At 36.7% G+C, this 62,152-nt stretch overlaps 4 protein-coding genes across 4 annotated transcripts; 1 reads left to right on the forward strand and 3 right to left on the reverse strand.

Annotated features, from left to right (window-relative positions):
- Positions 1-14,118: 14,118 nt before the first annotated feature.
- LOC112045440 (toll-like receptor 7) lies at positions 14,119-18,408 on the reverse strand. The gene has a single exon (XM_024081609.2). The coding sequence runs from the start codon at positions 18,201-18,203 to the stop codon at positions 14,448-14,450; it is 3,756 nt and encodes a 1,251-aa protein (XP_023937377.2). The 5' UTR covers positions 18,204-18,408; the 3' UTR covers positions 14,119-14,447.
- A 5,395-nt stretch (positions 18,409-23,803) lies between these two features.
- LOC112045455 (UDP-N-acetylglucosamine--peptide N-acetylglucosaminyltransferase 110 kDa subunit) lies at positions 23,804-42,124 on the reverse strand. Its single transcript, XM_024081629.2, has 10 exons — positions 41,783-42,124; positions 41,405-41,615; positions 39,831-40,014; positions 34,769-34,837; positions 33,115-33,311; positions 31,400-33,041; positions 30,658-30,949; positions 29,596-29,776; positions 28,879-28,983; positions 23,804-28,214 (listed from the first exon to the last, which is right to left on the reverse strand). The coding sequence occupies exons 1-10, from the start codon at positions 41,916-41,918 to the stop codon at positions 28,055-28,057; spliced, it is 3,177 nt and encodes a 1,058-aa protein (XP_023937397.1). The 5' UTR covers positions 41,919-42,124; the 3' UTR covers positions 23,804-28,054.
- A 1,321-nt stretch (positions 42,125-43,445) lies between these two features.
- Positions 43,446-53,793, reverse strand: LOC112045456 (protein inturned). Its single transcript, XM_024081630.2, has 13 exons — positions 53,560-53,793; positions 53,315-53,487; positions 53,116-53,219; positions 51,310-52,230; positions 50,358-50,599; positions 49,871-49,961; positions 48,685-48,868; positions 47,941-48,181; positions 47,209-47,305; positions 46,653-46,735; positions 45,811-45,993; positions 44,696-44,848; positions 43,446-43,851 (listed from the first exon to the last, which is right to left on the reverse strand). The coding sequence occupies exons 1-13, from the start codon at positions 53,658-53,660 to the stop codon at positions 43,746-43,748; spliced, it is 2,679 nt and encodes an 892-aa protein (XP_023937398.2). The 5' UTR covers positions 53,661-53,793; the 3' UTR covers positions 43,446-43,745.
- Positions 53,794-54,841: 1,048 nt separating this feature from the next.
- On the forward strand, positions 54,842-60,730 carry LOC112045457 (uncharacterized). The gene is made up of 5 exons (XM_052885119.1): positions 54,842-55,104; positions 56,216-56,431; positions 58,113-58,265; positions 58,740-59,093; positions 59,519-60,730. The coding sequence occupies exons 1-5, from the start codon at positions 54,865-54,867 to the stop codon at positions 59,870-59,872; spliced, it is 1,317 nt and encodes a 438-aa protein (XP_052741079.1). The 5' UTR covers positions 54,842-54,864; the 3' UTR covers positions 59,873-60,730.
- The last annotated feature ends 1,422 nt before the right edge of the window (positions 60,731-62,152 follow it).

The raw sequence follows: 62,152 nt of genomic DNA on the forward strand, positions 1-62,152 counted from the left end.
CAATTTTTAAATAATAAATGTCGAATGTGATATTCATTGAATTTTTAGAGCGATATTTAATTTCATACAAGAACGACTGCGAAATACGCTATGCATTCTTGTAGTGTCCTTTTTTAGTCGCCAAAATTGAATATGACAGCTTTCATTTTTGAAGTTGGAAGGATATTACTCGTATGTTCATCTATTTTTTATATTCTTTACAAGTTAGACCCTGACTACAATCTCACGTGACGGTAAGTGATGATGCAATCTAAAGGATGAAAATCCACACCCCTTTCGGTTTCTACACGGCATCATACCGGAACGCTAATTCACTTCTTAAGGTCGAAGTCTACCACCAGCCAGACCTGAATCTCACCTCAACCGCGCATACCACTCCACCACGAAGGCCCTCAAATGTCTTCGTAGGCGTGGTGGGCAATAGCTCTATATTATTAGCTCTATATTTATCCATAAATGTGGTGTTTGTCCGGTAGATTATTTACTTCAATATAGCTTTAATGTGAGTATTAAAACCTGTTTATTGACAATGCTAAACTCGTAACTGCATCAGAAAGTAGGGCGGGCACCGATGTGAAAGTTGCTTCTTATTGGATTACTTACTTTATCAGTTGCTCGCTTAGAACGACCATTAACATCAGGTCATAAAACTACCTACTTACGACTTATGATTGAAATAGGCTGTAGAAGAAGTAGCAGTTCATAGAAACTAAGTCCTCATTCGCACGAGAGAGTTTTTTTAACGGACGTTAAAAAAGCATTCAAATATATGAAGCTTTTATTTTTTTTTATTGAGAAATAATACAATAAGGAACTTAGGTTAACTTATCCTATAACTATACAAATCATGCCCACGTGGAATGGTGGCAAGAATACTGGCTGCATTTCCGCGCTGGATAGCCAAGCTGATCCTTTGCGCAAAAAATGAGCCAGCCAGCTTCTGTCACCAGTCGAGGCAACTAGCCGCGGTGAAATGATTCGGTGAATTTTTTTGGCACTGCGACTCCATGGCCCAAGGGTCTCCACGGCAAAAGGTACAAAAATATGTAACTTGCAGTCAGAGAAGCATACTTGTGCCACTTACTGGTTTCAGCTTTTTCTACTGCGGCTCCCGGTCTTGATTCTGTCCCCCTGAAATGACATAGTGCTAATGTGTCAACGCATGTGCGTCCCACATTAGGGCCCGCCCCATTTCCCAGGGAACCAGCGTCAATCCATCAGGTCTCTTGCCACTGGAAATAGGATAGGTCGGCTTCTTTTGTGAGTATGACTTCGAATCCTTGTTTTAACTTGATACCCACCTCCGTTCATTCCCTAAATATAGAAAATTTATTTACTTTCTTTAAAAAGTTACTTGGCTATGAAAAAAGAACTATCTAATTACCTGTAATTTCTTTTTTCGACAAATTATCTATCCATGAGTAAGGAAATTAATTGATTATGAAACGCGGCTAAAACTAACGAGATACAACATCGGAGTATGCACGACTAATTTCGAAACCGTACGGGGCCCTTAGTCATGAGCTGGTTCTTGCAACGCACGATCCAAACCGAGTAAGGTAATTCTATCTTTGTCTTAAGATATGAATTGATATTATCAATTACTAACGTAGAAAGTCAGTCGATATCCAATTTTCAGTTGTGGCCGAAGAATTGTCACTTGTCAGTAATGACGAAATGTTATCAAGGTATTATAATTAATTGATTATGAAACTCGGCTAAAGCTCACGTGATATTAGGTCGGAGTATGCCCAACTAGTTTCGAACTCATACGGGGCCCTTAGTCATGAGCTGGTACTTGCATCGCGGCACGATCCGTTTGCAATTAATATGAATAACCCTCACGATAGTTTAAATTCTAAGGTATTATAACACTTCGCCGGTTATAATGAATTCGTAGAATCATTTTATTATAAGTCTAATACCCACGTAGTTTTTATAAAACAAATTCAACAACTTGTTAAGGTCCTCCAGACTTAGCTCTTCAAAGAAACTTCTCAAACGATGTTATAAAAACCTTGCAAATTCAGCGGAAAAAATATAATCCGACAAGATTTTACTCTTTACTCAATTCCCTGAAAATCCAACATTATTTTGTTCTACAGATTTAGGGTCAACGCAGAATTATTAACTAAGTTCGTTTTATTCAAAAATAACAATAATTTATAAAATATTAATTTCTAAATTGATCCGAGTTGAAAAAACATAAACTAAATAAATAAACTTACAAATACAAATCTGGAGAACCTAATCAACATCATTATCAGCCTTTTTTAACAGCTAAGGCCCGGCCTTCCTCCCTATAGAACAGATTATTCATCATTTTCTCACTGAGATGTCAAAGTCAATCAATGATGTCATTATCAAATGTCATTATTAACATAATTTGATTAGATGTTTCAAGTTTGTGTCAATTCCTTATTAAAACTGTCGCCTGTCATTTAGATACAAATATTGCAAAGAATTTTAGATCAAAGGGCCACGAATTATATTGCCCATTGTAACAAGTAGTTTAACTGCTTAGGCAAATATAGATTTCTTTGATTATTGTTCTCATGAGTTCTTCTTAATATTGTCCTAATTTATGGTAATTTTTCAGATCTGTATCATTTGTATAATTTGGGCCCGATTTTGTATAGAGACTGGGTTTATCCTCTCTTAGAAAAGCTTTATTGTACTTTATTACACAGAACTCGACTTAAGGATTTCGTGTTCTGAGACTAACCTCTGGACTCAATCCGTTTGTGAAGCCGCTGAGACAGATTACATAACATCTCACTGTTAAAAGGCCGTAGAAAATGCCAAAAAATAATCTTTTTAACATAAAATCACATATTATCACACTAATCACATCACACTAATATTATAAAGGCGAAAGTTTGTGTGTGTGTGTAAGTATTCGTTTACGCTGCGACTACTGAAGCGATTTGGCTGAAATTTGGAATGGAAATAGATTTTACTCTGGATTAACACATAGGCTACTTCTCATTCCGGAAAAATCCATGGTTCCCGCGGGAGTCGTGAAAAACTGAATTCGACGCAGACGAAGTCGCAAGCGTCCTCTAGTTTTAACATAAAAATGATATTACTATTTCATCTATATATCATATATTTTGATCTTAACCCAAAATTACTAAAGCGATTTTCATGAAAATAAAGTAGGACCAATCTGAAAGTCTTCCAAACAAAAAACGAATTTTCAAAATTGGTTAATAAACGATGAAGTTATGAGGTAAGAACCATTAAAAAAAAACATACGCGTTGAATCCTCCACCTTTTTTGAAGTCGGTGAAAAAGACATACAAAGAATAACTATTATGATTAACAAGACACTGAAACACCATTTATGAATTGCACACCCGTTTCTACAAATAGATGAAGAAGATGCATGCACGGCGTAATTTGACATGCAACGGACAGCAGTTGCACTCAGAAGCTAGCAAATTCGTGCAATTTTATTTACAATTCTATCACAATTGCATAAGGACGATATTCTATTGTCGCACAATAATAATAGAAGATATGTCCCTCGGTCTGCGTCTTCAATAATTTAGTAAAAGATGACAGATCGGGAACTAAAATGTATTGCTTAATTGGCTATTTTTGCACATACAAATATTTCTTTCTTCGAAATGCTTATTATAAAAAATTCAATAGATTAGTGATTTTTTAACAACATTGTATCAATATCTTTTGTGGTAGCTACTGTTTTGGAGTAAAACCACAGAATACATAATAACAACAACAAATCTACACAAACAAAGTACAAATCTAACTGTCCCACTCAATTGGTAATTGTATCACAAAACACAAAAAACTCTCATCAATTGTTTAGTTTATGTGTAGTAAATTTTTACTGACAAATACTGTACATCTATTTGATTATTTATTTAAATAGCCTTGCCTCCTCCAGAATGTGTTTTCGGTTATTTAGAGTCTGGAAGTTTAGTCTAATCATGTTTTTAAATAGCTTGTTGATCCAAGGTCTGCGCTGTCCCTAAAGTTCCTAGGCATTAAATGAGGCGTTTTATTTCTAAAACCCAGGCCTAGGGAGTTAAATTTTGTAACGGCCCTCGCCCTAACGAAAGCTTGACTGAACACAGGTAATTTTTCAAAGGGCTCCCTTGGAGTCTTGAATAAATCAATAAAACCAGTTAAGACAATGACACACTCAAAACACGCAACTTCAAATCACATTGTATTTGTAGTTATTACAAAAAAGACGTAATGACCAAACTGATTACCATATGGTATTCATACGAATAATACTAAAATGTTGACCTTATATTTTGCCGATTTCATTCTTTCCATACCTAGATATTTAAAATGATTAATTATGTGACTACTATTACTATGGAGTAAAGTATAATTTGTACTTAGTTCATTCGTCGGGAAGATACTTTATGGTACTCGTATTTAATATGATAATTACCGTAAATATCTTTGTCCAATTATATCCCATCTACGCTACCCTACACCCCTCCACAATATACATCTGCCTTTTATTAGTTGTTGTAATTACATTTACTTAACTGGTAACCATTCTTCAGACAAACAAACATATCGATAGATTTGACATGTCTCAACACTCGTTCCGTAACGTTTAAAAAAGTATGTTTCCAGCATTATTTCTATGATTACGTAGCTCAACTTTGAGCTTTACATAGCTGGGTACATTTTTTATTAAAGGATTTATAGTTTTTCTTTTTGCGTACGAGTTTGAGGGAGTACGGCGTATTCGAATAAAAGAATTACGCCTTATTACGCCCGGGGAGCGAACAACCCTACCTTGGAAAAAATCTTTTATTCTAACCTTGCTACTCAAATATTCATACAGCAATGCTACACTGACTAGTGGAGAGTCCTCCTAATTAGATCAAATGAGTTAAATTAAATCACGTACGTTCTGAATGTTTGCATTTTAAGTACAAAAATAATTATGAATACAAGAAAGCTTTAAGTTTTATTTTCTGTCGTCACTCTGCATGAGTTGTTGTTGAATATTTGCATTTTAAGTACAAATATAATTATGAAAACAAGAAAGCTTTGAGTTTTATTTTCTGTCATCACTCTGCATCAGTTGTTGTTAAATGTTTGCATTTTAAGTACAAAAATAATTATGAAAACAGCTTTAAGCTTTAGTTTCTGTCGTAACTGCATGAGTTGTTGTTGCTGTTAATATAATATGTAATAGAATATACCTAATGATTGACTATAGAAAAAGAGCATCTGATCTTCGTGATTCTATAAAAACTGTAAGTACATCAGATCATGCTCTTAACATAGACTATTAGACCGTGGTTGCGTTTGGAGGTAGCAGGTTTCAAGGGTACCCTCGACGGTCCAACTATTAGGCATAATTTTATTTTTGTATGAAATCACTCGCCGTGATAGCCCAGTGGATATTACCTCCATCATATAGTCCGGGGCACCTCTAACTTTTCAGTTGTGTGCATTTTAAGAAATTAAATATCACGTGTCTCAAACGGTGAAGGAAAACATCGTGAGGAAACCTGCATACCAGAGAATTTTCTTAATTCGCGCAGTGAAGTCTGCCAATCCGCATTGGGCCAGCGTGGTGGACTATTGGTCTAACCCCTCTCTTTCTGAGAGGAAACTCGAGCTCAGCAGTGATATGGGTTGATAATGATGAAATCACTACGAATCTAATCCGAACTGCCAAGAAATTGCTAAAGGCCAAAATAGTACAAGCTGCTAAACTACGTTTGATGGAACGCATCAACCGTCCCATTCCATTCAAGAATTCCATGAAACTCCATCAATCCGGATCTATTCAGTTTGATTCCGATCCGATACGTGCCATTCCATTTATATTCCGCCCCATTCAGTTCCTATTTTGTATCACATACAGCTGGAGTCCATACCTTGATTAACACATCCATTACCTATTGAATAAACTGTTTTTAGCTTTATTCTGACTCTCGTTTTGTATGCACATATTTTTTTAGTAATAATTCACGAATAGAATCAGATATGAGGAGTGTACAAATCAAATGCAAAACGCCCGCCATGACTCTTCCGTTACTCTCTCCTCTCTCTGCTCCGTTCATCGTTAACGCGTGTACGCATCCCAGCACAAAACTTAATTTCAAACCTCAAAAAACCTCTAATTTAAATGCAATCCACTCGAGTGGCCTTAACTTCAGTTCCGTGCAAAGTAAACTAAGTGTCGTGAACGGTATCAGCGCATCGCCCAGCTTAAAAGGTAATCACTTCCAAGGCCTTCCAACTACCTCTCGGCTCATACTCTCGTTTCACGCTCCCATAGTTTAGTCCTGCTTAAAGGACTTGGTCCTTCGCTAGCCGACATACCAACCCCTTCATTTCACGCAACAGAGGAGATCCGCAGAAGAACCAAAGTCACCGACATAACTCAACAAGTGGCATTCGCGAAGCTGAAGTGGCAATGGGCAGGGCACATAGTTCGAAAAGCCAATGGACGTTTAGGACACAAGTTGCTGCAATGGTGACCCCGCACTAGAAAGCGCGGTTTTGATCAAACCATCACCAGGTGGACTGACTGACATTTCTATAATGAGTGTCAACTCTGTTCAGCCGCATGTAAGGGCTGGCCCCTTAAGGTGGGCCTGGGCCCACTCTAGGAAATAATCCTAGATACGCCAATGTCCAAAATTCAGATTTCTCAATTCGTTTTCGTTCTCAAGCTTAATTTTCCGACATAGTGACTATAGTATTGTGAGTGTTCAATGTACATAAGTTCAATCTTCATATCCCTCCTGTAAGGGCCTGTAGCCCCTGTAGTGAGAAGGTAATAAGGCTAATAATAATGATAATGTACCTACTATCCTATCTACGGGCCAAAAATCCAGCTTAATATATTATTTTGATAATATCACCTAAATAGCCGTTGCCAATAAAAAGATTCTTTCTTCAATAAAAAGCCATAATAACAATTTTTACAAGCCCCATAACTTTTACTGCTTTCATTCTTGATATATAAAATTATAGATATGTTCCTACCTAACTTACAAGCCTACTATGTATTCTTAGTGCCAGTTATTTTGTAGCACTAACCATAGAGGCATTTTCACATTATAAATGCGAAAATAAGTATGTCTGTCTGTTACGTTTCATTGCAAAACAACCTCGAAAAAAAAAACAGTTTCTAAGGGTTTAAAAGAGTTTTTTTTTTTAATTTGTATTAAAAAAATCTAACTCAGCCGTTTTTCAATGGATAGTAGTTTTTAAAAATGGTTTATAGTCGATCAATTAAATATAAAAAACATAAGGTGTCTTGAAAATTTAACGTTGATTTATTTTCTACTCTCCTGATTTATTTCGTGGAGGTTACTTAGGCATCCAGCTATTCTGGCCTATTCACTAACTTAGGTTTATTAGCCACCTAATATGAATAACATTAAACCAATGACCACAGCATATTTAATTTCCCTTAAAGTCCATTGTCAATGAAAATCACAATGTCAAACACACTGTTTAGTAATTTTGATCATTTAACAGTAAATTAATATTGAATACGAAATAACGTGACTTGTGAATACTCGTAGCTAGGTGGTAATTCTCGTTTTTATCCACTACAGTTATAAAAAAATACTAACACATCATATATCTATAGTATATCTATAGCGGTCGTATATCAATGCTTCATGAGCCTAATATAAAAAGTCCGCGCGAACAAAACACAGAGTAAGATAAACACATAGAGGGCTATAAAAACAGAGACGCTCCCTGCTGCTTTATTGTACAAGTATGACTAATAAAGTTTACGTCGTTCCTCGTTACAGTATGAACCGAACCCTCCCATTGTGATCGCGACGCCATGCTGATTGTTTTCTGTTGGAGTCTGGAGGTGGAATAGACATGGGATGTTATTTGTTTACGGGGCTGAAGTGACGGCGGTCGCTTAGGGTTAGGAAATAGGGGTAGAACGCGTAATATACAAACTTTATAGGGATGAAGTTAATATTGGTAACTGTTGGTCCAAAACTCCTTCTGCCTGCCTGTATTTAGTGACAAAATGTAATAATGGTTTTTGGTTTACAAAAATAACTGAGGTATTAAAAAATGTTGGATACAGGTCTAGCATAGCTTTTAGGGACATCTACCAGAGTCGAACCACGCGGTTTAGATAAAAATATATTCTCTATAATATTATGTACCTATCTATTACCTATTTACTAATATTACAGAGAGGTAAAGTCTTTTTGTTTGTGAGGTTGGATCTCTGGATTTACAAAACTGATTGACGATTAATTAAAAATTCTTTTACCAATAGAATGCTACATCGTCATCGAGTAACATAGACTATATTTTATCCCCGTATTCACACGGAAACGGGAGCTAAGCACATAAAACTGTGGGTCATCTTTTAACAACCAATTCAATCGTAATCGATAGGAGTAAAGCTTGGAAAGTTTGTTGATGACACTCCCATGATATGCAAGCGACGGGGGGAAAGGACTCCGCGTGTATGGAAGTCGTGCGTCCTCTCATCCCGCGCCGATTGAGAATGTTACGAACGAATTTTCCAAGCTATACTTACTCGTACTTTGCCAGTAACCAATACAATCATAATCGCTAGGTGTACGTATACCTAATTACCTATGCTACACCGGTTTATGCCCTCATTCACATGGGATCTTAAAGCCAATCAATCTCTCAATCGCTGCAAGCTGTCGGTGTTACGTCAGCAATGCTCTCGATTACGACACCTCATATCAAAATAACTCCAACCTTCGCACACATGTTACTTATTTACGAGTAATGTTTACACAGTATGTGATCACCTACATTTTGCATACATTAGACATTAAATCGTGAGTCGTCAGCTCCATACCAGATGACAGTACGGAATGGACTAGCCATGCGAGACTTCTTTTTAAAGGCTGAAAGTCTGTTAATCTATATGCTCCCACCCTGTACCCTGTATCATTAAAATTTAAAAAAATACAAGGATTTTATTAAAATCTAAATAGGTGAATAAATCGAACTAAAAAAATTAAAACCCAAGTTTTTGAGTTATATCAAGATGGCGCCTATAGAGCAACTGTGACAAGACAATTTAAAGCAAACGTCAAATCGACTACTCCATTGAAAACGTCATCAATCCATTACTACCGTTATAAGTGTTGCATTTCTTGGGAGAGAATGAATACTATTTCGAAAGATCTTGTATAATCAAAAATAGTTAAAAAAATATTTTCTTTTATTTCCGCCAGGGCGTACAATCACTGATCATGGGCTCCATACAGTTTTGGACAATTCCTTTAAACTCAAGACAGTGTTTTCCTGGTATGCGACTGGCGTCTGGAGACAGGATTTCCCGAGGGAGAAAATTTAAAACGTACTTATCCACTAACTTCAACACTAACTTTAATCTTATACGTAAAGATCCACATGTAATATACAAAAATCTCATGTCAAAAGTTTAAAGAAATAGGTATACTAACAGTAGCCTGTCAATATATATATAACAGTATAGTATATGTAAGACAAAATATTAATTTGTACAAACGAAAAGGAGATTTAAACCCACGTCTTACTAGACACGGGCATAAGTTAGTTATTTCTGCATATCGTCTCCAAAGAGTAAAAAAATCTTTTGTAGGTTTGGGTGTACTCTTCTATAACAAGATCCCCAAGACTGTGATGGACCTGCCAATGCATAGCTTTAAGCAATGTGTTAAAAAACATTTACTTAGTCGAGGTTACTACAACATTGATGAGTTCCTTAAAGATAAAAGCGCTTGGAGGCCATTGGATCAGCTTCCACCTTCACACAGGAAATAAAACTATAAGAAATTGTAATTGTTATCAATTGTAAATTATAATACTGTATGACTTTTTCAAAAGAGCAACTGTTGAGTTTCTTGCCGGTATCTTCTCAGCAGAACCTGCCTTCCGAACCGGTGGTAGAATCTTTACAAATAGTCAACTGACGTGTCAAAAGTGCTTGTAAACTGAGCCTACTTGAAATAAATGATTTTTGATTTGATTTGATTTGATGTCACTTACTATGTTTGTGATTGGTCGATGATGATGATGAAAGTAGAAAGAGATTATCTCAGATTATCTGAAACAATCTTTACTAATGAATCAAAAAATTAAATGTATTTATTTCCTCCCTCAAAACCATCCCTCTTTTTACAATTGGCCATCACTCCCGTGGCGAACATACAAGGAGCTGTTAAGCTAACACAATAAAATGTAACTCTAAATTAGCCTGCCGTTTTACAAGCAATAAATTTAATAGGCAAGCGTGGGGGGGTCGCCATTCACGCCTAAAATTTTAACACGGTGACAATTTGGTTAGACGGAGGGAGGAATCAAGTTTGGTAATCAACTTCCACTGTTATTATTGACTTTGCCACCCTATGTTTGGACACGTGATGTTTTCATATAGATATGACATCAGTATCAGTTAAATAGGCTAAGAAGGTAGAAACTGTTTTGACGGCCTCCGTGGCGCAGTGGTATTTTTTTTTTTTTTTTGTCGGGGAGGAAAAAAATCCCTTCGGACTTCTGCCGGCTAGTCGGCAGGGCATGTCCGACTTGCACGGACTAAAAATAACCTCCCCTGTGCTCCGTGGCCAGCGCGGAACCGCTTGGCATTACTTCACGCTGACCTTCCTAATATATTTAGCTCTCTCGTTTTTCTTCTCTTTCTTTTTCTTCTCTTCTTTTCATCGTGGCTCGGAGCATATGAGCGTACTTTTGCCACTCTTCATCGCTCGACAGCATACGAGTTATAAGGTTTGCTGCGTTTACCCCGTCGCTTGTTCCGTCGGCCGCAGCTCTCAGGTCTGTGCAACCTGAGCATTCGAATACTGCATGCCTCGGGGTATCTACCTCGTCGCAGAAGTAGCATGACTCGTCGTGCGCCTTTCCAATGGCGAAGAGGTATGTCTTAAAAACTCCATGACCGCTAAGCGCCTGCGTTAACCAGCGATCTACCTCTCCATGCTGTCTCTTGTGCCACTTTATAAGGTCCGGGATCAGTTCCCGTGTCCAGGTCCCTTTCCCTTGTCCCAGCCATTCTCTCTCCCACTCCGTCAGTGAATCCTCTCGGGCTTCTGCAGATGATCTGTCTCTGTTTTCGAATAACATCGCCCGTTCCTTTACGAGTTTGTGTATAGGTACAAGACCCGCAATTACTAGCACAGCCTCAGTGGAAACTGTCCGGTATGCCCCGCTTATGCCTATTGCGAGACGTCTTTGCACCGTTTCAGCTTTCGTCGATAGAGATCGACTTCCATTCGGCGCTTCGGCGCAGTGGTATGCGCGGTGGATAACAGGAGGTCCTGGGTTCGATTCCCGGCTGGGCCGATTGAAATTTTCTTAATTGGTCCAGGTCTGGCTGGTGGGAGGCTTCGGCCGTGGCTAGCACCGACAAGCGATTTGGCGTTCCGTTACGATGCCGTGTAGAAACCGAAAGGAGTGTGGATTTTAAAACCTCCTCCTGGCAAATTAGCTCGTTTCCATCTTAGATTTAACCATCACTTACCATCAAGTGAGAATATAGTCAAGGGCAAACTTGTGAAGAATAAAAAAAACTGAACTAAGTAATAGGGGATGTGAACCCAAAGCGGCGGGCGCCCTTTAAATATAAATCAACTGTAAACTACATAAACTATCCCCCTAAATGTAAATTAATAAAATGTTAATATAATTCTCACGTGTAAGTAAACACATTCATTCCTTCAAAATTTAATAAGAATTTCAAATATTACAGAAATTTTTGATAAAAAAGTTCTTCACAACTTCTTTACAAAGTGCAAGCTATTACCTGTTAGGTAACCTTACCTACTTACTTACCTAGATTTCGTTATCTCTCGAATCCAAAACCCACCTGCAATTATCCGCAAGCAGATAAATTATTATAAAAATGTAAAATTATACTACGAGTATATTATTTAAAATAAAACAGATTTTCAAAGCAGATATCTAACGCACCGTCTCTACAATTATAAAAGTCACTCCTTTAAATGTCAATATTCCCAATAAACGCCACAAACTATTCCCAACTTTACTATTTCCAACTATTCCCATCTATATACTTCTTCTTCTTTGTATTTACCTCGTCTTGCAAAATCAAGCGACCTCTTAAAATAGACTAAATTCTTTGTCATTCACAAAGTATTAAGTGGAGGAAGCAATATTTTTCTATTGTCCTGTTCGGTTGTTCAATTGAATGATCTATTTCTTTAAATTGTTCAACTGCTTTGTTCTATATAGACGTATTTAAGCAAGATTAATCTTGATATACCGAAGATAAATGCGGATCACCTACTCAGTTGGTTATTTCTTTTCTTCCAATAATATAGCAATACTGGTAATCATTCTAACCTGATTTAAATTCTTATATGGCGAATATAATAGACTAGCGTGGTTCCCGTTTCCGTAGGAAGCCTTTCTCGATAAATGGGCTATCTAACACTGAAATAATTTTTCAAATCGGATCAGTAGTTCCTGAGATTAGCGCGTTCAATCAAACAAACAAACTCTTCAGCTTTATATATTATTATTTACTAGGACCTGTATAAATAATTTGGTAGAGTAGGTATTTAGAATCTAGCAGCCGCCCTTCGGTTTCAACCGTGTAGTGTGTAGTTCCCTGTTTTTGTGTGAATATGGGGATAAAATATAGCCTACGACACTCGCAAATAACGTGGCTTACTATTGGTAAAGGCAATGATTTTATAAACTCATTTGATAAAGGAGAGGAGGAGTAATCCAGAGATTACCTCCTACAACCTTACAAACTTTACCTCATAAATACCTAAATATAACTCGTACTAGTTCACTTGACACTTGACTGCCAAACAAACACAGTACAAACATTTTTCGAGACAGGTGTCAAATTAATCCGCACGAACTGTAACTATTTAACGTCTACTTATAAATGGTAAACTGAACTCTATCTACAAAAATATTAAAAACTATTATCAACTTCAACTCAACGTCAAAAATTATACGAAATGTAACGTATTGTTCTTTCCCATGGTCTAAAATATCTTTTGTTTCACGTTCGTGATACATTGTATTGTATGCAGAGCCTGACATATATATACCTATCTACTCTTTAAAAGAGTCATTCATACAATCTCATTCATTCATATTATTATTTCTCAAACAATACATTATTATGAAATACATGAAATATTATTACAGCGTTGATTTGAGAATTCGAGACACTGTTGGTCATTTATTAATATCTCTTATTTATATAATATTATTATTTTTATATAATATTTTTTATTTATTATTCGTTGTTAATTAATTGAGAAATGAATACTACACTAATAAAATTAACGATTTGTATGTTTGTATGTAACGAATAAAATCAAAAACTACTGGACCGATTTAAAAATTGTTTCACTAATAGAAAGCCATATTATTAAGGAGTAACATCAGCTATATTTTATCCCCATATTTCTACGGGAATAGGATCTACGCGGGTGGAACCGCAAGCTTCTGTTATCTATACTTAATATTATAAAGACGAAAGATATGATTTTTTGTTTGCATTTAACAGGCTCACAAAATTACAGAAATTTGAAAAAAAAACCACTGTTGGACAGCTAGTATTATTCCCAAGTGCTATAAGCTATTTTTTATCCCCGTATTCCTATAGGAACGGGAACCACGCGGGTGAAACCGCGCGTCGTCTGCTAGTAGTTTAGAAAGTAACCGTAGTCGTAGAAAAATAAATAAATAGACATAGATTGGCGTGCCGCTATTGAGACAAAATTATAGATGTGAGAAGCGGTTAAAAAAATTTATATCAAACTGACAAAATTATATAAGCGCTCGCTTTCTAGCAGTTAATATATTTTATCTACACAAGACATACTTAAAACAATTCAAAAGAATGAAGTTAAATATTCCATTCCTAGCAGTATTACAAAACCAGGTACCTATTATTTGTGATGATTCTAACAATAAATCGGTTTAGGTTACAGTTAGAGTGTTTCTTTAAGGCTAAACAATCATTTTAGTATTTACTCTGTGAAAAATAAAGTAGGAACATATTTAAATAAAACAATTAGGTAAATGTTACTGACCTCTAATCTCTACATAAAAAAAAATAATCTCGGGTTGTGGGAAATAAAAAGCAAGTTTCTGTCATAAACTTCTTTTATTACATGACTATACAAACATCAGCCATAATTAGATTAAAACTACGCAATAATAATTTACAGTCTTTCGAATTAATACTTATAAAATTTTCTTTCAAACAAAAAAGGCAATAAATACGTTAGAAGCACATCGCAATGAAATGCATTAATTTGGTATCGTTATTGTACAAAAGTTACACTATACAAACACTACTAGGTCTATTTACAAATGACAACGTCGGACGACATCTTACATTCACAACAAAGCGGAAACTTCAGCAATGCCTACCGTTACAAATGAGATCGATCTGATAATAATTACTACGCGCCTCATACCAGGTACGTTTGCACTGTGTGCTGTAAAACAACGGAGTGTGGATGGTTGTGGCGGCCGTGGAAATCGTTCGATGAGTAATCAGAATCTATAGTGGAGTATATGTGCTCAGACAAGGGCCTATCACAAGGCGAACGCTCCGCCGAGTTAGCGGATTTGCCACACAGCGTTTGGCACGTACTGTTTAGCACGGACGCGTCCATTGTATAGGTATTGGAATTTCTTCCATAATTAAGCCTCTTCAACTTGTGGCCGCGTCGCTTAGAAGACGGCATCGCGTATCGTAATCTTTCCCAGAAACGTTTCTCTTTCCACGTTATCTCCAAACCTGTTTTGAAATATGATTTTAATTCTGGGTCGCGTGGTACTAGCCCTACGGCGACTATTATTAATTTGTGAGGATTCTTACGAAGAGCCCTCTGTAGGGCTTGACGGAATTCTATCTGCGACCACTCTGTTAAAATAAAGTTCTTAGATAGCACCACTATGATACGCCTGGACGCCTCAGTCGCTTCGACCACCAAGTCGGGGAACTGGGCATACGTGGCCTCAAATTGTGGCACGTCCCTATAATGAAGACAGAGGTGGTAGGACGGGTAACCGTTCTCCAGCTCCCTTGCTAAGGATTCTATAACGAATTCCTCATCTTTGGGGCTGTAGCAAATGTAAGCGTCGTAAAGCTTATCAGCGTCGTTAAAGGCGCCCGCTAAGGGAGAGAGCTTAATGCCACAATTTGAGTACAACCACATTCTGCAGGCGTATCTAAATGTGAACACTAAAGCTAATATTAATAAAATAAGCATGAACCCAGTGAGCGCCGAGGCAAGTAATGGTATGTTGTTAGAGACGAAGAACGCGCTTATCACCGAGGTATCGCTTATTTCGCTACAGACTGTCACATTTAAATTCAATGGCTTCTTCGCTGGGCTCACGTTCTCATTTAAACACCACAAACTCTGAATGTCTATTACTTTTTCTACATTTTGTGATATGTACATTAGGAATCCTTGTAAATATTTACAATTACACGACCAGTAATTATTACTTAAAAACAAAGTTTGCAATTTTTTATTATTGTCTAGATGCCACAAGCCGTAGTTTACGAGCCTGTTTCCATCCAAGCGTAAAATCTCAAGTACACCCAAAAAGGAAAAACTGACGTTCGAAATATGCTCGATAACGTTGTTTTGAAGATACAACTCTTTTAGATTGCTCAGCTTTGAAAATTCCGGACCTTCCAAACGTTTTATTTTGTTATTATCCAAATGTAATATTCGTAAGTCGGTCAGGCCACGAAAAGTATCATTGTGAATATTTCGAACGTTGCTAGAGTTCAAATACAAGACTAGACATTTACGCATAGTATCGAAAACAGTTTCGTTAAGTTCGTTATAAAAATTACCATCTAAATAAACATGAGTAGCTCCAATAGGAAAGTCCCGAGGCACCAAATCCAATTGTTTTACAGAACAATCAACGACATTAGTGCTCTTTGTTGAGTCGTGGTAACATGAACAATTATTAGGACAGACAGTTTTGCAATTACAAAAAGTGAAATCACAACAATGGCAGTCTTCAGGGCAGTGAATATCATATTTGCAGAGAAAATCTTTGGTATGGAGGGAACTTACGGGGAGGAATTTAACTCCTCGTACATACGATTCTTTACATATAACATTTTCTAAATCCATCACGCGCGGATACTGTCGGGGAGTAATAGAATTGATCAATAAAAGCCATTTCATCGTGCAATCGCATCGAAAGGGATTGCCACTTATATAAAATTCTGGCAAAGCTCTGTCATCATCTCTCGATATACGCAAGCTATTTATATCCAAACTTTCGATCTCATTGGCATACATATCGACTCGGGTCAAGTTGCTCTTTTCGAAAAATGTATCTTCCTCTATAGCTGTTATAAAGTTATTGTTTATGAATAATAACTCAACACTGTTAGGTATAGATAAAGCAGATAATGTAACAATACGATTGTGACTCGCATCTAACGTCTTGACATGTAAATCTTTTTGTATTTTATAGTAATTTCCCAAAACTTCAATAAAATTAGCGTGAATGTCGAGCCATTTCAAGCCTGGCGGTATAAAAGCGTAATCGAACCATACAAGGTGGTTTTCAGAGAGATTCAGCCACAACAACTTTGTCAATGACACGAATACCCCGTTTATATCTGAAATGAAGTTGCCATCCAATCGAACGGCTTCCAATTGCGCGTTCTTTTGAAAGGTTTCAGTCTCGATCGACTGTATTTTATTTTTTGCCAAATTGAGTACTTGTAGGCTGGGCAAGCCCCAAAACATTCCCGCAGTAAGGTTTCCAATTTGATTGTCAATTAAACGCAACCCAGTTAGCTGTGATAAGTTCTGAAATGAACTGTTTGAAATTTCTGTTAATAAATTTTCTCCCAAGTCTAAAGATTTCAAGAATGGTAATTGCAAAATCGCCTCGGGAACTTTCGTCAATTTATTAGAACTTAAATCTAACTCTTTTAAATCTGAACAATTTCGGAAGGCGTCGTCTGCAATGTACGACAAAATATTGTTATTTAAGTTTAACTTATTTAAAATAAAAAGTCCATTAAAAACGTGATCCTCAATAACGCGAAGTTTATTTTGAACTAAACTTAATGTGTGTAAATTGAACAATGGTGAAAACGCATTAGCTTCGATAATTCCGATAGAGTTATTGCTCAAGTTAAGAATTTGTAGAAAAAATAAATCCTTAAACATGTTTTTAGTTACCCCTGTGAGGGCGTTGTGTGACAGGTCGAGCACAATTAATCTTATTAAACCACCGAACGTTTCATCTTCTATGTGGCTGCCTTTCAATTTATTCGCCGAAAGATCTAACACCACTAATTGTTCCAGTCTATTAAATAATTTCTTAGGCAGCATTTCCAATTCATTGTAGCTCAAGTAAATTTCGCGGATTTCTCTCGTGTTCTGAAATAAACTTTCTGGTAAGTAATTTATAGCGTTCTCCGATAGGTTAACAACTTTCAACGATAGTAAGTCACTGAAAACTTCTCCCGGCAGCTCGGTTATTTTATTGTTCTGCAGAAATAGTTGCGTTAGCCTCCGCAAATGTAATATTTCAGAGTCAGCTGGCAAGGACATGATGTCATTGTAACTCAAATCGATAGTCTGCAGCGTGGACCCACATTTGTGACCGAAGCCTAGCTCGTCGACGAACTTTATTTTGTTGCGTGTTAAGTTGAGAGAAACTATGGTCTCCAATGCACAAAACAGGTCCGAAGGTATTTTCCTTATATTGTTGAACGCCAGGTCTAACGTGTGAAGTTCTCGTAAGCCGTTGAAAGCTCCCAAGGAGAGTTCTAATTCCTTGTTGTGACCCCACTGAGTGTTCATGGTGCGCAAGCTGAGCGTCTTCAGACCTCGAAGACCCTCGAACACGTTACCTGGCAGTCGGAGGACTTTGCAATCGGTTATCGTGATCTCCGTCAATCCGTGCAGTTTGCCGAAGTAGTGATCCTTGAGCGTGCTCTCTCGTAGGTGCGAGCCGCAGCGGACCGCGAGCTTCTCCGCTCCGTCCGAGTGCATCGAACCGACCACGTCCCGGTCGGACGACAGCGTCCGGACGGTGCACTGCACACTGTTCTCGCCGGGCACACGGAAACAGGCATCTGGGGCATCAGGCGCTTCCGTAAGCGCCGCGCCCAACACTAAACAAAAGAGTATCACGGCAATTATCATTTTAAGTTGCACTGTGTCCATTTCATTTTCACTCGTCAACTCGTTCCGATGAATGAAAGTGAGGTCGGTCGGCCGCGTGCGATCATATTAGAGTTCGGGGCGCAAGTAGAATGCGGGCACGGGACGATAACAATGATTGTGAGCGTAGTAAACAGGCCGAGCCGGGTCTCATGGCGCGCGGGCGACGCGTCCCGTCGGCGGCAGGCGGGCGACTGCCGTACAAAGAAATGCCATGAATGCGCGCGGCCGGAGGGAACGGAACCGACCGCACCATCGCATTTCTAATGCCGCATACTAACTAACCCTAGTAGTTTTCGACTTCAGTAGAAAACGGAAACCGTTACGTGACTTCGCTTCAATTAATGTTATTTGAAAGATTGAATATAATTTCTAAGATGTGTCGCACACGCGTACGTCTAAAACTTTAATTATCTCGGTTAAATACGTGAGATTTTTATAATCGATTTATAAGTCGTATTTTCTACAAACTTTGTGTTGTTTTTGATTCAGGTCTACGTCATGGACCGCGAGCCTACGTAACCAAAAACACCTCATTTTAGTAAGGCTGAAAGTTTTCCCAGTTTAGTTACAGCCCGTGCTCCTATCATAGTTAAGTACCTACCAAGGGTGTAGCTACCGCTGTATCAGCCATATCGGGGCCGGGATACGGGGCCCCCAGACTTGAGGGGCCCCATACGTGTGAAGGCAAAAATTGGTAAAATGTAACCCACAATGTCACTTAATCTGGTGCTTCCCGGAAAAAAAGCATATAAAAACCTGCGTATAGAGTTTTACTCTAGAAATGACAAAATTAAAAAAGCAATATTTTTACTTCCTTGGAAAAATTCTTACATACCCTGTCCCCCACCGCGGAAGCCTCCCACCTGCCAGACCTCGACCAATTAAGAAAACCTCAATCAGGTCAGCCGGAGACCGAATCCAGGACGGAGGAGTTCTGAACCCTTGAATCCTACTACCTTCCAAAGAGTCCAAGCTCCATAATTGGCTACCAGAGGCGTAGCTACCGCCGTATCAGCCGTACGTATCAATGATACGGGGTCTCCAGACTACAGGGCCTCTTACGTATTAATTAAAAAAAATAGTAAAGTGTAGGTAATCCACAATCTTATACTTAATTTAGTGCTTCCTAAAAAAAAATAGATATAAAAAATTACAAACCCTCTTTTTTCCCGGGTTAAGCGTACGCCCAAAAGTTGAAAACATCCTCCAAGCATTATTGTTTTTTTTTTTTTTTGGAGAAATCTTTTCCATTCATTTGGACCCCCCCCCCACCCACAACTATTTTTGATACAGGGACCTTCCAATACACGCTTCGCCACTGTTGGCTACCATAGATAAATATGGTAGGACCCTTAGACCGTTATTAATGGTCCATACTTTCAGCCTTCCTAAAATAAAGCTATGCTCCACTAGAGACATTCGAGGAAACCACAACGAACCTACCTGACGAGTTCTTTACACTCGCTGTGAAGTGTTGCACTTTTATACGCGATACTTTTCTAATTTAATAAACTAACAAAACCCTCTTTACATAAATTATTATTATTATTATTTATTAAGTAGGGTCCTTGTCAGAACGTAAGATGAACTACTTACATATTTGTTTAATTCTTATCACAACTTTTAAAGGCTTGTAAAGTCTTTACCTAATACCTGTACCTACGTAGCTTAGAGGTTGGTATTAATGTTTTCAAAAATGTCTACTTTCAAGCTTCTAACAGAAAGACATCTCAGACGATGTGAACGCCCTTTTATTTCTGTCTGAGCCGAGGGCCGCAGCCTCCGACAATGGTCTGTATCGAGACTTCGAGAGTAATTGGAACCCTCTCAGTCTAAACTATTCCGAGAATCTGAAGATTGTACAAGTTTTAATGAGTTCTAGCCTGAAAATTAAAAGATTAGAGACAAGATAGAATTAAAATGTTAGACAATAATACTAGTAGATAAATCTAAAGGTTATAACGCTTCAAGTTTCGTTAAAATCCGTCGAGTAGTTTTTGTTTCTATAACGAACATACAGACATACAGACAGACAGAAAGACAGACAGTCAGACAAAAATTTTACTGATTGCATTTTTGGCATCAGTATCGATCACTATTCACCCCCTAATTGTTATTTTGGAAATATATTTCATGTACAGAATTGACCTCTCTACAGATTTATTATATGTATATTATATAGATTATGAACGTCATACAGGCGACTCACCGTACCCAGGCTATTTGAAAAACTCTTTAGTTATATGGTCCTTAGAAGCCTAACTGGATTAGACACCCTTTTTCTTGAATATTGAAAATAACTGATACGACGCTTCCTGTCGTACTGACTCGAGAATGTATTCGTTTTTGAATTTTGTATTTGGAGCGGCTACGACACCGTCGTGTTCCGTGCGCTCTATCTGCCTATTAGTCTTTACTCTGTGAAACCTACCTCATAATTATTAAATCAAAATCGATTTAATTTATTAGTGACTATTAGTTGCCGTTCCCGTGAGAATACGGCGCTGAAGTAAGTAAGCCTATGACACTCACAAATAACGTGGCTTAAAAGTCGGAAAAGAAATTTCAAAATTAGATCCAAAAATTACCCCGTTTACAACACCACAAATTTACCCCCATAATATTAGTATAGAATACTAATATTATGGGGGTAAATTTGTAGTGTGGATTAGTATAGAAAACCCACAGAACATAAAATTCGCTGAATATACACGTTATCTTCAGCGAATTTTATGTTTTAAGTTAGAAAACCGCGGGAAAATTCGTTCGTCTTTAAGTTAATCTCAAAGAGATAGACAGTCAGACATTTTAAGACAGTCAATCGCCACGCGGCGAAGAATTTTGTTTCATATGTGACACCTAGCTAGTGTGCATTTTAAAAAAATAAATATCAAGTGTCTCAAACGGTAAAGATGAAAAACTTCGTGAAGAAACTTGCATATCAGAGAATTTTCCTAATTATCTACGTGTTATGTCTGCCAATCCGCATTGGGCCAGCGTGGTGGACTATTGGCCTAACCCCTCATTCTGAGAAGAGACTCGAGCTCAGTAGTGAGCCGAATATGGGTTGATTGAATGATGTAAATGGTCAGTTGCAGTTAGTCCACCGCATAAGCGTGTTTCCTCTACAACGTTTCAATTACGTTTGTTTGTTTGTTTCAATAGAAATATTAAGATACTAGCGGGCGCCCGCGACTTCGTCCGCGTAAATTTCGATGTCAACTTTAATACTACCCCTACCCTACCCTACCCCTACCCTACCCCTACCCCAACCCTACCCTAACCAACCCCTACATCTACCCTACCCCTACCCCCACCCTACCCCTAACCTACCCCAAACCTACCCCTACCCTACCCGTACCTTACCTACTCACTACCCCCATCCTACCCCTACCCTCTCCGTACCCTATCCCTTTCCTACCCCTATCCCACCCGTACCCCTATCTCACGCCTATCCTATCCCTACCCTACCACTTCCCTATCCTACCCGTACCTCTACCCTAACACTACCCGTACCTCTACCCCTACCCTACCACTACCCTAAACCCGGCCCTAAACCTACCCTACCAATACGCTTCCCTACCCGTACCCTACCCTACCCTGTAACTTCTCTATCTTACTCCTACCCTTAGCAAAATCGGTCGAGTCCTTCGAGAGTGGTGGTATGACCAAGAGAAATAGAGATTTCTATGCTAATAATATAAAGAGGTAAAGTTCGTGTGGTTGTAGGAGGTAATCTCTGGATCTACTGGACCGATTTGGAAAATTGTTTTACCAATAGAAAGCTACGTTATTTGCGAGTGTCATAGGCTATGTTTGATCCCCATATTCACACGGGAACGGGAACTACGTAAATGAAAGCGCCGGGCGTCATATAGCGGAATTTCTGCGTCTTTTAGAAATTTTGTATTATTTCCGAAACTATTTAAGTAATTAACATACTGTAAAGGGCAAATCTTATCTCCATAATATCCTTGTGATTATTAAATAATTTATTTTAATAAGGATTAGTTTAGTTGTATAAATAATTTAGTTGTATAAATAATGACGTAAACCTAAGTATATAAAATTAATAATTTTTAAAATACAAAAGGTACTATATCTGCTAATATATAGAAGATAGATATATGGTGTCGCGGACTTTTTTGTAGAACTTTTAAAGATACATAAAGTCTCCATACATTAATTTCAATTATACACAATAGTTAAGGCAGCGCATGCGAATAAGTCTGTTTAAGAGGATTTTCAGTCCGACCTGCATGACAAAAACTGTGATAACTCGGCTAATATATATGATACCAATATAAAATATAGCCTATAGCACTCCCCGATAATGTAGCATTCTACTGGTGAAAGAATTTTTAAAATCGGACCAGTAGTTCCGAAGATTACCCCATTTAAAAAATGTGACAAACTTACAAACTTACAAACTTTACCTCTTTATAATATTAGTATAGAAATAGTATAGATATAGATTTTCAGTCCGACCTGCATGACAAAAACTGTGATAACTCGGCTAATATATATGATACCAATATAAAATATAGCCTATAGCACTCCCCGATAATGTAGCATTCTACTGGTGAAAGAATTTTTAAAATCGGACCAGTAGTTCCGAAGATTACCCCATTTAAAAAATGTGACAAACTTACAAACTTTACCTCTTTATAATATTAGTATAGATTACCAGTTGAGAGTAGGTGACTAATTTATTATGAAACACGGCTAAAACTCACGTGATATTAGGTCGGAGTATGCCCAACTAGTGTCGAATCTTTACGGGGCCCTTAGTCATGAGCTGGTTCTTGCATCGCGCGCAGGGAAAGGGGTTGAGCGGTGAGGAGTGAAGGTACCGTTACACTCTCCGACGGTTCATTAATGTCTTGACTCGTCTTCTTGTAAGCAAACCGAACTAACGCTATCTTGCTCCAAGTTTGTTGTGTGTGACAGAGAAAGAAATAGCGGTTTCCACGCTGTCTGCAGCAACCATCCACGATCCCTAATATCACGTGAGTTTTAGCCGTTTTTCATAATCAATTAATATGAATAACATTCACGATAGTTTAAATTCTAGAATAGGTGACTGTTGACCATATGATGGCTTAAGGTGTTATCTAAAGCAGATCAACCACCAACGTTGCTCAACAACTGTTGATCTTTCACATTTATCAACTACTCTTAACTACACTATGCTGCCCTATACCTAAGTTTTTTTTTTATTGTTACAAGTTAGCCCTTGACTACAATCTCACCTGATGGTAAGTGATGATGTAGTCTTAGATGGAAGCGGGCTAACTTGTAAGGAGGATGAAAATCCACACCCCTTTCGGTTTCTACACGACATCGTACCGGAACGCTAAATCGCTTGGCGGTACGTCTTTGCCGGTAGGGTGGTAAATAGCCACGGCCGAAGCCTCCCACCAGCCAGACCTGGACCAATTAAGAAAATCTCAATCTGCCCAGCCGGGGATCGAACCCAGGACCTCCGTTTTGTATCCACCGCGCATACCACTGCGCCACGGAGGCTGTCAAAGTTATGGGACCTTAGCTGCAGCTAAATCTTTATGAGATTAGAAGAATTTGTGCGGATTAAAACAACATTTTAATTGCAATTTTTAATACATTATACTATTTAGAACTAAGTTTCATTAAGTTAAAATATTTACATTCATAAGTCAAAAAAGAGTTTCTATGAGAACATTGGATATTGGATACACAATCCTAAATCTAATGATACTGTTTAGAAAAGTACTGTTGACAAAACAAAACTATTGTGCAAAAAAGTTAATTGATGATAAAAAAAAAACAAAATCATTATAATGTTCATCAACTTATGAAAAAATTGTCATAGTATACACAACTTTCGCATTAGCAAAATGTCACTAATCATTACATGAATGAGCAGATAAAAATATATCTTTAACATGGAGCTTTCCTAATATTTATGTCAATAACAATTAAATTTAATGCTTATAATAATTATTTTATTAAGCATTTAACTTAATATAATATCACACAAATACATGACAAAACGGCTGTGAAGCCAAGTTGTTTACCAGAGTTATTTGGATAAACAAGTATGTAAAGAAAGATCTAACAGGGCTATAATATACTCAATTATCCGCCCTTTTTAAAATGCTTCGAGTACATTAAAGTGGGCGGATAATTGTGCCTCTGAGTATAGTAAAAAAGTTCTTTTATAACACACTTTCCAGTGAGCAGTGTTATAAAATAACTTCTTAATTTATTACAATATGCATGTGAATAATTTATGCTGTTACAATATATTTATTTTAATTTCGTAATAGGAATATTATGACACGAGATTAAATAAAGTAAGTAAAAAAAAATATCTTGTTGGCAACATTGTTACTCTAAAGTATGCCATTTACTACAGTACAATATAACATGTCAAATTTTCTAAAATCTCCACATAGGAGTTTCAAAAACTGCAGCCTCCGAAAGGCTTATTCATTTTTGAGATTTATTATTACTTTAATTCATCGTTTGTCATCATCTCTTCTGGACCTTATGAAAACGTTTCATTACATAATGTTAAACTGTTCATCAGGTACTGAAAGAAGCGATGTCTAGACACTTAAATCTTAAATGTATATATACTCAGAGGCACAAATATTCGCCCTCTTTAATATTACGCCAATATATTATAGTAATAATATTATCATTATTATTATATATATTAAAGTGGGCGGATAATTGTGCCTCTGAGTATATATTATTATTATCAACTGTGAAGTTCATTACTCTGTTTATGATATTAATAAGTTATACCAATAAATAATAATGCAACAAGTATAACTAATTAACCAGTTATTAAGGAACTATCATAACATGTAGAGTAACTTGTTCATAATTATTTTATGCTTTTAATATTTTACTCTATACCAGGGGTGTACCTACCGCCGTATCAGTTATATCAATGATACGGAGCCCCTGGACTACAGAGGCCCCTTACATGTAAAATCAAAAATTAATAAAATGTAATCCACAATCTCACTTTAAACTGCAGACTTCATTTCATAAATGACAAAAGTCAAAAAAATTATCCCTTTTTTTGACTGGTAAGGCGTGTGCCCTAAAGTTGGAAACATTTATAGATATTTAAAAAACGAGCATTTTCGTTTGACGTTTATTTTTTGAGAAAACTTTACCCTTCATTTGCGGGGTCATATTGGTCACTGCTCCTTACCAGGAGTTCATAATGTTTTATATTTCATGACTATTCTAAAAGATTTATAAAGTTTTAAATCTTTCCTTTTATAAACAATAAATAAATTAGTTTAGATTGCTAGTGGAGAAATAAATAACTGACTAAATACAATAAATTCATTCAATATAATTACACAAATTGTTAATAATGCTAGGATTTGTCAATCCTTCCAAAAATCCTTTGACACAAAAAAGTTTATACAATTAAATACTTTATAGTTGTATATTACTTTATAACATTATTATTTCTGTAATTATTGCAATAATTTTAAATTTTAAGCTGCAACACTAAGTCCAGGTTCGGACTGCTTTAGTATTTCAATCAAGTACAAACAATTTTTGGGCGTTAAATCCAAAAATTTTCGTACTCGACTAAAATACTAAAGTAGTCTGTATGGCCTTTAAGTAACAGACCAAGAGCATTCAATCTATAAGTTTTTAAATAAACTATTCAACAGTTAAAGCAATTTGAAAAATAAACTATACAACTGCATTGTCATATTAATTCACTTTAATTCAACTTACAATTTATTATAACTGGACATTAGGTTGCTTGAAAACATCACGAGCAAGTTGTAATTTTTTAACATAAGCTAGAAAAGTCTTTGTATCTCACGATGGGACAAATAAAAAATGTGTCCTTGGGATACAAATTACTTTGGGGCAAATATATTTATATATTTAATTACACAATCCAAAATTCGTTTGTAAACAAAATAATTACTCTTACACAGTGAAATAATTAAGTCAACTATAATTTGTCTCATAAAATTTAACCATTGAATTCATAGTACTTTATAATTCAAGTGAAAATATCAGTAAAAGCTACTTATTGCAAAATTACACATTAAGGCCCCTTTATGTTGCTTTGAAATCAATTATTGCTAAGTATCATAAAGATTGTGATTATAGTGCGACAGAAAAGAGTAGAAAATGAGTGTGCTGTAGTCACTGTTGTTCATATGGTAAACCTGTGTTGTCATCCACTGGAGAATGCAACTACCTTGATACTTGATAATAATTTATATTATTTTCTACATAGGTAATATTATATTCTAATTTTAAATAAGATGATCAGTTGAAAATGATATTATAATTTAATATACATAAATTAATAAATATATTTAGAAAATACTTACTGTCTAGCCCTGAAGTTATCATGTTTTATGGGTGGGTACTGAGATATTTGATTTTTTAAATTCAAACAAATTCAAGTCAAAATCTCATCAAAATAAATGATAATTATTGTAATTTGTCTGGTAATTATCTAAAATTCCACTATTATTTTAATAATCTGATAAAAAAAACTATCAATAATAATTGGTTGCTCTATAGTGACAGATCTTTGTGATAATGTTGCCACACAAGTTTATTAGTTCCATTTTTATGAACTTCTACTCTTTTATGTCACACTATACTCCTGATTACAAGTCTAAGGTTTGCGGCTTAGAATCCTTATCTTACGAAAACCTTCCATCAGTGAAAAGTAGAATCAGATAAATTACAGGCATTAGAAGCTACGACTTCAATGTGTTTAGAGATTTGTTCAGCACGTCATGACAGACATTACAGTCTAATCAAATACCATTGAAAAAGTTCTATCAAATCTATGTTACTTTTATAAATAAATTACATAAGTACTCTCTTAGATGTCCTTAAGTAGGACAAAATTTTAATATGTTTTTTTTTAATTTTTACGACACAAACTATCTCCATTTGAGCTTAATATCATTTGGCATAAAAATACCATACATAGTACAGTAGTTGGTTATACAAGTACATTTGAATTTTACCAACATTACATGAACTGTTATTATAAACAGTAAGTCCCTGGTATTATTGTGACCATGTTTTATAGCATAGGTAAGAACCATTTTGAATATTGATTTTGACATTTCATTTAACATATTTAGTTAGTGAAGTCTCCTCTAATCAAATCTAAATCACTTTACAATCTCATTTTGATTCTACATTTTCTGCAAATGCAGAATTTCACTAATCATAAATAATTCATAACAAAAAAATCTGTTTCAAATTTAAAACAGTGCACTTTCAATTTAAAATTCAAAGTTTTAATTCAAAAACCATGACGTCAACAGTACGGATATACTGCATACTAAATGAATATACAGCCTAAATCGCTGAATAATATTAGCAATCAGCTCAAAATAGCCTATAATCGTCTAGATTTTATTATTTCCAATCACTCACATGGCAAGTTTATCATCATGCTTCAATAATCACATAACTTTAATAACACCCTCAGACCAATTATTGTATAGGACCTGCTTCGCTACACGTTACTTTTCTGTCAAAGTATATGATCAGTGATCTAATGCAAATATAAAAACTGTCTCTATAGTTTTGATGTTTCATAGTTATGTTCGTTGGTTAAAGAGCTCCATAATATATAAACCAAATCTAAGATCGTTTTTCCTCAGAAAATGACAGACAATTTTCTTCGTCAGTTCAGGTGCAATACTGGTCCTTCTACAATTGGTCTGAGATAACACCACACTTGGTTCACATCACTTCGAGTGTCACTTCACTTGTCACTTTACATGTCACTTCACTTAGCACCAGCGGCGTTTCTTAGACGTCCACTCATCGCCGGCCGGCGTCTATTTGTCTATGGCCTGTATGTGGTCGGGGCGCTCGTTGCGCGCGTACCTCGCCCACATCTTGGCGTACAGCATCTCCAGGCCGGTGGCGTACGCCTTGCAGTCGAACAGCGGGCTCTCGGAGCGCGCCGTCCACACTTTCGCGCGAATTGCTTTGAGACTGTAATGAAAGAACAATAGATTCATTGTGGAGACTTCACTCATTTCTTTTTTTTTTTTTTAACCTAGCCATGGAATCAGTTTATTTTCAACAGCCCCTCCTTCTAGGCTACTCCAATGCGGGTTAGCCATAGATTACTCAATGCACTTAATATTCTATTCATCTCTTGCGTAGAATAACATGGACAGACATTTAGATGTGACAATGAACATTGATTTATAATATTGTATAGATAAGTATTTTCTCTTATAACCCTTAAACCTCACTGCCGGCTCCCACATGATATAACATTCAAGTTAAAATTTTAGAAGACTTCTAAGAATATGAGGAAGAAAATATGGCCAGTTCTTAATTTATTCTCAAATAGATCTATTTGTCTGCGGACTAGAAAACCCCAAAATTCACAAGGATACTTTCATTAACAAACATCTATACTAATATTAATACAAAAAAAGTCCATCTGTCTGTTACCTAAAACACAGAACCGATTTAGATAATTTTTATTGGTTTAGTTAATTTAGTAGCGGGCGTCCGCTTGTCTATGAAATTGAGTGGTTGATTGAGAGGTTTTGTTTATTTTTTTTCTAAAACTCTCGCGGAACCCCTACAAGGGCTTCGCGGAACCAGTATGGTTGATTTAGATAATATATTTTGATATACTTACTATTCCCTATCAGTTCCTAATCTTACAGCTATGTCTTGGTATTCCTGCCTCGTCCTTGCAATGAGTTCCGGACAACCAAGTGTGTTCAGTTGAGATGCTGCCACTCTGTAAATTAAACATAACAATGTCATATTAGTATAAGTTAGATTTAGTAATATGCTAAGCGGCTAAGGAATGAAATTCTTTTAGATTTGTATCAATTTAAAGTAACCTGTAATGCTAAAATAGACCTTTAAAACCACTGCATATTTCCAAACGACACATACAATATGTCGATTAATCGAAAATACCTCTTTCTTACCACAGAAGAACCAAAATCACCGCCATAACATGCTTTGACCTCTATTTTGTTTCATTATTTTAATTTTTTTTGAGCCGTGATAGCCCAGTGAATATGACCTCTACCTCCAATTCCAGAAGGTTTGGGTTCGAATCCGGTCCGGGGCATGCACCTCCAACTTTCCAGTTGTGTGCATTTTAAGAAATTAAATATTACATGTCTCAATCGGTGAAGGAAAACATTATGAAAAAACCTGCATACCAGAGAATTATCTTAATTCTCTGCGTGTGTGAAGTCTGCCAAACCGCATTGGGCCAGCGTGGTGGACTATTATCCTTACCCCTCTCATTTTAAGAGAAGACTCGAGCTCAGCAGTAAACCGAATATGGGTTGATGACGACGAGGACGATTTTAATTTTAATAATCTCCATACATACCGTGAAGCCAACGTCTCCCCGGGCAGAGTGACGACGGGTGTGCCAGTCCACAGTATGTCCATGCTGGTGGTGTGGCCATTGCAGAGCGGCGTGTCCAGGCACACGTCCGCTAGCTGACCGCGCCGGACGTGCTCCTCTTTGGCAGCCACATTGGAGAAGATTATACGGCCGGGGGGTAAGCCTGTAAAATATTACTTATTTATCATAATCATTATCACAGCACAGGCGTCCGTCATATAAATATATGTATATAACTCAAAGGTGATGTATATAACTGACATAGTGATCTATCAACGCGCAGCCCAATCCACTGGACGGATCGGGCTGAAATTTGGCATCCAGGTAGATGTTATGTTGTAGGCATCCGCTAAGAAAGGATTTTGATCAATTTTACCCCCAAGAGGATAAAATAAGGGATGAAAATTTTATGAAACTTATTTATTAATAATTAACACATAGGCTAATTAATTTTCATCCTGAAAAAAATCCATGGTTCCCGCGGGATTTATGGAAAACTTAATTCCACGCGGACAAAATCGCGGGCATTCGCTAGTTGACTCATAATAATAATAATAATGCTGCCGACTTAAATCTATCGACCACGGCGACCAATCTCATGTTAAGATTAACCAGGAGATATTGTAGTGCACAAGTGTGTGTGCAAGCGCAGGTGCACTGTCTATTCCCTCACTCAAAGTCTCTGTCCTGACCCAGGATTCGAACCTAGGACCTCATTGTCTGTAGCCGATCCAGCTTACCACGGACCCAACAAGGCATTTTACTCATAACAGTTATATAATGTGTAAATCCATTGATAAAAATACAAAAGAATGCATATAATGCAATGCATCGCATCAAAAACAATTACTAATGTGTTCTGTGTAAGTATAAACTACTGAAGTACTGCCTAACAGTATTCATCAAGAGAGGCTGTAGTATTGCAATGTGTCACTATGAACATAGTCTATCCATAGCACTAATGAAAAACAGGTGAGAGTATATATTTCTAACGCAGCATCCTATCCGGCATTAGAAAATTAGAAATACACCGGATCCACTTACCCAATTGCTGCGCCGTCGACTGCAAATTAGGCTCCCCCACCGCTGGGAACCTCAACAGCCACAGTACACTGTTGGGTACGTGCTTCAGTATGTACACCCACATGTGCAGCGTCAGGGGGTCTATCTTGTACAGCTGGTTGAAGTTGCAGTACACCACCGCGTCGTCGGGCAAGCCGTACTGCTGGCGGGTTGTTATTACTATGGATTGTGGCACTTCTTCGCCAGTGGCCGCTTTGTTGTTGGTCTGGGTTGTTGCCAGACCGTTCTGCAGGATTACCCCGTTTACTGATGTCTGGAATGGAATTTTGAGTATGCAGTGAACTGAATTTTCCCACAATGCTATATTTTGCTGAGCATAAATATTTTATTTTGTTTTTACATTTTACAAGGATTCAAATGTTATATATATATATTCACATTACATCATTTTAATAATTATAAACATTGCAAGTAAGGTTTGCAATGGCAACATTAAACTATTTATATACAAAAATAAGAAGAAGCAATACATGTACCTTGTACATACACGGTTTCTAAATATGTTTATCTAATGAATAAAATTACCAATAGTTAAGGAATTATACAATACTTCTTTGGAATCTGACTGAGTGTAAAAAGTTATCCGAACAAATCGTAAGCTAATAATGCAATGTAAATGTATGCAATCGAAGTCGTGGATTTTCGCTAGTAAGGGACTTTTTCTAATACACAACTAAATTATGAAATAAAAGCTATTATTTACCTGTACTTGTCCCGATGCAATCATAGTCTCTATGGGAGTAGTGGTAGGCAGCTCGGCGACCTTCAACGAAATCTCCACCGGTCGCGCCGCCCGCACTATCTCCTTGATCTCCTTTATATCTGTGTTCTCCACGAGCGGCGACAAGTCAGTCGCGTTGATCACCGCGACATTGTCCGCCAGACCCCCCAAACTGTTGTGCGACTTTATCTTGTCACTCAGTATCAGACGTTCTTGTAGATGAGGGAACATTTGCTTATGATCCCCTACGAAGTATGTGTCCGGCATGTACGCCAGCTTCTCGCTATACTGACTGGCCAGCTCTATTGGTGACGTCACAGCGTCGGTCACCAAATAGTCCATGTAACTAGCTCCACTCGTTCCCGGGTATCCCAGCCACATCACTTGGACGGGAGCCGGCCTCAACGCAAATATCTCATTCCGCGCACCCTTAGTGTAACCATTCATGTTGACTAATATTTGTATTCCGTCCGCGTGGATTTTGTCAGCCGCCTTTCCATTGCAAGGAACTTGGGACAAATCGATGAAGTGTTCCGCTTCACGGGCGATTTTGGAGCGGAAAGTCGTGCCGTCGTCCGGGCTCAAGGCGTAACAGAAGATCTCCACTTTCGCACGATCGTGTAGTCCAGGTACGGACTGCATCAAATGGGACGTCGGATGGTTTCCGAAGTCGCTGCTCACGTAACCAACGCGCAAACGGACCATCAACTCCCTGGGGAACTTATACAGCGGCTTGTGAAGGACTTGCACCTTCTCGAGGCACAAATTAGCGTGCCGCGCGGCGATCGCCTTTCTGTACTCGTGCGTCAACGGATACAACATCGAATGGTGAGGATGCACCGACGGGAGTCTGTTCTTCTCCAATTGCTCAGCCACAATGCTGACCAGTTTCTTCATACGTGCCTCGTAATCGGTCCAATCGCATACAATTTGCAAGCAGTGCGCCAAATTGCAATACGCATCGGGGAAGTCTGGCTTCAACTTCAACGCAGTTCTGTACGATTGGATCGCTTCTGGAATATTCCCAGAATCCTTGTGGATGCTGGCGAGGTTGCTGTGTGCGTCGGCGAACGCTGGGTTTATTTGGATCGCTCTGGTGTAGCATTGCAAGGCACCGGCCACGTCTTGCATCTCTTTGAGGGTGTTACCCATATTGCTGTAAGCGTCCGCGAAAGTTGGCTGAATACGTATCGCCTCTTTGTAATGCATGAGCGCCTCGTTCAGTTTTCCTTGCTGTTGCAAAACGGAAGCCAAGTTGCTGTGCGCTGCGGCAAACTCGGGGAACACCTCTAATGCTTTCAGGTAGAGACGAGTGGCCTCTTCTATGTAACCTTGCTCCCGTTTGATGTTCGCTAGATTGTTCAAAGAATCTGCGTGCGACGGGCACAGTCTTAAAGCGGTGTTGTAACATTCTTCCGCATCCGTAACTTGGCCCTTTTCCTTGAGAGCATTAGCTAAGTTGCAATACGCGTCCGGGAAATTTGGTTGGAGCTCGATCGCTCGTCTGTATGTGTCAATAGCCAGGTCAATGAGGCCTTGCTCGTAATATACGCAAGCCAAGTTGCCGTGAACGACGGCATTGTTGGGTGACAAATTCAATGCGCGCAAATATGCTGCCACCGCCCTATAACAATAATAGCGTTTGCATTATTTATTCCTATAAATAAAACATGTTCACCAAATTCAAAATAGTATACCTGTCGAAAATTCTGGCTTCTTTCAAAACATTTCCGAGATTGATGTATGCATCCAAGAAATTGGGATCCAATGCCACGGCCTTTTCAAAATGGTGGATGGCCAACCAGATCTCACTTTGGGCGTTAAAAACGCATCCCAAGTTACTCCATGCCACTGCAAAGTCCGGCCTCGTTTCGATGGCCTTCAAGTAACAAGCCTACACACACCAAAAAAGCACATGTTAAAAAACGATTTAAAATGTATTTTCACCGTGATGATGTACTGAGATGTCTTTTACGCCAAAGCTTTGTAGTTACACCATAGCATCGAGTGGTACTGGGTGATCGGTTTTTAAACAAAATTAAAGATCACCGAATTCCAAACGACATTTTGTAAAATCAGTTACGCCAAATGCACCCTACGATAACGAGACTACGCCGAATGCAACTGACACCAGTAGGAAATGCAAACGGTCCATTCTGCTGAGGCAACTACAACTTGACAGGACACGACTACAACTTCAAATGATACCCAAACAAAAGTCCTCCTCGATATTTGAATGCCGAATCGCTTCCACTTCCTAGCCGATGGAGGATGGTCACGACAATGACATGTCAAACGCACGCGTGGTGTCCATATAACCTGTTCGTAAATCTTGCAAACCTTATTATACACTTTACCTGCAGCAGCTAGAACGGTGTCACGCAGCGGCATAGCGAGTGAAGTACCAACCATAACCCAAGATACAGCACCGGTCACACCTACTGTCTTACCAGTCAACACCTTGTGAAAATATAACAGAATTAGTCGATTTTGAGTCAAACTAGTTCAGCCGATTGTCGTCTTACTTTTTTTTTCTACAATTTATATTGCAAATCATATGTATCATGACTCGAGAGGATCATTTTGTCAGCTCACACTGTCTTTAAGCGTGTTAAGTTATAATGCGGATGACAAAATCATATCGTATCAAATAAACATAACTCACTACGTCATACCACTAATGATGTAAACGCTATTCCAGTGATCCCCGTACAATATATCAACAAATCACTACAAGCGTAAAGAATAAACGTAACAAACTAATATATTGAAGAAAACAGGATAGCAAATTATGTTAACGATTCTCAATTACTGTACACAACAAGTAATCCCTCTTTAGACTTTAATCTTTCACACGATGTTTTCTTTTGAAATTAATCAGCTGCATATTAATTAAGAAGTATAATAAAACCAAATGTGTTATTCCATATAACATCGTGTGGAAAATTATTTGAGGTGTTTACGCAATTTGCCGTCACAACATATTATTGTAGGAAACTTTTTAAACAACTCTTAATATTTTGTGACTCGATTGTACAACATTGAACGAGTTGGAAAACAAAATTGAATCGTGCAAACATCGGTTTCCATCTTGTTCTCACGTCCATTGTAATTGCTCGAGCAAATAATCATAGAAACGTTTCACAGGGAACAATATTGGCTCCGCTTTTGTTTCAAGCATTTACAATCGACGCAGAGTTACGCTTCGGGCATCACACAAAGAATTACGCAATTGCAGTGTACGCAGACGAAAAAGAGATTACTCGTTATTTGATTCAAGACAATGGCAACAATAAGAGAATCCTGTTAACTTCAGAGCAAACCAGAAAGCGGGAGTGTAATTGTATTTACCTTAGCCTCGTCCAAGCGTCCTAGGGCCTTGAGCAAATTGCCCAAGTCACTTCGAACGCAGTAAAGGTCCTGCAACAATATTCAATTTCACTGTGGTGTAGCTGCAATCTCAAATAAAGAACTAGAATTTAATACCTAGGAGATTTTGATCAATTTATTATTCTGTTATGTGATAAGTCTGTTGTAACCTGTATACTACAACTAGTTCTGCCACGCAGTATCACCATTATCGTCCCTACCATGACAAAACACTGTATCTATAATACTTTTGATAAATTTTTACTCCCCTAATATTTACTAGAAACAAATTATCAATGAAATGACAGGGTTTTCTTGGAAAAAAAAACATTTGTAACCATGTGTTATTAGGAGTGTCACCCTCAGACCAATCGCCTTCTTAAGGACCTGCCTCGCTAGAGGTTACCTCTCTGTCAAAAATATATGATCATGATTAAACGTGTTCATACAAACTGCATCTATAGATTCGATGTTTCATTGTGTTAAAATTTCACATGTGTGTATTACGATTTAAAAAGTGTGTAAGTAGTGTACGGACATAGAATATATTTTATTGGTGTTAAATATTTTCGACGTGTGTGTTTACCTCGTCCCCCTCAAAAAACGACTGAAAATTTTGTTGGAGAATTTGAGTGCGATACAAGTCCAATAGAAGGCAATTTGGTCTGAGAACTCCATTCCATTGATCATCGATATTTTCCGATACAGAGTGGACCTAATCCAAATTGGATCAATAGTTATTTAGAATATTAATTTAATAGTTATTTAGAATAGTTAAGTTATTTTGATGGCCTCCGTGGCGCAATGGTATGCGCGATGTATTTACAAGACGGAGGTCCTGGGTTCGATCCCCGGCTGGGCAGATTGAGATTTTCTAAATTTGTCCAAGTCGGCCGTGGCTAGTTACCACCCTACCGGCAAAGACGTACCGCCAAGCGATTTAGCGTTCCGGTACGATGCCGTGTAGAAACCGAAAGTGGTGTGGATTTTCATCCTCCTCCTAACAAGTTAGCCCACTTCCATCTTAGATTGCATCGTCAGGTGAGATTGTAGTCAAAGGCTAACTTGTAAACAATACAAAACCTGTTTTTATAAAGTCGATTAACAATAAAACTACATATTCCAAGAGAATAATAGTCAACATCCTCAGTATGCGGGTGACTTTATTGTAATATATTGTATGGAGGAATTTAGTGCCGTGACCTTGCTACACACGAGACCGTTTATCAACAGATATGCATATAGCATAAGTACCCAAGACAAACTGTGTCGGCATAATTACTGTATTATCTACCTACTAGTGGACGCCCGTGACTTCGATCACAAAAAATCGATGTAAACGTTCAAGTGCCCATTTTTTTTAAAGGCAAATGAGTAAAGTTAATTTAAAACAATTGCACCTCCAAGTGAGCCGTGATAGCCCCCATAGTGGATATGACCCCTGCTTCCGATTCAGGAGGGTTTGAGTTCGAATCCGGTCCGGGGCATGCACCTCCAAATTTTTGAGTTCTGTGCATTTTTAACCGACTTCAAAAAGGAGGAGGTTCTCAATTCGGTCGGTATTTTTTTTTTTTTAATAAATTCAATATCACGTGTCTCAAACAGTGAAGGAAAACATCGTGAGGAAACCTGCATACTAGAGAATTATCTTAATTCTCTGCGTGTGTGAAGTCTGCCAATCCGCATTGGGCCAGCGTCTAACAAACTATGTCGACACAATTACTATGCTACGGGTTTCTTTAAGTACGGAAGTGTTTATTATCATATGTCGTAGATTCCATTGGACGTAATAACGACAGTATCGATCCCTTCATTTCATTTCTTGGCTTATTGATGTTTGAAGGCCATTGGATCGGCTATCATCTTCGTACAAGAACAATACAATTAAATCTATATCTATACTTTTTATACTAATTATATAAAACTGAAAAAAAAAACTGAAAATAGAAAATAAAAAGAAATTAAATATCACGTGTCTCAATCGGTGAAGGAAAACATCGTGAGGAAACCTGCATATCAGAGAATTATCTTAATTCTCTGCGTGTGTGAAGTCTGCCAATCCGCATTGGGCCAGCGTGGTGGACTATTGGCCTAACCCCTCTCATTCTGAAAGGAGACTCGAGCTCAGCAGTGAGCCGAATATGGGTTGATGACGATATAAAACTGAAGAGTTTGTTTGTTTGTTTGATTGAACGCGCTAATCTCACGAACTACTGGTCCGATTTGAAAAATTCTTTCAGTGTTAGATAGCCCATTTATCGAGGAAGGCTATAGGCTATAGGCTATCCTCGTATTCCTATGGAAACAGGAATCACGCGGGTGAAACCGCGCGGCGTCAGCTAGTACAAAGATATAATAACAATAATACAAATTGACGTACGTTTATCAATTGGTTTACGTAACCTTTCAAGGTTACACGGCATTGTAATTTTTTATTGCATACTAACAAACGATCGCGACTTACATTATACAACAAAGTCCTCCGCCGCGTCTGTCCGTTTGTATCGTTAACAACCCATATTCGGCTCACTGCTGAGCTCGAGTCTCCTCTCAGAGTGAGAGAGGTTAGGCCTATAGGCCACCACGCTGGCCCAATGCGGATTGGCAGACTTCACACACGCAGAGAATTAAGAAAATTCTCTGGTTTGAAGGTTTCCTCACGATGTTTTCCTTCACCGTTCAAGACTCGTGACGTTTAAGTAATAAAACACACACAACACAACTGAAACGTTGGAGGTGCATGTCCCGGACTGGAATCGAGCCCACACCCTCCGGAATCGGAAGCAGAGGTCATATTCGTCATATATTTATATATATATTTAAATCGCTTAATAAATAACGAATTTATGAGGTAACAAACATAAAAAAACATACGCGTCCAATTGAAAATCTCCTCCTTTTTATGAAGTCGGTAAAAAAGGCAATGCTGGATGCTCGCGGCCCGAGATCGTGACGTTTGGAAGTCTATACAAGAGGCCTATGTCCAACGTCCATCCATAATGATGTATTTAAATAGATAAGATAATAAGATTCATACGCAGGCTATGGTAAAATTTATAGGCTCAATTCTATTGTACCATCATGTTCAACCTACATTTATCTGATATGAATATTCATTCATTCGTTCATTCATAATCTCATGCACAGAAATAGACAAAATTCAACCAATGGCTGTGCAACTGGAAACCGAAAGAGATGGTACTGGACAACTCCGCCGTCAACTGGACATTTTGTCCATTTCTCTTCACATAAATGCCTCATAAAAATCACTACTTTCCGCACCCATAAATAGGATTTGTAGGAAAACAACTGAAGGCCTTATTACAATGAGATCAGTATCCACTACCTGCAGATAGTACCTAAACAGCCTTTGTCTTCAATAAAACGTGTTTGTAGAACAATGCCCATACAAGTGTTGCAGCACTATACATTTATACAATTCACAGTCAATTCGCAACTGACCTATATGAATATTGATCGTAATATAATGTAGAATAGTAAATAGGCATTGCTTTCAAGTGAAAGTTATGATGATAGATTTATAACACATAGATAGTGTGTAGTCGCAGGATTCGTAAGCAGATATATGTGCCCCGAAATGGGAGCCCATGACGCATCGCTACGATACGATTTTGTACGCTTGTGTGCGTGTCGGCGAGGGTAACTAGCTTAACTCTTACGCTCACATAGTCACAGAAGTGGCTTACGTTTGGAGTGAAAAAGGATTGTTGAGGGTCTATAGGTTATTAGTCTAAAGTTATGATACAATAATATTTGGTGCCCATTCATCTATACAAATCTTAGGTTACAATCGATGATCAAATATGCCCACTTGAGAGCGTTTAAGATATTCAGGAACTCATTAGAGGATTCAGAGAAAATTAAAGAGTATTAAACTAAGCTAAATTTAGTTTAATTTTGGGTGTATCTTAATTATTTTTTTTAATACATATTCAAAGAGTGCTTGTCTGTTGTCTGGAAATTAACTCGAGATGTTACTTTCAGTAATTTTTCAGTGCAACTATTTCATCGCAGACTGTAACTAATTCATTCTATTGGCCATGTCTTATAGACATACCCAATGTTGCTCGTTACTCTCAATGTAAACAAGAAAGGCTTGGCTAGGAGTAAGAATAACAATAGTCCAGAAAGCGACAGAAAAGATTTAGCTCTCCTAGAAATCTAAATTAACATATTTTTATGGAAGGTTTGTTCTTGGCTACAATCATGCTAGATGGAAAATTATGAGGTGTAAAATAGAGTGTAATTTAAAAACACCTAACAGTGAAAGATAATCCTAATTACTACACATTACTATTGACTATGATAAATTATTAGCTTATCAAAGGCAGGAAATGAAAAAATTTATACAATGTATGCTAATTCTACACACATAACAATTAATAATATGTATGATTGGATATGATATGAAGACATGGAGATAAGAAAACTTCACATCTATACCAATATTATAAAGAGGAAAAATTTGATTGTTTGTACGTTTGATTGCATTGAATACCAAACTCAACCAAAATTCCACCAAACATACTGAAGCAATTTGAAAAATTCTTTCACTGTTGATATGATACACTGTCCCCGGGTGCTATAGGCTATATTTTATCCCCATATTCCTATGGAAACAGGAACGACACGGGTGAAACCGCGTGGCGTCTTTTTTTTCTTTTTTTCATTCTCTACAAGTTAGCCCTGGACTACAATCTCACTGCAGAAGTGATGATGCAATCTAAGATGGAAGCGGGTGGGGTTAGGAGTAGGATGAAATCCACACTCCTTTCAACTTCTACACAACATCGTACTGGAATGCTAAATCGCTTGGCAGTATGTCTTTGTCGGTAGGGTGGTAACTAGCCACGGCTGAAGCCTCCCACCGGCCAGAACCAATTAAGAAAATCTCAATCGGCCCAGCCGGGGATCAAACCCAGCACCTCGGTCTTGTAAATCCACCGCGCATACAACTACGCCATGGAGGCTGTCAATAAGTGTGTCTAAAAATAAATATGGAAATACATTTGAGATCACTTACAGGGTTATACTGCAATGCAGTCACATAGGCCTGCACGGCCTGCTCCATATCACCGGCAGCCACCAGAGCAGCTGCCAGGTTAATGTAGCCATCAATGAAGTCGGGCTTTAGCCTCACAGCATGGCGGTAGTTCTCCAGGGCCTCTTGCAGCTGACCGCGCTCTTTGTATACATTACCCAAGTTACTAAAACAAGTAATATATGAATTACCTACTGGACACCTGCAATTACTCACTCAATCACTTTTATCCATTGGTGAAATCCACATTTGATTTTTATTATTTTTATTTTCTTTATCAGCATGTAGTCTTTTACATTTTTCACACTTGGTAACAATGTTGGTCATTGTGTATATAGATTGGCAACTTCATTTGTAACACTCCCGATGCGGGAGCGGACCAGGGGTGTGTAGTGATGAATGAAAAACCCATGACTGACGTACCTTACTTCCCCGAATGCACGATTTCACACCCGCACATTGCGTTATGTAACAATAACAATTGAATTCATTTGCTTACTCTGTGTTCATAGTATGTTGTGGTGTTCATATTTAGCTGATAATCTACTCCCAGTAGATTCAATGTCACTGCCAGAAAGATTACTATATATCTAAAACTGTACTGATTGACTTTGCCTTTTGTTGACAGGTTACTCAAGGTTATCAAAACAAAGGATTAACTTGCAGATAATCTATCTACATAAGTTTAATGTGATTAAATGTTGTTCACTCACTTTCCAGTTACTATATTAAATAAAGAAACTCTTTAACAAAATAATGTTATAAACATATAACGGCTTGAAAGAACCCTACATTAAGTATAGATTAACTTATGCTTTATACAATGTCAATCATAATAAGAAGACATATTATGTGGCAATCTTCAAGGCCACTTTGACATTGCAATAGACAGAACTATGCAGCTTTAAAAACTCTTCTTAGATATGATTTTGTACAATGTGCAATCATTAAAGATTAATCACTATTTTGGTATTTGTTATTAATCTATTAAAATTTAAAATAAACATCAAATCAATTGACAAAATGTCATTTACCTACTGTGTGATATCCAACAGTAACCACCGGATGACATTTTATGTAGAATCTCAATTTCGTATAATATGTCAACTAGCATACATCAAAAATAGTGAATTAGCCTGCAGTGATGGCTATACATGATTTCATTCTTTATAAAATAGGTTTACTGACCAACAAAGCAGTTTAGACATTTATAAATGATGTAATGTGTTAAATGTAAGCACAAGATGCCTTGTAGCATAGGCATGATGCCTTTGAGAGATTTCTTTATCAGCCCTAGGATATCACAATATTATACCTGTATGGAATTGAATAGATGTTCATCAATTCATTTTGAAAACAGTACACTATGGTTTTCAACTGTTGGCGAGTTTGTTGTGAGTTCTAGTTTTAACTTTAGTTTTAAGTTTTCAGCTATAATTTGAATATGCATGTAAAAAGCTAAATTGATAAATTGACTTTGACTTTTGTCTACATCCAAAACATAACCTATTATGAAAAAAATTACATCACCTTGGTTTTGTTTGTAAGATATTTACCTGTACGCCTCAGCCAGCAGGGGGTTCTGTTTGATTGCGAGCGTGGAGAAATGCGCAGACTTGTCTAGCCTCCGACATTGGAAGTGTATAGACGAGAGCAGCAGCAAAACACCCGTGTTCGTGCCATCCTGACGCCATAGCTGCATACAATGCAATTCCGCACTATCATAATCACCAGCCTGGTATTCACGGTGCGCAAGTTCCAACAAACCTAAAAATAATCCGATCACTAATTATTCACAAAGCACATTTTAATAATACGTCCACTTCGATAACTATTAAACTTCTGCTTGTGTCACAACTCTCGTATTTAAAGACGTGTGATTAAAAATCACACGTCAAAAAGTTTATATAATTAAAATATGCAAATTAACGTACCAACGGTGGATAGCTGTTGGATTTCCGACATTTTCAATATCACCGCATTTGCTGTAACGCCGACGATTTGTTGAGACTGCGTCGTGACAGATTGTGGCACGGCAACATTCGCTTGTGGTTGCATTTTTGTTATCATATTTCAAGTGCACTACACTACACATTCATGAAATAAAGCCGCACAAGTAAACACTTTAAATTTAACGAAAAGCTTTAGTTTTTTCCCATGGTCAACAATCACAATCACAAGGTAAATTCTAAAGATATTAAACCACAATAAACTCTTGCATTACGAAGTCAATTTGCCAAAATGGATTGCTTTGCTTTTGCTTTGTAATTAGCGGAAGTTTTTAGTTTATGTTTGACTTTTTTGTCTATGGTAGGATTACGTCAAACTTCTTTTCTATTTTTTAAGTTTAATAACATAAAAATTAATTTTATGTTATTAAGATAGTTAGATGGTTACACAATATCAACAATATTTTTCGTAGTAATTAGAAAAAATCGATTTCAAATAGATTTATCTATATGAGTACTTATTAATTTTAGTATTCTAATAAAATCGTCCATTTCCGTTTCCTGTTATTTATAGATTGAAATTGGATTATGTTGATGTTGGTACCTACTATCATAGTGCTGTGAAATGTAAACATTAGTGATGTACTGAATATCCATATCGATTACCGCGGATATTTTGAGGGAAAAGTAAAATTCGTATACAATATTAAGCTGAATCTTTTAGCTCTTTTTTCTATAAATTTTCTTCTTTGTAGACATTTTTTAAACTCATGTACCAAAACCAACACAAATAGCGTCTATGCTGCCCAGCCCACGCTTTATGTCACAGTAAACTTTAAACAAAGGAATTAATAGTTAAAATCCGCGAAATGCTAGTCAAAACATATACTGTCTGTTGTAGATGCGGGCGTGGAGTCTTATGCTATGATAATATCGTTCCATGGTTTCGCGCACCGACACCATCGATGGAGTAAGAAAGTTGATATTTGGCATCAACGAATCTTGATACCAAATATCCGTATGTGTTCGAATCCGAATCCGCAGATATACTTACAATATTAGTAGCACATCACTAGTAAATATACTTTTAGTATCGCCGCACACGGGCCCCACGCGACAGCCATAATCGCCGCTACAAGAAGCAAGGGGACACAAAAGTAGCTGAAGCGTGCGACAGGCACTTGTGGCCGGTGGTCGACAGTTGTGGTCGATGGCTGCTACTTTTTTAACCCACACATGCAGTATCAAAATCGTGGGAGTGGCGTGTTGCGGAGTTTTGTGTCGGCGTTTAGTGGCCGGCGCGGGCCATAAGAAGCGAGCAGCGACTATTGTAGCGTGTAGCGGCCACCGGCGTCAACCAAGCGGCGGGTGCTTATAAAATGAATGAAAACTATAGGAAATATGCCGGTAGCGGCGTTTTGTGGTTGTGGCCGGTGGCTCGTGTGCGAGAGCCCTTAATCTTGTCACTTCCTTTTATAAAGTAGGTACAATTATTTTCAAGGACCATATACTCTGTGGCCCGACCTACCTATCCTTAATCAATCAATGATGAATACTATATAGCATCCGACGTTCCATTAGCGTGCCAATGAAACACTTTATGTTGGTGTATACTGTTTTTACAGTCTCCAACGTAATGAAAAAAAACTTCTTTATTCTTGTAGACGTTTATTTAAAAAAAAAGTATAAAATGAATAGTGTAAATATAAAAAAATATATAACTTAAATAGGTACTTAATTTACGGACGGACGAGATTTCGGAGATTTCCGGTTAACAAAAACATTAAATGCAATCATAATACTATGTGATGTAATAAAACCTAAAGCTTTTTATTTAATTTTGCTTATGCAGTCTTCTATAAATGGCTGGATTGAAATCTATCTTTTAAAATATTTAGTATCTTCATATTAAGTAAATAGTATTTTTAAATATCTTAACAATACTGCTTCACTCCAAATATGAGAGTAGATATGCGATTTCCGTAATATCTTGCGGGACAGATTCGTGGTAGCAAAGATAAAGTTCTCGAGGCTCAGGTTCACTAAACACACGGCTGTAACAAAAAATTTCAATACAATTATCACTTTCAATTAGAAACAGGCAATATCACAATTACATGGTACTATAACAGTTTATAACCACTTTCCGAGATTAGAGATGGTTATTAGTTAACAGACAAGCAAATTGTAGTGTACGTCAACAGCCTAGGCTGTCAATAGATTGGTCTATAAATACAAGCCTCGGACAAGTGGCGAGTAATTGCACTACGCTACAGTAGTACGTGTAACTAAGTCTTCGACCATTAATAACAGGACCTGCCTTGCTAACCGTTACCCCTCTGGCAAAGATCAAAAATCAATGACCTTGCGCTTTTATAAAAACTGTTGCCATAGAATCGAAGTTTCATTGTTGTAATCGTATCAAGTAGATACAGTGTTCACCCTGTAGAAAGTAATTAACTGAGTGATCAACAGATCATCAGTATGCAAACATTACACAAATAAAATACTATGTTGTCTTTCTTACTCTACAATCTATATTTTTATGACAATCAAAAAAATCATAAGCATTGTGTCACGACTACTACAGTAGACCTAGAATACGACCAAATGACATTTCTCGTGAAGAGAAATATGCAAAAATCAACCAATAGCGGCGCAAACGGAAATATCGCTATCTCTTTCATTTGTTGGGGCGAAAGATATGGGACTGGGACTACTCCAGCGCCATTTGCCGACATTTTGTTTATTTCTCGTCCTGAGATTTGTCGTTGGTCGCGTGCTAAGCGTACAGGTATCATGACACTTCTTTTACAAGTCAAGATTGTTGTTGTGTTGTATTGTATAGTTTAACAAAATAAGTTAAAGTTAAATAAATTAAAAAAATGCAATGCTTACCCAACAACCCAAAAATGGAAAGGTTCACAATTCTTCCTGCTAATTCCACACTGGTGAAGTATTTCTGGTGGCGCTTCAAATAACATCCCATATTCTTTTACTGCCACCAAAATTTTGTTCAGAGGATTGGATGGTGCGTGATTTTTTTTGAATCTAGAACAAATATTTTGTGAATATTTTACAGCTATTTTATAAATAACTAGTTATTTAAGAGAATATAATACTAGTCATTAGCTATCTTTTTTTTTATTCTCTTTTAAAGAGCTTAGTCACTAAACTGACTATGTAGCTTTCATAATGCTACTTATGCTAAAACATTCATTATCTAAAACTTAAGACTAATTAATGTCACCTATGTTTATCCAAATTATCTTTTACTTTCCATTAGCTATCTTGTAGAGCAGAAAAAAGACTTATTCTATATCTCACTTCACATTCGTAAAGTTATCGGTATTGTAGTTTATTTCTTTTAGAATGTATTTAAAATACAAATTAAATCAACTTTAATTCTAAACCATTTTCTATTTTAATTTGCTACATGAGAAGTTACATTTATTTATTTAAACATCTATCTGTCAGTAATATTTCCGTCAAAATATGTCCAGCTGATTCAGAGATTTGCCCGAACAAACACACAAAACTTTTTAAACTGATGTTTTTAATGAGTTGTTAATAAATTATATTATACTTATGCTAAAACATTAACTTAAGACTAATTAATGTCACCTATGTTTATCCAAATTATCTTTTACTTTCCATTAGCTATCTTGTAGAGCAGAAAAGAGACTTATTCTATATCTCACTACCCATTTGTAAAGTTATCGGTATTGTAGTTTAATTCCTTTTAGAATGTATTTAAAATACAAATTAAATCAACTTTAATTCTAAACCATTTTCTATTTTAATTTAGTAAATGAGAAGTTACATTTATTTATTTAACCATCTATCTGTCAATAATATTACCGTCAAAATATGTCCGGCCGATTCAGAGATTAGCCAGAACAAACACACAAAACATTTTTTAAAGTGATGTTTTTAATTAGTAGATATGTTTATAATATACGCATTAAGTACAAAGCTGTTAATTTAAAATGTATTATAATATGATAACTCACTTTATGCTATGTTGCAATAGTTCATGTATTTTTTTACATGCACTCCTAAATGTTTTTACAATATGTGTGTACAGAGCGTTATTTGCCTGTAACTCTATGTTCCTCACAGGCGCTATCAAAACGCCTTTCTCAGACTCCAGTTGTATGAAATGAAAGAGCACATTTTCTTCACCGGCTGTTATTCTGAAAAAAAAAACATGGTTGCCATTTGCTTTGATGCATCTATTGTTGTAGTGTGACGTGACTGTTAGCAGCGACAGTGATTGTACCATTATTTTATGGTAGAGGAAACACCTCGAACAGGTACCAGGACTTGTGACCTTGAGAGTTTAATGGATCCCTTAAGAATGCACCAACACTCACCTTCCCTGCCCAACATTTTTTCGAAACAATTTAAGATAAACAATAATTACAACACAAAACATTATTGCACAAAATCACTAACGCGTGACGGTTTCTACGCTGCCTAACAAACAACTGTGCTCAAGTCATCAAATACTTATTTATACCAACACTGATACCTCCCCTCTACAATAACATGAATAATGAATGTTAATACCACCTGTAATCGAGGAATATTTATTCATGACTACTGTTCATAAATAGACGTAGTATGCTATACTATTACGTATTATGTACTACTACAGTATGTCGATCTTTACTGCCAAAAATCTCTGTTACATGAAAGTATGGGATAATATGTTACTTGATATTTTGTATCCATTTACGTGTCATCATAAAATTACCACAACAAAAAATGGCGGCGGGTCAACTTTGCCAGATTTTATACAAAAAAATTCAAAGCCCTTTGTTTTTTTATATTAATATTAATAAGTGTATACCTCTGTACAGTGACATGATCGAGTTCTTCTAGCAGCGACTTCCTTATGTCCGACATATCGATGTTACTTGACCTGCTGCCATCCTTGAAATAATAATAAAAAATATACAAATGTTACACACAAGACAGAAATAATAAATTATAAAAAAAAATAAACTAAATAATTTGTTTGATCAGTAATTAGCCTATGGATTATGAGCTCTTAAGTTCTTAGCTAAGATTCCAGGGTTAGACTATAATATTTTAGTAATGGGTTTTTTTTTAATTTTAAGATATTTCCAGTATCAGCCCGGAGTTGGGAAGTTACTGATGTTACAACCTGTACATATTTATGAGAACAACGTCAATGTCAAAGTCATCATTCAGTAAATGAATTATTATAGTAATGTAGATGTATAAATAAAATTAAAAATTAAATTAGTCTATGGGATGGTCGAATACATTGTATAATATTTTTTATGTATAAAGCAAATAAAGAATTTGATTTGATCATTAAAATTTAATAAAAGATTGTTTTTACATTAAAAGATTAAAAATAGCTTAATAAAATCAAAAACCTGTTTATCCCAATCAGAATCTGATCCGGAAGACTCTCGTCGATGTTTCTGTTCTCTGTCCGCTCGCCTGCCTGCCACACGATCGTCACTTATCTCACTGCAAGATAAGAATGGGGTAGTTGACTCATTTCAAATTTAATATAAACAATAAATAAATAAATATAATACATGGAATATGGGTCCAAAATATGTCGATAATAATTAATAAAAGTTAAAGATTTCATAGAAAAATTATGTATTTTATCAATTTTTCTTCGTCAAAAACGCTGTGGTTCATTTTGTAACGTCACAATGTTACTTAATGTACTCGATAAACTAAAAGTCAAACTACTCGTAATTGTTAACAAATTTTTGTCAAACGCTCCGTTTGGTAAATAATTTGGTAATGTGACGTCATGAAACAGTTTAAATATAGACCATCTTGGCCATATAGAACATTTTGGCTCGTATTGTCAAAAATTAAAATTTTCATGTAAAAATTAAAAACATGTTATTAATATATTAATTTATTTTCAGTCTAATAGGACGATAATGAACAATTTAAGACTATTAAAAAAAGTGTCTACTAGCTTATCATCGCAGTACAAAGTGCCATAGACAAAAAAGACGAAAAAAGAGGAAAAGAGAAAAAAAAAGAGAAATACACTCTGATTGGTGTGAAAAAAATTAAATCGGCTTATTTTGAGTACATTATTCTTCGACTGCTCAGTGACCAATACCTAAAAGGCTTACCTATTGCTCTTCACACTCCCAGAGTCTTCTGAATAACTGACATCTATACTGGAATGTCGGTACTGCTTCTGCGGTCCGTTGTACCACTGCGCATACAAATTGTGCTGACTCGTGCTTTGGTAGTTGTTGATCTCGCTGGTTGAGCCCGAGTTGATCTGATCCGACGAGTTGTGACGCCTTTTCATGTCAGATTGATGTTTTGGGTGTTTTGTTATCGGATTTTTGTGGTCGGCTTTTGTTGCTGTAATAAATATTATTATTTTTTAGTTATTATTGACCCTTCTAACTCTAATGGACACACTTTTAGCTTTCCAATTACCGCATAATATGTGACCATTTTTTTTAGAAAACAGAACAAATAGATATAAATGGGAGACTGGGTTTGCTGTTGGTTTGGTTTGTACTTGCAGATATTGGAATAGAGCTAAGAAGGATCATCATCATCATATCAGTCAATGGACATCCACTGTAGGATACAGGCCTTTTGAAGGGACTCGTTGAGCTATCCAAGAAGGATATGAAAAAAATATTTTTGATAAGTGTAGTGTTTGTGTATACTAAATAGATACCTACAATACTACATACACTATTTCATGTACATTGGTAGTTGGGGCAATGGGTCAGTCTGTCACCGGCGTTCGACCTGAGTGGTCGTGCGCTTTCTGCTTGCCTTACCAGTGTAGAGATGAGCCAGTGTTTAGCTTCTCTTATAGTAAGGACGAGGGTCCTTACAATAACACTCACAAGTATTGTCTCTGGTCTTCCTCCCGTGTTTGGTGAGACACTGGGGCGAGGTCTCCACTTGCGGCTGGCTGTTGGAAGAGAACCAGGAGGGCAAGTACTTGTTCAGGCCCACATCAAACAGCAACTCTAGGCAACTCTCACACTCTTCCACATAGAATGGAGACGGTGGGGTCACACCTACTGCCTGACAAGTGAAATAACTAAAAGTTTTACTTTTCATTAGTTTTTACAAAACTAACCATATAGAGCCGTGATAGACCAGAGGATATGACCTCTGCCTCCGATTCTGGATGGATTCTTAATTTTCTGCATGTGTAAAGGTCTGCAAATCCGCAATGGGCCAGTGTGGTGGACTATTGGCTAACCCCTCTCATTCTGAGAGCAGACTCGAGCTCAGCAGTGAGCCGAATATGGGTTGGGCAGATTGAGATCCAGAAATCATGATTCTATAGAACGGTTGGTAGTGCAAGGGCAAGTCCAAGGCAAAAGATCCAGAGGCCGATCTCCAACCCGCTGGACGGATTTGGTTAAGGCTGCTACACAATCATCTTTGGCGGAGTGTACCCAAAATGCAGCCAATCGCCAAAAATGGCGGAGCATTGCACAAAAGGCGTCGCTCATCGCTGCAACCACGACCACTCTGCCAAGAGTGCACGATTAAGAAGAAGATTGAGATTTTCTTAATTGGTCCAGGTCTGGCTGGTGGGAGGCTTCGGCCGTGACTAGTTACCACCCTACCGGCAAAGACGTACCGCCAAGCGATTTAGCGTTCCGGTACGATGCCGTGTAGAAACCGGAAGGGGTGTTGATTTTCATCCTCCTCCTAACAAGTTAGCCCGCTTCCATCTTAGACTGCATCATCACTTACCATTAGGTGAGATTGTAGTCAAGAGCTAACTTGTAAAAGAGTAAAAAAATGTGTTGTAATTATTGTCACACTCACACATCACAAATTGTTTAGTGTGGCATGTAGAACATGTCGGGCAGGGGAGGTGAGTATCACTGCATTCTAAAGGGATCCTATAACCCGACACCCAAGGTCACAACTTCATAAGTCCTGGGACCTGCTCGAGGTGTTAACTCTACTATAAAATAATGGTGCTATCACTTTTGCTGCTACTCACCACGTTATAATATTCATCAAATATCAAATACCAAACCATCAACCACCAAACCAAATACTTACATCTTCCGTACATCCGCCGGCTTCCATCAACGTTGCGAGTACGAAATGTCCCTTACCCACAACCAGTAGGAACCAGCGCCCGTCCGGAATTCTAAAATTGTTTCAAATTCAAAGTTGAAATCATTTGTTACAAGTAAGCATACTTTACAATTGCAAAAAACTAAGTCTGCTTGCTGGCTATTATTGCCCCTACTAGCCTAAAGTTGAATTACTAAGATTCGAAAAGGTACTCAACAAAGTTCATTTATTTCAATTAGGCTTAGTTTACAAGCACTTTCGATACGTTAGGTAATAATATTATTAGATAATGGTGATAATAATTGGTCGAAAACTTAAAATTAAAGTTAAAGTTAATGTGCCTTTGTCCGCGAAGAGCCCACAACAAACTCAGCCAGGGTTTATGATGTGATGAATGATCTTTCGATTACAACATTCTTACTGACCTGTATTCATTGATTAATTTTGAAATGTGTGATCTTTTGCTTACCTGTATTCATTTGATTCAATTTTGTTCTGCTTTCTATGCTCATGTATGAACACCTCCTTCCATATAACCAATCTCTCTATATCTTTCTCAGTGCTAAGGCTCAATATTCCATTCAGTTTCAAGTATGCATTTATCTCTTTGAGATCTTCGTCTTGCAAGTGAGAGCTCAATAAATGGCCCGAGTAATACAAACACGCACCAATCACAGTGTAGAGACGTTGGAAATTTTCTACGTCATCTGTCTGTAAAAAAAAACAATATTGTTTATTGTTAAGCTGTTTTACTTTTGGAAGAGCCTCCCTCTTTTAGGTGGAGGTAACGTGCTTAAAACCAATGTAGCATATCCATAGTAATAAGTAAGCGCGGGCCATTTTGAAAGTTGAATTTTGTTTGTAACAATTGATATTTTAATGAAGTCTGGGTCATCACTTTGCCGTGTGTGGTAGAAGGTGAGGCAAAAGAAACGAGTGTTTATCGATTTGCGTATACTAAGTGGAGTATATACTAGTACTAAAAATATATTCAAGTTATGTGGTTAGCGTCGACATATGCATGGGACTTACAATAGCTTTATCAAGTTATAGATAAGCTACAAACTAAATATTACTATGGATATGCTACACCATCATGCTTCTCCAATGTAGGTTGGTAGGGTAATAGGGTCCATAACAATATTAACAGATGTTATCAGCTCTATAAAAAGCCAATAACAATATTATCAGCTTTTTTTTTGGGCTGCTAGTGTGAATTTCCATGAAAGTTAAATATTTTGATAAATGGTCCAGGACCTTATGAACCACTGAACCCAATAAGACAGTTATTATCTATCAAGGTATACAGATGTACAGACATACCAAATTCATCAAATCACACACTTGGAGGAATATTGGAGACTTTGTTTGAGTGACATTTTAGATGTTGTAGAAAGAAGAAGAATATTCTACTAACTTACCCACTCTCTATAGTCAGCAGCTTCTAACTCTGTTATAGCATCATCCAACTGAATCTTAACTTCCAATGGCAAAGACAGAGTTCTAGCTGCCAAAGTCTCTTCAAAACACACATTTATATTATCCGTCTTATCTTTACACTTATTCCCAAATAGTAAAGATACAAATATCCTTGAAAACAAACTATCTAGCTTATCCACATTATTTGGTTTAGTAAAACACATCTTAAGAGAACCATACAATAAGTCCAAAACTTTTACAATATCATTTATTATTCTTTTGGAAGCGAATGCATCAATTTTATCATTCGGTATAGCAATTAATAGCAAATCATTGCAGTGAGAGGCGTATGTCACATTGATAAGTTGGTTTTTGTGAAATACAGTAGATATTAATGGTTCGCTTGTACCCAAAGACTTCGGCGCTAAATGATTTAGTGTCAAATAAGCCCCTCTAGTATTGTATAGAAAATTCTGGTTAAACGGTCTAGGGAAACAGTACAGCACTCCTTTATCATCGTTGCTTGGATATTCAACATCATTACCACACATATAAAGAGCAGAGCACATAGAATCTTTCAGTAACTGTATTGTAGAGTTCTCTGGAGCATTTTTAGGTGTCAATAACTTCTCTATATCAATATTTAATCCTTCAGTCACAACTTGAAAAGTCAATTTTGGATTTTCAATATCCTCAACAACTCTCTGTAAGACATTATTGATATTATACGATGTTACCTCTATGCCATTGATTTTTAATAAATAATAACCAGATTTGACTTTTGGTATGTATATAGCTTTGGCCTCAGGCAGAAAGTCAGCAACCACTAAAGTTTTACCATCTGTGTGGGTTTCTAAGCTGATACCAAACAGTTTTTCGATTTGGCAATTTTTGTCACTGCTGAATATCATATTTTTACTGACCTGAAACATTATTTTGTAAGTGTAAGATAAACACTAGATTTTGTCTACGACCTGGGCCGTTTTCACACTTGCTTATAGAATTAGATGATAGTTACTGAACTCCATCAGAGTAAGCAAGGATTATTTAGGGACTAAATCCTGAAAGGTCTTACAATAACTCCCATTCATTGACTTACAAGTGTATTTTTAATTACTCCTGACAATACAACTAACATACAACAGATCAACACTTTGGAGGCATGCCAATATGTACTATGTGTTACCCTGTGTCTCTCAACCTGAGGCATAGGTTTTAAGCCTCATGTGCCTGTATTACACCAGACCACCACAAAACCCTTCAAAACAGGAATGCTACTTGGAGGTAGAATATAACTTTTTTTACATAATATAGGCAAGCACTTGGCTGCAATCATGCTTGACACTAAGTGTAGATGCAGCCTATGGTGGAACATGCTTGCCAAGAAGATTACCTTTTCACTCTCGACTTGAATATGCCCATACCAAACTTCAATCAGGAATGAAGACACAAAAGACTAAATATGAGTCCAAAGCGACATCAATTTTGTATGGACCCGACCTCTGTGATGCCTGGCAGTTCTATAGAAAAGCAGCTAGCAAGGAAATAGATTGAAAAGTTCCTGGGCGCACTCTTAACTTCCTATACTTATTTTTGCCTTTTAAACTCTATCACAAGGAGCTGTAATACTATTAACAAATTATTATATTATCATGGGTTTTGATTAATGCCCTATAAAAGCACTAGATGGTTGACATAGTCCTTCTCTATCTTTGGGGAGATTTGGAGCATAGAGCATGAATGCAGGATGATAGTATATAGATAGTAGTAGAGTATTGTGATTTTTGGTGTAGCATTTAAAAAATTACCTGTATAATTAAAAACTTATTGTTATCTTCTAAATCTTTTTTCTTATCATTCCCATTGTCTTTTACTTTATGCTTGCGATTCTTTAACACTTTGAATATTTTCCCTACAAAAAGTTATAACATATTAAAATCATTTTCCAATTTATACAATTTACATACTTCCATCATTGAATTGGAAAAGTTATGACTAAGAAAGTACCTCTAGTAGATCGTCTTGTAGAAGTTCTTTTAAAGTCACTTCTTAATTTAAAAGTTTCACAGCTTTCAAGTAACGGAGTCTTGGAATTATCTGTTACCTCATTGTTCACTTTTGTTTTAATATATACCAATTCCCCGTCTTCTCCTATATCCGAGTCCCATTCCGGGACTGAACTGCAATACATGAAAATTTCAAAGTTATTAATATAGCATGTATTGCAAAACTTTTTAAAAGTTTTGCTATACCTTTCAGTATCCGAATATTTGGAGTCATCCGAAGAATTCGTCCAGTCGTTATCGGAATCGCAAGGACTTTCATAGCTAATTTTATTTTTAAAAGTGTTCATTGGTGAAATTTTAATTTAACAAACATGAAAGAAAAGTAATAATCGACTTTGTAAATAAATAAAATTAAAATATACAAAAACTCTGCTCTGCCGTTAACTTTTTTGACTTTTTGACAATTTGATCACAGACGACAGACAACAGACCAAGGAACATATTTACTCAGGAGCAACAGACATATCAATATCACATAGATTATTAGTAGAATACAATAATGGACTGTAGTAAACCGTAGATTAATAACTAATAACCGTAGACAGAGAAGTTAGTAAATAAAAAAAACATTTATCGCATTCCAAGAAAACAACTTGAGGCTAGAAGGCAGCACTATAAAAAAAACAATATCAAACAGCAAACTTAAGAAACTTGAAGTTTATTACAAAAGACAAAAACCAACAGAATCAACAATCAACAGATGATAAATGTTACAAAAAAGTCAGCGTAATTTTTGGCACCAAAATTAAAAAAGACAAAATGTAACATGTTTAAATGCCTAATTATTTATATAAAATAATTCATCCTAATCTAATTTAAAAGATATTTATTGAATTTCTATTATATTAAAAAATGTGTTAATTAAAAAGTAATAATGAATTCATGATTCAAATCGGTGAAATGGAAGATGAATCTGAGCTCCAGTATAACTTGCCTATTGTATTTGCTTCCACAACTACTGCTGCAAATATTATAGATGAGAAACTAATTAAATCGTCATATTATAATAATCGTGGTTCCATTATAGATTCACTGAATTTGTCTGAAGAACAACAATTAATGATTGATCTAGGCAGATCTTGCGAAGAATGTAAAATATCAAGATCAAGCGAACCACTATGTGATTTAAGCTTTGTAAGTTAAATACTTACGATTGGTGATAAAGTAATCTATCAAATACGTTACGAACGAGAGCCTGTCTCAGACAGACTTTTCTCGCTTACACGATTTCTCATGAATTTTGATATTCCGTAGAAAATGTCAAAAAATGCGTAGTTTCGTTTGATTTCTGGATCCTTGAAACAAGCAAATATGGTCCAAACCTATCAAACTCAGCCTTAGTAGCTCAACGGTAAAGCGGTCAGACTCATCACCCCTCGGTGATGAGTCTGACCGCTTTACCGTTCCTCTCTTTACCACTCCTAATACAATAATACATAATAATACAGTCTTTACAGTCTAATACAGTCTTTCCCGACTAGTTAGAAGGGAATGGGAATATTGGTTATATTAAAAAAAAACACAAACTTTCAGCTTTTGAGGGTGGTGTGGCTAGCTCAGGCTCATAGTCCAGGATGTTTGTTACAGGAATATGTCAATAAACTCAAAGCAAGCACGAAGCAGCTTTTGTGTTTATTAGAAGAAATACAATCCAAAACCCACGCCAAAGATATTATTCCCGATAAAACTCCCAAGCTTACAAATCATTTCAAATCAGACCTGCAAGTAATTTTCAATTAATTTATATATTTTTGAAATAAAGTTTATTAAAAATATTTGTACTGAGGTTAACTATGCTGACGTGTTTTATAGGACGATGACTGGAGTAAAAAAAAATTAAATACAGCTTTTGCAAAACTTGAAACAAATGCAAGAAACCTAGATGTCATTTATGTTGAGGTAATTAATCATAGTAGGTAAGTAGAATTTTCGTGAGTGTACTTAAAGCTCTCTGCTGACGTGATCTTTATTACTACACTCAGCATAGCGGATAAATCAGCTTACAAATGCAACCGTACCGAGAAAGCTGAATTTTGGATATGACATGTGGGCGCCTAGGAAGCTAGGAATTACTTAAATTGTCGACTAAGATTTCCTATGTGCATTTTCCGTCATCTTGAAAAAAGGATAACTCGGTATTCCGTTGAAATTCGAAAATTGGGATTCTCTTTTTTGTTGCTCTTTGTACGTTCTACAATATTTAAGGTCCTTTACATTTAACGTTAAGGTTTTCTAGACTCAATATCATATCCAAAATTCAGCTTTCTCGGGACATGTACGTATCTACCTGTGTGTATAGAAAGCAACTGGACTAATAGCCGCAAACATCTGTATAGTGCCTGCAAAAATTTTGAAATTGACAAGCAGGTCTAAAATATCAAATCGTCCTGTAGGACTATTCACAAAGGACAATTTCGTAATTCAAAGCGGCGCCCGGGCCGATACTTAGCCCCTTCCTTCCCATTCAATTATTATTATATTTTATTTAAAAATCATACTTCTATTACTTCTATTCAAAATCAAGATAAACTACCCTCAGGATAACTGCTTTGGAAGGAAACGAATCTATGAGAAGAAATGACCAAACGAAGAGGCATTTTTGTGTTACATTTTATCTAATGAGTTTCATGAGGCATGCTTGTATTGATTATCAATTTTTTTTCTATTTTCAATGACAAAATTGTGACGGTCGCCCCACTCCCTTTAGTATGCTGTCCGGGGCTACAACCCCCCCCTTGCTCCCAAACCGCTACGCCACTGCTTTTAACAATACCTGCCTTGAAAGAGGTTGACATTATTTTTGGACTCGTCGATTTACTGCTTTGTTGTGTAAAATTTTCAGAATGAACATGACAGTTGTACAATATACAATCGGCTTACAAGAAAATGTTACTGTTTAAACCACCCGGATTATAATGATTTTGTCATACATTTTAACGAGAACTCCAAATACACGACCAGTAACCTTGGTGAAATGATAAAAAACATCCGTATATTGAGGAAATTTCTCTACATGGGGTGTAATTATACGAAGAATGCGCTGATGTTTTTAAATGAGGTCAGTTTCGTACCCGATAGACTTGTCATGACGTATTTTATATTAAAATTATTAATAAAACATCATCAACAACCTATATTCGGCTTACCGCGAGTTTCCTCTAAGAATCAGAGGGGTTAGGCCAATAGTACAATATTTTTTTTTCTCTCATTTATTTATTACTTCTTTTTTTTTTAATTTTTAACAATATAAGTATAAAATACAAAACATTATTAAAAATTTATAAAAAAAATTCACCCTCCCGCTGCGGGACATTTGAGTGCCCAAGCAACCGGTGGTCAGGGCTCCAGAGTGAGGAACCTCCTCACAATACGCGCCGTCTCAAGAATCACTGCCTTTTGTATCCGACTCTTGATCCAACAGTTAAGCGAAAGCTTCTTAAGGTGTTGGTCGAAGCTTTTCGCTATAAGACCATTGACTGAAACAACTATCGGAACAATAATAGTTGACTCAACATTCCACATGGCGGTAATCTCGTGAGCTAGGTCCAAGTATTTTGATACTTTTTCCTTTTCGGCTTTAACCAGATTATCGTCATGTGGAACTGTAATATCAACAATTATTGCACGACGCACTGACCGATCGACTAGCACTATATCAGGTCTATTGGCTACAATATACCTGTCAGTGATAATCGTTCGGTCCCAGTAGAGCAATGCACTGCTATTTTCAAGAACTGACGCTGGGTCGTACCTATAGTAAGGCATCTCAAAATCGATAAGGTCATATTGAAGAGCAAGCTGTTGGTGGATTATCTTGGCTACTTGATTATGTCTGTGCAAGTATTCGCCGTTAGCAAGGTGAGAACACCCGGACACAATATGCCTGAGGGACTCCCCAGGACGATGACACGCTCGACAGATGTCTAAAGTGCCATCTTTCATAATGTGTTTCCGGTAGTTTCTCGTCTTTATAACTTCGTCCATAATTGCACAGACAAAACCCTCGGTTTCCCCAAAGAGGTCACCGAATTGCAACCAAGACACAGATGTTATTAAATAGTGCAATAGCTGGCCCAATGCGAATTGGCAGACTTCACACACGCAGAGAATTAAAAATAAATCTCTGGTATGCAGGTTTCCTTACGATGTTTTCCGTCACCGTTTGAGACACGTGATATTTAATTTCTTAAAATGCACACAACTGAAAAGTTGGAGGTGGATGCACCGAACCGGATTCAAACCAACACCCTCCGGAATCGTAGGAAAAGGTCATATCCACTGGACTCTCTTTGTCGATAAAGAAAGCACTATACTACCTGCAAATTTAACCCAATCAAACATCCTTACATTTGACAGAGATCGGGGATTTCGACTGAGAGGTGGGTCTTCAACGGTTCTTCGAGACCGAGTAAAGTCCATTAGGTATCAATTAAGCTTTGTGACTCGTTAACGGTTGAGTTAACCACATTCAATCAGGTAGATACGTGTATTCGGAGCATAGCTCGCTCCACCACCCGTTGAGTGACTCTAGTCACTTATATAATATTATAACACTTATATTATATTATAGCACTGTTTTATTTACCTACTTTACAATAAATAACAAAAGTCGTAAAGGCACCATTTATCTATTAAAATAATATAAAAGCAGCTTGAATTTGATGTTGAATGAAAATCTGGTTTAATTTTTCACGTCACTTTAAGTTTAGGTTTACTTTACGTTTTTTTAAATATTACAGGGTATGATGGAGTCCCCGCACAGCGAGCGCGTGGAGATGACACAAGCGTGTGTTAACGCTGATATTTGCAACATATTCGACGATCACTCTATCGTCATAGTCTGTATATCGTGGCCTTGTAAAAACAAACACTTCGGGGACTATGTGACTCAGGTTCAGCATCGTTCTCTCTAATTCTAATTTATTGTTGGAAATAACTTTATCTGTCTTGTAACTACAGAACAGATTGAATGATAGCTCTCTATCATTCAATGAAGTGAAGTAGACAATCATCCAATAACGTCTGAGTTAGTCCCAGTTCCAACTCATTCGTACCAACGCAATGATAGAAATAGAGGTATTTTCGGTTGCGCCACCTTTGAAATTAGTCTTTTTCTCTTTATGTGATAATTATTGTTGGTCGTCAAATAGCGCCGAACCGTTAATCGTTCTCTCTTTCGTTGCGATACACTACGACAATACATTAAGACAGTTGTTATCGGTCATTTTTATGACCTTTGAAGGAAGATCATTATTCCACATTGGAACGACGAGAAGCTCAAAATTCTTTCAACTGTAATAGAAAAGATACATGTTTCTAGCTTTATTAATATAAACTGATAATAAATTATATTTTATCCATTCCAGGCTTTAGCTGCAGGTTTTCTCTACAAACTTGCACAGGTAGAAGAGGGCAGAAGATATCTTAACTATAGTTCAAAAATTACGAACGATATAAAAAAAGTTTTGAGAAAAAAAAGTGCCTTGATCGAGGTAAACACAGTAGAGTCCCTAAATGCTACGCTAAACTTGCTTAAGCCAGTGTTTGTGAAAAATGTGCCCAAAAGTCACTTCAAACAATCGATATATGAAGGTAAAGATAAGAAGAAATTTATAACAAGAGCCCAAAACACTAATAGTCTGCTGAAATCCATAACTATATATCAAGCTGATGTAATACAAAAAATTAGGCGACCTAAGATTATACCCGTTTATACAGATTAAATAACAAAAACGGATATTCAAATCAAACTTTGGGTAATAATTTCTACAATTTTACAAACACGGTGTAAACTGTAAGAAACATGTACCGAAAGGCTTAGTACCTACCTAATTTATATTTTAAACAGGCTTTTATATTTAGACAAATGCTTATTTTAGCGATAAATAAGCATTTGTCGATAATGGTACAGAGACATAAATAGCCTTTAAACATAGTTGTCTAATGTGGGAGGTCTTGCCTAGACCGAGGGTCTAGGCGGCTAGACGATTGCCCTATTCGCCACCCCCTAATGCCGCCACTGTTTTTCCTCCTCGGTAAATAAACGGTCATTAACCGTCGTGCCGACACGACTTAACAGTAAACTATGTCAACTTTACTTTTCGGTATATCTACTCGAATTAAACACCGTGTATTAAAATCCTAGTTTGTCTCAAAAATGTCGAAAAAATATTTTCTAGGTGTCGGTAAAAGAACTGTATACGACTTGGTACAACATCGAAAATATATGACCTGCGATGAAATATTGATGCACTTAGAAATGTTAGAATCATATAGCGAATACGATGGCGGCAGACCAGAATTGATCTTACATTTGCCACTTATATTAATACTCTTTAAACATTTAATAATTGAGTACGATAACAGTGAAATCAATGTAACAATCACAAGTATACTCAACAATATAGTTTCTAAAAACAATACTATCCACGCACAAGAGTCTGATAGATCAAATACTGACGTTTTAATGTTAGCTGAAAGGGGTACCCAGGTATTGTAATTTAATTATATTAGTTAGTTGGAATTTTCTTAGATAGGTAACGAGCTATTTCATTGAGTTTAAATATAGAAGAGGTAAGGAAGAGGTTGTCAAAATATTGTGTCAGTCAGAAGTTAATTTAACGGTCGTTAAGTAGCTCTATCTAGCTCACTGTATAGTTACCACCTTAATCTGTAAATCAAACACAAATCTCCAGTTCCGTCTTTTAGTAGTAGATACCTATTAGCTTTTTCCCCATTACTGAAGTCAAGTAATTAGGTACATAATTTTTTAGGTCATCAATAAAACGAAAAATGAAGAATGCCAATTTCCTCCTAAAAAGACAAATACAAAGAAACATAAAAGTAAAATTACATTAGGTGGACCACCACCTAATAAATTTCGTCAACCATCAAAAGGAAAAGGTATAATTCAGCAGGAATGAAATCTTAACTTTATCCTTTTAATTTTTTTTATTTTAAATATATTTTTTTTAAATAAATATTTAAGACCTTACTAATTTATGTAAATAGGTCCGTCAAGTAATGTAATTGACTCTTCAATTGTAACATAAATGTCTAAATTAAGATTTATTCAAGTATTTTTTTTTATTTGTTATGAAAAAAAAAGATAACAAGCAAAGAGTATATAATCTACTACGTTTTACAATGTTAGTTAAATTATTAGCTTATTTTTCTTAATCTTAATCTTTTATAATTAGACGAAAAATAATGACATTAAATTTAAAATTTGTTTTTCTACAGTTTCCATTCGGGAGCCGTCCAATACACAATTACTAAATAGATCAAAAAAGTTTAACAATGGTAATACACTTTTTATTATAGGTATATACCTATTTGTAGTACGTAAGTTGGATGTACTGGGCCAATTAATTTGGTAATGGATGTACTGGACTAATTAATTTGGTACACATCAATTCCTGAGATTCTGGGACCCAAACGCAGATGAGTAACGTGAATAGAATCTAAATATAAAAATTGACAACTTGAATCTCCAAAACTACTGAATGTAAAATTTAGAAAACAGAGTTGTTAAATTATATAATTTTAAATTATAGTTTTCTACTTGTAGACTTCAAAAAACCTTAAACCATTCAAATTTTTGAATATTAAGGTTACTTTTGGGGGGCAAGATTGACAATTTAAAATGAAATTTATTATTAAGACCTCTTTAAATAAAAAAAATAGTAAAAGATCGTTCGGAACCTTTATAATGCTAGTTCAACTTGCACTAGTCCTACTCCTACATCCTGATAAACTAAAGGGCTGTTCAAGTATTACGTGAGCAGCTTTATTACAATTACTTAACCCCCCTCCCCCAACGCACTTGTCAACAAAATTAAGCAAAGCTTTACACTCCCCCCTGTTTACGTATTTTTTTTTATTTGAAGATTTTCTGAAAAAATGCGTTTTGTCTTAAAACATACAGTGTGTGGGTTCTCATAGATGTAAAAAAGTAGATAACTACTGACTTAATGATCATTTTGACCTTCTGTATGGGTAAACGTCCTGCGCCCCACGCGAATTGATCAGGGCCCATCAGCTGATCAAAGTGGGGGGCCGGGTGACCGAATACGGCGCTACACCGCGAAACGAGATCTTTGAAGAATTGGTCAGATAGACAATGAACTACTTACGGTTAAGGTCGAGAGTTGACTTAGGTTGGTTGGCCCTATCTGATGGTATGAGGTTAGGTTAGGTTAGTGATGTGTGGAGGTCAAAAACGTGTTCACCCGCCTGCAGGTCACACAATCTGCTACCCCATCACTATGCTAAGCAATACCCCCCCTCCCTCCCCCTGATCTGTCAAACGCGCGGAGCGGTGCGCAGGGGAACGGCGAGCGAAATGAGAACCGTTCATCTTTGGTCGCGATACCAGCGCCCCGAATGTCGATAGCCCGCGGGACTAGGACACCTTCCCTCCCCCCGTCATCAAAAAGAAGCAAAGCAAAGCAAGCCCCGGCCCCATATAGTGCTTACGTAATTGTTGAACGACCCTTTACTTAATAATCAAAAATCTCGCATTCACCTAGTAAGGTAAGGTGGGTATTTAGATGCATACGGAGAACTATTTTTATTAATTATGGGTATTTAAATGATATTAAAAGAATATTATTTTCTTTTTCAGATCGTACGAATAAATCAATAATATTCGTGCCTATAGATTAATGAATCATCTATTGAAATAATAAATTATTTATAAAACTATATATTTACTTTATTAATATTTATAAATTAAAAAATATTTAAACATGTTTTAATGCCGATTGTTTTCACAACT

This window comes from Bicyclus anynana, chromosome 13, assembly GCF_947172395.1.
Source record: "Bicyclus anynana chromosome 13, ilBicAnyn1.1, whole genome shotgun sequence".
Lineage (NCBI taxonomy): Eukaryota > Metazoa > Arthropoda > Insecta > Lepidoptera > Nymphalidae > Bicyclus > Bicyclus anynana.

Bases quoted from the DNA above. Each gene is read 5' to 3' on its own strand.
- LOC112045457 (XM_052885119.1), top strand. From the start codon at position 54,865: ATGGGAATATTGGTTATATTAAAAAAAAACACAAACTTTCAGCTTTTG. The intron at 56,432-58,112 runs GTCAGTTTCGTA...TAAATATTACAG, and splicing joins CGCTGATGTTTTTAAATGAG to GGTATGATGGAGTCCCCGCA. The intron at 58,266-58,739 runs GTTCAGCATCGT...TATCCATTCCAG, and splicing joins TCGGGGACTATGTGACTCAG to GCTTTAGCTGCAGGTTTTCT.
- LOC112045440 (XM_024081609.2), bottom strand. From the start codon at position 18,203: ATGGACACAGTGCAACTTAAAATGATAATTGCCGTGATACTCTTTTGT.
- LOC112045455 (XM_024081629.2), bottom strand. From the start codon at position 41,918: ATGATAACAAAAATGCAACCACAAGCGAATGTTGCCGTGCCACAATCT. The intron at 33,042-33,114 runs GTATACTATTTT...TTATTGTTATAG, and splicing joins GAAGCCAGAATTTTCGACAG to GGCGGTGGCAGCATATTTGC. The intron at 28,984-29,595 runs GTATGTATGGAG...TTTAATTTACAG, and splicing joins GGGGAGACGTTGGCTTCACG to AGTGGCAGCATCTCAACTGA.
- LOC112045456 (XM_024081630.2), bottom strand. From the start codon at position 53,660: ATGAACACTTTTAAAAATAAAATTAGCTATGAAAGTCCTTGCGATTCC. The intron at 48,869-49,870 runs GTAAGTATTTGG...TTCACTTGTCAG, and splicing joins CCGGCGGATGTACGGAAGAT to GCAGTAGGTGTGACCCCACC. The intron at 46,736-47,208 runs GTTTTTGATTTT...TATTATTTCAAG, and splicing joins ATTCTGATTGGGATAAACAG to GATGGCAGCAGGTCAAGTAA.